The sequence below is a fragment of the Solanum stenotomum genome, chromosome 2, assembly GCF_019186545.1.
Source record: "Solanum stenotomum isolate F172 chromosome 2, ASM1918654v1, whole genome shotgun sequence".
Lineage (NCBI taxonomy): Eukaryota > Viridiplantae > Streptophyta > Magnoliopsida > Solanales > Solanaceae > Solanum > Solanum stenotomum.
The window spans coordinates 21,188,944-21,261,032 of NC_064283.1; the positions used below are offsets into that span (position 1 = coordinate 21,188,944).

Sequence of the window (72,089 nt, forward strand, 5' to 3'; positions counted from 1 at the left end):
CAACCCGACATTATATATGTAATTTTAAAATTTTATTTTATATATAAAAATATTTACTTTGATATAATTTTAAAATATTTCTTATACTATTTCATAGTTTTTATCTTTTACTATATTATTTCAAGTTTAAAACTTAGAATTCGGAATGTTCCAATAAAGATTATAGTTCATAGATATTGATAATTATAATAAAACTTAAATCAAAATAAAATTAATACTAATGCAAAAAAAAAAAAAATCAATTCAACACTAAGAATGAAAATAATATTGAATATTTGTTCTTTAGTTTTACATTGGTTTAGACAATTAAAATATATAATCTAATTTTAATTTTCCTTAAATATTTAGTAATGTAACTAATACTTATTAAACTTATTTAGCATGATTTAGTAAATTTTAAATTATGATCATTTTCATTATGACTTTGCAATATTTATTTTATATGATGATTTCATTATTATTTTTTATTGAATATTTTAGTGTCATCAGTACTCATTTCATATTTTGTGTTATTTTTTTAAAAAATACCTTAGATAATTTTATTTTGGTTGGACTAAAGAAATATTTGGAGCATAAGTTAATTATATGTTTGTATGCAAACTTTACCGAAAAAATACAAAAGTTTGAAAAAATCCGAGGTTTATTAGTTTGGTTTGATTTATAAATTTAAAATTCGACACAATGGTTTGGTTTGGTATTTGAAAAATTCGAACCAACCCGAAGTTGAAAAACCTGAAAAATCTGAATTTTATTAGTTTGGTTTGGTTACAAATTTAAAATTTTTACACAAATGGTTTGGTTTGATATTTGTAAAACCCGAACAACCCGGTCATGTACACCCCTAGTTGTGACCTCTTCGGGTTGCAACTTTTCCAAATAGTTGTAACCTTTCTTATAAGGCACAATAAACATTTGTTCACACTAACCTTTGTTGTCTATAAATAGAGGGATTTCCTCTCATTTAAGCACAACAAAAATTCTGAACCTCATCCTCCTCTTCTTCTTCTTCTCCTTCTCCTTCTCCTTCTCCTTCTCCTTCTCCTTTTCCTCCTCCTCCTCCTCCTCCTTCTCATTCTCATTCTCATTCTTCTTCTCCTTCTCCTTCTTCACAATTAAATATTTGTATATTTTACTCATGTTGAGTGACTTACTGACACTATTGCTTATGTTACAGATCCTGGTATGTACTTTTACAATCATTAATTTATAATTTATGCTTATGTTATTAAGGCTAAATGATATGATGTAATAATTTTCATTTTCCTTTACATTATTAATGTTTGTTACTACGTAATCTTGTATGTAAGATAATATAGTGTTTTAGTTTTAATTTCTGATAGGTTTTAAGTATTATTTTATAAATTCCGTGATATTAGGGTAATTTTACTAGTAATGATATAAATGTTTATCCTTATTTATTTATTTATTTATTTATCCTTTTGTCTCATTTTGAGAAAGAAAAATTCAATGTATCCACTTTTGATACCGTTTCATATTTTAAGTTGTCACTCCGTTGATGCTATGTTTCTGTATTCTAAGCTCATTTTTGAAAAAAAATTAACTTGGTAGGATTCAATACTTGATATGATCCCTTAATAATAAATAAAAATTAATATTGATTATTAATTGTAGCCTTCATTTTATTTTAATTAACTCTAAGAAGTAACTATCAAATTCTTTTCATTTTTCATCTTTCTTCTTTTCTCTGAACTTTGTCTTGCATGTAATTAACATATGATATAAGAATATACATATATTAATTTGTGTTTACAATTGTAGTATTTTAATGTACTAAATCTTATCATCTTTTATTTCATTTGGAGAAGAGATACTTTGCTGTTATATTTTAATTTGTTATTGGTATCCAAGAGTAGATTCCAACTATTTGAACTATTTTTGAAAATGAACGATATTCATGTAATTTAATTATAAAACCATTTTTAATACAATGATAATTTAAAACAATTTATGTCAATTTAGATGGGTACACGTGCAACGCACGTGTCCAGAAACTAGTATCACAATATGATTTTGATATATTTTTGAGAAAGAGTTTTCAAATATGAATTGAGTAAGAGTATAAGGGAACTATGTATTTCCAAGGGTATCAATTTTTATATTGGTAAATGAGAAACTTTGATATATAAATGAGTTATGAGTTCAAAGATATTTCAAGAGTTGTTACCTCTTTTAAGAGGATAGTTTGAGCAATTATCTCAAACCAGAGGAAGAGTATGTTTTTTTAAATATGAGCATGATTATATATTATTGGGAGTAGTATTGATCACCGATATGGGGATGAGTTTAGGCAACTCACATTTCTCATAAACCATGTATGCCAACATGGGTACATGATCATACTTTTTAGATAAATCCTAAGTGCCTTCGGGCAGAGCTTAGTGGAACCACTTAGTTAAGGTGTCCTATATCCCAGCAAGGTATAGGACAATTCTGGCAGCGTGAGTGAGACGTTGTATCATCACGTAGCTCATAGTGATGGTTGTCGGTTAGAGAATTTTCCAAATAGAGTTAAAAGTGTATTTTTATTATATCACTTAATATGTTGAGTTCAGAGATGAGTAGGTATTTTGTAAAGTTTTAATGATTTCACTTCTTTATTTCTTTACATTCAGTTGAGTATATATCTATATCTACTACAGTCCTTTCATTTAGTTATTTGTTATTCATTTATATTACATGCTCGTACATTCAATGTAATGATGTCATTCAACCTGCATCTTTAATGATGCAGATACAAGTTCTTAGGATCCTCAACAAGAGTCTGTTGAGATCATTTTGTCAGCTTTTGAGTAAGGCCTCCTTGCTTCCGGAGGACTCCAGTTTTTATGAGTTATTACTAGTAGTTCTATTGAGGAGTCATGGGTCTTGCCCCAACACTCATCCTTTTATACATTAGAGGCTTCATAGATAGACAATTTTGGAGAGTCTTTCAGTTTTCAAATGTTTTATACTCAGTATATTCAGAGAGTTTTGAGATTTATTACATTTTGATATAACATTTCTTTGAGTTTGATGCTTGTGTATGCATGAGTTAGTCTTCCGCTTGTAGTCAGCCAGTATGAGGGTTCGCTTGGGGGCCAACAATGGTTCTCAAGTGCCGGCCACGTCCAAGGTGTAGACTCGGGTCATGTCAAACCTTCATCATCAGATTTTCAACTACTGGATCCTCCAGAAAATCTTGACCTCCTTATTTATCTTTTCAAGGATACAAGGACTTGCAAATCCACTTATTCTATTTTTATTATTTCCTATGATCACTTATCCTTTACATCCATATTTTTTATTCCTTCCCTAGACTCAATCTGTGTACCCAAAGCAATGAATGAGGCTTAGAATCATCATGGATTATCTAATGCCTTGCTTGAGGAAATACAAGCCTTAGAAAAATCACATATGAGATTCAGTGGATTTTCCCACCGAAAAGAAATCAGTGGAATGTAAATGGGTATTCATAAATAAAGTTAATCCAGATAGTTCGGTGGCAAGACTTAAGGCCAGACTTGTGTCTAAAGGATATGCTCAGACTTATGGGGTGTATTATTCAGACACTTTTTCTTCGATTGCCAAACTTACTTCTGTCTGCTTGTTCATTTCTCTAGTTGCTTCCGAGAATCGGCCTTTACATCAGACTGAAATAAAAAATGTATTTCTTCATTGTGGTCTTCAAGAGAAAGTGTATATGGAGCAACCACCTGGTTTTGTTGCTTAGGGGGAGTATGGAAAAGTATGTCATTTGAAGAAGTCCTTTTATGGATAGAAACAAAGCCCCTGAGCTTGATTTGGAAAGTTCAGTGGTGTAGTTAAGGATTTTGGACTGAAAATGAGCAAATGTGATCACTCAGTCTTCTATCGGCAATTAGCAACTGAAACTATCTTCCTTGTTATATATCATCACTGGAAGTGATTATGTTGGGATCTCTTCCCTCAAATCTTTCATACACACTAGGTTTTATACAAAGGACTTGGGCCAGATGAAATACTTTTTGGGAATAGAAGTGAATAGAAACAAGAAGGAAATTTTTCTGCTTAAGAGAAAGAATATTCTTGACCTACTTGTAGACACTGGAAAGTTAGCAGCCATACCCTGCAGTACTCCAATGGTTCCTAACGTGCATTTTATGAAAGATGATGTCGATCCTTTTGATGATCCAGAGTTATATAGAATGTTAGTTGGAAAGTTAAACTACCTTATTGTCACACCCCGAGCCTACACCCTAGGCAGGACTGGTACTCAAAGACCATTGCTGGCCCTAAACGAACCCTTGGCCTGACTTACTTAACTTAGCGGAAGACAATATTCAAATCTATAATGATTAATGAACTTAACTGAACTGATTAATAAAATAACTGAGAATGTTTTAAAGATTAAACGTTCAACTTGGCCAAAAGTGGCAACCCAAGTCTTTAATATAATAATGATAATTCAAAGACTACTGAACTACTAACTATCTATGAAGCCTCTAAAACAAAGAGGGATGTTGGGACAGGACCCCCGATCATCCTAACATCTGAAAGACTAGAAAGCAAATAACAGAGTCCTCCAAAATGCAAGGAGGCTCACCAACAGACTCTGAATGCTCAAGTTGGATCAACGAGGCGCTGGATGTTGATTCTGGTTACCTGCATCTGCATCATAATAAGATGCAGGCCAACTGGCAACAGTACATTTAATGTACGAGTATGCGAGTTGGAATGCTAACAAACATAGGCTCGAAAGAGATTATGGAAGAAACACCTACCTAACTCTTCTCAACTCATGGATATATATATATATATAACTTATAAAACAACTGAAAACAATCTTAGTTCGTTAAAGATAAAGCAATAACAAACTTCACTTTACTCATTTAGAAAGTAATATAACTTCTGTGAGAGATTCTCTAACCGACAACCATCACTATGAGCCTAAGTGATGGTAGAACGTTTTACCTCACGTTGCCAAGGACCGTCCTATACCTTGCCATCGTCATAGAACCTGATCTACTAAGTGGATCCACTAGTTTGTGCTAAAAAGCACTAAAGAATCATCTAAAAAGTATGATCCTTTTTCTGCTCATGATGCATGGTTTATGGGGGCTTGAGTTAATATGAACTCGCGTCCCCATATCGGTGCTCAATACTACTCCCAAAATATACTTAGCTAATATGTTTTTAAAACAACTTCTTCTCTGGTTTGAGATAATTGCTCAAACTTAGCTTAAAAATCTCTCTTGGAATCAATGTTCCCTTTTGCTGTTCAAAACTCTTTTGAAAATCTCAGTTTCCTCTCATCTTAAATGTGAAAACATTTACTCTTGGAAATACTTAGTTCCCATATATCATTTTAAAGAAAATGAACTTTGCTCTTACTCTTTACTAAACTTCAAAACTTAAGTCTTAAAACAAAGTTAAAACGTTTGTTAAAGACTTTTGAAAACTTGAAATGAACTTCTCTTACTTGACTCTTGACTTCTCTTGACTTTGATCTTAACTGCTCTTGACTTGACTCTTAACTAATCCTTAAATTGAATTATGGATTCAAGGATTATGATTGGTGTTTGGAAAGATCTCATGTTGTTTAGGAATGATTTTCGATAGCTCAACATGAGTAAAGTTCACGAAATCACTGTCTTGGAACAAGTCTACGATGCGGAGATTTTGATAAATAAAAGGACGCGAAATTAAATTTGAGACAGAGGATTCCACGTCCTAACCGCGACGCGGAGCAACTTTTCACCTTGAAGGAACAGGTCCGCGACGAGGACCTGGAACCTGTTCCGTGTCCGACTTTTTCCTTCTTCGTTTTCCAGCCCCAATTCGCCTAAACTCGACTATTGTTCTCAAATTCATTTTAGATTCAGATACCCAGTATATGTACTCAAGAACCTAACTCAAAACAACTCCAAAACTCAACGTAAAGATCTCAGAAACTCCTCAATTCATCCTAATTCAAGAACGACATTCAAATCCAAGAATATCTATCAAGAACATCAACTTTCAAACTCTTTTAGGATGAATTTCACTGAAATAAACATGCTTGGCATGTGGGTGAACGAACCCAACGCTATGAAAGACTCACATACCTTGTAAGGTAAATTCCTTGGCGAATCCACAACCAAAATCGATCGTTCTTGGCGAATCTTGCTTTTCCTCTTCTCCTTTCTCTTGCGTTCTTTCTCCAAAAGCCCTAACTCTATTTCTCAAAAGTGTAAACTGAACTAAATCAGTTTTGACCCCAACTATTTTATTAAAAATGGATTTAATTAATTGGGTAAGGAAAATACCAAACTACCCTTCAAAAATCCGGATTGGGCATTTCCTTATTCAAACAGCCCAACTTCCAAAGGGCATAACTCACTCATACGAACTCGGAATCGCATAAACATAGCGGTATTGGAAAGATAATTCCAAGAGTTTTCCAACCATATCTGGAACTACACCTAACTCATCCTGAGATGGGAGTTATGGTCGTTTGAAGTTGACCAAAAACTCACTTTAAATTAAAATTTTCCAGATTTCCTTATACTTTCCAAAAATAACTATTACCAGATTTTAAACTTCTTTCTAGTTGCAAGATGTTACAATATCTCCCTCTTGGGAACATTCGTCCTCCAATGAGATTTACTCTTACTAAGCTAAGGGTGGTAACATCAAGTTCAAACATCCCAAAAGCAATTTCAAACAAAGAACATGCTCACTTATAATTTAGATAGTACTAAGAAGAAAATTAGTACCTTGGTCTGCATTTTCTCCGGTTTCAAAGAGAAGTGGATATATCTTCTTCATATCCTCTTCAGCTTCCCAAGTAGTTTCCTCAACAAATTGGTTCCTCCAAAGGACTTTGACTGACGCCACCTCTTTTGTTCTCAACTTGCGAACTTAGCGATCTAGAATCTAAACCGGAGTCTCCTCATAAGATAAGCTATCCTTGATCTCAATATTTTCAGTTGCTATGATCAGTGAAGGACCNAAGAAGAAAATTAGTACCTTGGTCTGCATTTTCTCCGATTTCAAAGAGAAGTGGATATATCTTCTTCATATCCTCTTCAGCTTCCCAAGTAGCTTCTTCAACAAATTGGTTCCTCCAAAGGACTTTGACTGACGCCACCTCTTTGGTTCTCAACTTGCGAACTTAGCGATCTAGAATCTAAACCGGAGTCTCCTCATTAGATAAGCTATCCTTGATCTCAATATTTTCAGTTGCTATGATCAGTGAAGGACCGCCCATGTACTTCTTGGCGAATCCGCAACCAAAATCGATCGTTCTTGGCGAATCTTGCTTTTCCGCTTCTCCTTTCTCTTGCGTTCTTTCTCCAAAAGCTCTAACTCTATTTCTCAAAAGTGTAAAATGAACTAACTCAGTTTGGACCCCAACTATTTTATTAAAAACGGATTTAATTAATTGGGTAAGGAAAAGACCAAACTACCCTTCAAAAATCCGGATTGGGCATTTCCTTATTCGAACAGCCCAACTTCCAAAGGGCATAACTCACTCATACGAACTCGGAATCGCGTAAACTTAGCGGAGTTGGTAAGATAATTCCAAGAGCTTTCCAACCATATCTGGAACTACACCTAAATTATTCTGAGCTAGGAGTTATGGTTGTTTGAAGTTGACCAAAAACTCACTTTTACTTACTTAAAATTTTCCAGATTTTAAACTTCCTTCTAGTTGTTTCCAGTTGCGAGATGTTACACTTAGTGTGACTCATCTTGATATTGCTTTTACAGTAAGTGTTTTCTGTCAGTTCAGGTATGCACCTACCATCAAACATTGGACAACTTTGGAACAAATTCTATGTTACTTGAAAGGAGCTCCTGAACTTGGCATATTATATATCAATCACAATCATACACATATTGAGTGTTTTGCATATGTCGATTGGGCAGGATACAAAATTGATAGAAGATCTACTAAAGGCTATTATGTCTTTTGTTGGACGGAACTTGGTATCATGGAAGGGTAAGAAGCAATGTGTTGTATCTAGATCTAGTGCAAAATATAAATACAGAGCTATGTCATAGTCTATGTGTGAAATTATGTGTATACATCATCTTTTAACTGAAATTGGGTTAAAACATCATATACCAACAAAATTCTGGTGTGATAATCAATGTGCTCTTCATATTGCTTCGAATCCGATGTATCATGAAAGAACTAAACATATTAATGTTGATTGTCATTTCATTCGTGAGAAGATTCAAGAAAGCCTCATTTCTACCGGCTATGTGAAGACAAGAGAGCAACTTGTTGATTTGTTCACAAAAGCATTGAATGAGACTCGAGTTGATCACCTTTGTAACAAGCTGGACATGACTAACATCTATGTTCCACCTTGAGGGGGGGTCTTACGTAATGTATGTAGACACATTTGGTTGTAGTGTATATAGCATAGCAAATATATAGGGATATGATAGAATATATTTGGGTCTTTTCTTATTTAGTTTCCTTTATTAAAGCTCAATGTATTTGTATATATTCATCTTACATAATGGAATAATACACAAGTTATTCTCCACACCCATTCTATTACAATATTATTACTCAAAAAATTAAAGTTCACGGAAAAAGGATTGATAAATAATTATTGACTTGATTGTTCCACCTAATAATTGAACAAACTTTGATATAGGCCTCCCTGTTCTCTCAAAGTATTTCAACATATATTTGAATGTGGTATATATTTATTTTTGTGAGTGTGTGTGAGATTATACAATTCTATCATCATATCTATATCTATATCTATACTACCTTAAAAGCATGAACTCCCAAATTTTAAATGTTAAATTACTATAATACCCCCAATTAAATGTACTCAATTTTATTTATTTATCCATTTAATTAATTATATTATATTAAGACTAGATACCTTTTGACCTTTTCACATTAAAGGGTTGTGACTTTTTCGAAAGGTTGTGACTTTTTGAGGGGTCGTGACATTTTCGATCAGTTCCGGCATTTTTGAAGGGTTGTGATTTTTTCAAATGGTTGTGTCTTTTCCAAAGGGTAGTGCCTTTTCCAATGAGTTATGTCTTTTTCAAAGGGTTGTGACTTTTTTGATGAGCATTGATTTTTTCGAAAGGTTGTGACTTTTCTGATAAGATACCTATTAATACTATTATTTCTTAGCTATAACTAGAGGGGTTTCCTCTCATTTTTAATTTACGATTTTTTAAGTTTTCTGCTCTTCTTCTTCTTCTTAAAAAATCTCAAATGTTATTTGCAACAGTTTATTAAGTTCAAAATTCAACGAAATTCGAGGTACCACATAATAAATAATTGGTGAATATATTGTAGAAAATTATTCATCAATTCACACTCATATTTTCCTCTTACGATTTTCATCACATACATACTTCATTATTGTTTGTATACTTATTGAACATTAATACCCTTTTAATTAACCTACATATTTTATTTAATTAAAAAAAAACTTCTTTACTATGAATAGTGACAACAAATTCAACCTTTATGTTTCTTCAGTCTTAAATCTCAACCATTCACTACTTATAAATTCTTTAGGATATCATTTCTGCAACAATTTGAGATCTTTTACAATTTTCATAAATGATTCAACTGCAATCCATTGATATGGTTCGCCGAAGTTCTTCGCATGGAAATTTAGGTATTATCTTTCCATTAAATAAGAAAAAAAAAAGAACAGAGAAATGTCCTAATAACTGTGAACTTTGTTTCACACAAAAAATTTCTATGCATAGTGAGTGAGAAGTTTCATTTCATTTTCTTGTTTTGTTTCTTCAATTAATTTCTTTTGTGTTATCATTCGAGAGATAATTTAATAATTAGTGTTCACATAAAGAGTGAACAGTGATAAATGAACACATTGAGGATTATATTTTCTAATAAAATTAATAGATCAAGTTGTGATACAGGTAACAATAATTAAAAAAAATAAAAAAAGGCACATGATCTTCTTTGTTTTTCCATTTTTTATTCTTTTACCCTCAAACAAAGGAGTTTCTTCCTATTTTTTAAAATAGTGGGCATGAATGTAGTTCATTGAATTATTTATTTTGATGTTAAGTCCACTATTTAAAAAATAGATTATCACCTTTACTTATAATATGATAATATAGCCATGATAATAAATATTTTTTTGATAGATATGTGAAGTAAAAGTGAACGGAGAAAGTAAAGTGTTGGTGGCAAGAGACTTCAATCAAATGGAACACTAGAGTGAATATAGCATGAACATATATTTTCGTCTTCCTTATTCATTGACTATGAATTGTGTTCCATATATTTTTTCTTTATGTATATTTATATTGAGTGTAAAAAATTTTAAGTATGAATTTCCTGTTATTTTGCATTCATTTTAATCTTAGAAAATGTTATGTCACAAGATACACTCCCTGCTAGCTTTATAAAATTAGATAAGAAAATAGTGATTGACCATAAAATGATCTTAAATCAAATTAAAGAAATTATATAAAATAATACTTTAAATTTTATTCATCTATTAGTTTTTTTTTATAGAAAAAGTTTAACGTTTTATATCACGATACAACTTCTATTATATACTAGATACTAGATACTTTCATTAGACAACAACTATATGATATGTATGCGGCAAAAAAAAAGGAGAAGACTAAAATTCCACAAAGATATGGTAGAAACATAAAGAAATGAAATATTTTACACCATAGGTGATGTTGTTCATATATTAACATTAAATTATGCTTTGAAATATATATATATATATATATATATATAACAAAGAATTGGTCAAGCTAAATATTTGACATACATTATAACAACATTTCACTGTAACAACCTAATTTTTTTTAGAACTCATTTTTTATATTAAACCTAAGCTATTTGCATTAGAAAAATGGACAAAGACCAAACCTGATAAGTTTTTGAATACTCAAAGGACTAAAATTGGTAAGTTTATAGTTAAGGGACTAAAACCGGTAAGTGTATAGTTAAGGGACCAAAGTTGATAAGTTTTTGAATAGTTAAAGGACTAAATCCGTTAAGTGTATAGTTAAGGGATCATTTTAGACCTACTCCTATAGTTAAGGGACTATTTATGTCATTTACTCTACATTATAACAACATTTCACTTTATAACAACCTAATTTTTTTAGAACTAATTTTGATATTATATATATATTTTTTATCTCTACAACGTTCTACTTATAACAATGTTGACATTCACTATAGAAGTACCTTTTCCGTAAAATTACCTCACTATGATAGCTTTACTCAAAAATTAATTGAGTAACAATATTTTCTAAAAAGTATATATTACATATACAGATAAAACATTTGAATATTTATGGTAATTGTTATTAAGGTCATGCACATATTAAATTTCAAGCATCAATATTTAAGATAAAAATTGTACTTAAATGGTGTCCATTATTTATGGTAATAACCTTAAAATAAAAGTCTATTCATGAAATTTTTTATTGATATTTATTTTCTATTTTGTTGGTAAAATTTGCTTACAAATTTGAGTGAAGTAAAAAATAATACTACTAGAGAATGCCACTTTCTCCCATATTTAAACTTTCAATATATTTTGAAATGTTTCAATGATATTTGGTTGTTTTAATCTCAAAAAATAATTAACTCTATGACAATCTGTATTAGGGCCTGTTTGGATTGACTCTTGGCTTATGACTTATAAGCCAAAAGCCATAAGTTTGGATTTCTAACTTATGACTTTTGACTTATTTTTGTTATTTTGGCTTTAAAATAAGTGCTTATAAGCACTTTTTAACTTTATCCAAACACTTAAAAACTGTTTAAAAACTATTTTGGCTTAAAAGCACCTAAAATAAGTCAATCCAAACGGGCACTTAATCATTTAAAATCACTTTTTGTATGTTCTTTCAATTATAATCATTTACTAAAAAACTTAATTTAGTAATATTAATTTCATTTTCATTTTACAATATCGTATACTATATGATATGACACACACGTGCAACACACGTACAATGAAACTAGTATTATTAAAAGTGGAAAGGTCCTAACCTCAAAGTTGGATTACCATTATACCCCTATACTATATTAATATATCTAATTAATTAAATTTTAATAATAATCTATGTATAAAGTTTAATGATAATCAATTAAAATGAAAAGTCACTATAGTTGGCCAAATGCCTGCATGTGCCCATCATTTAGTATACTCTATTAAGTTTTATGGATATTAATATATCCATTGCTTTGTAGATGCTTTCATCTTCCGACTAAAAATTAGCCGAAAAGTTATAACTTGGGTAATGAAGAGTTTTAACATATTGGTGACAGGGCCGTCTTAACCCTAGGCCACTAAAACCATTGTTTGGGGTTCCATATTTTTGTGGGGCTCCATTTTCTAAAAATAATTATTTATATATGTTATTTTTTTTAAAAAAAAACTATATGTACTATGAGTGCTATGATTTTTACTGAATAAAATTGCATATGACATGAATATAAATATGATTTCCGTAAGAAACAATTTGATGAAAATTGATAACAAAATTACAAAGTCCTTGAAGAATCTTTAGAGTTGATTACATTATATATGTAGAGTATATCAAACTATTTTTTCACTTTAAAATAGATTTGAACCAATTGGAGCATATAAAAGTATATATGATAAAAACAAATTTAGGGCCCCTCTTAAGTTTCGCTTTAGGCTGCCAATGTTGTTGAGTCAGCATGATTAGTGAAGGGTGACGAAGAGTCGTATAGTATGTTTAAGAGCCAGTTAATTCTATAAATGTATCTCAACTTTCTTTTACCCAAATTTTCAATGCTTTGGTTTCTTGTCAGCTTCAATATAATTCATATTCTTTAATTTCTTTCTGAATCCATTCAATTTCCCTTAAATTCTTATATAAAGTTTTAGATAAAATTCTCCAGTTTACTTAATTTTCTTTTTTCCTATTTAAGATCGATCATTACCAAAATTTGACATTTCTTCCGTTATAAAAGAGATATTTTGGTGATGTCTTTGGAAAGAGAAGTCGAGATGATGACTATATTAGTTTTCATTTCATCTCGCCTAATGTCTCTCATATTTATGCAAGTTTCTTGTATCTTTTCTCATTATCAATTATATTGTAATTTGGCTCTGAATCTCTCCTCCCCGTCACTTTCCAGACGTAGTTGATATAGATACTATAGCTGATTTTGGCGGATGAGGTGCCACATCCTCTGGATTATATACCATAAGTGATTCTAAAGAAGAGGAAGAATAATGAAGAATGGACAATTAGAAGGAAACTCCAGTTGGAATAGAAAGTCAAAAAGCTCAAATCTGTTGTGTTATCATTATAAGCAGTTTGGCAAGACAGAACACCTAGAATCACTACTACAAATCCTTGGTGATATTCCTTTTGCTCCACCCATTCATGTATCTCATAAGCTTAGTAATTGATTGATGTTTATTTATGCTTAGAAAACTATTGTAACTTGTAATTACATCTTTATTGATCTATTTTTATTTTGTCAGTAGATATGTAAATCAAAATGCAAATACCAAATTTTATCACTTGGTCATTTTTCGTTCATAATATATGTTGGTGTGTTTGCATAATATGCTATGATTTTAATACTTTTTATCTATCTCTGACAGTTTGCTAGAACAAAATTGTATTTGTGAATGTGAGTTATATGGTTTTCACGAGTTGTTTTCTCTATTTCTGTTTGTAAATTCTTATTAGCCACTCTTGATAAACATTTAATAATCGCTTGATTTTCATTCTTTATTCTTTTTCCATGAACGTATGGAAGAAAAATATTCTCTTCTTTTCCAGTTTTCATGTCTTGGCATTTTTCTTTTATACATTTGAGGATGTTATCATCAGATTGATGCTTCAATTTTTCCTTTATACATCTCTAAGCATTATTTTCTTTATTTTTTTCTCTATAATTTCGTGTAACTCATGGTACACATATTCTAACTTTATGTATTTCATTTTAAATTGAGTGTACCAATTAACATGTGATACACGTGCAGTGCACGTATCCAGAAACTAGTTTAAAAAAGGCATAATACATAAATTGGACCCTAAACTTGGCTTCGAATTTTAAGTATGACCTCTAACTTTCAAAGTGCACAAGTAGGCACTTCAACTATCTAATTCTTAAACAAAAAAACACGCGAATCCAACCTGGCATAACGCGTGATTGAGACGCAATTCAGGCGCGTCAGGGGTATTTTTCGAGGTCCACAATAGTAAAAAAAAAGCGGAAATGACAATTTTACCCTTAATGAATCCCTTTTAAATATATCTTTATTTTTTTCAAATCAAAATCCCATTTTTCTTCTTCTTCTTCCTAATTCTAGTACTCAAGCTTTTTTTTTGTGCACAATTTCTGGTCATTTTTTATGTAATGGCTTCTAATTTTTTTTTCATTGTGTAAAAAGAGCTATAATGAAGATTTCTTGGTCTGCAAATAATTCAGGTATAAAAAAAAGTGAATTTACATTCATGGTGACAGCTTCTCCAAAAATAAACTTTCAAAAAGTAAAAATTAACATAACCAGACTAAATTGAGGAAGAACAACACATAAACATCCAAAAGATAAGAACTTTGACCACAAATCTTCACAATTTTACTTTGATTTGCAAAGAAATTAGGGCTAAGGCTCCGCTGATGTTGAGTGAAAATCGAGCAAATTGGGAAAAGAAAATACGATCCTACCCTTTTGTATTTTAATTTCTTCTTTTTTTAAATTATAAAATACGTGTAATTTTTTAATTACGTGGCAGCCACTGAGTGGCTCAATAAGCCAAGTCGGAGCGTTTGTATATCACACAATTTGGGTGTTGGATTCGCTTGTTTTTTTGTTTAAGAATTGGATAGTTAAAGTGCCTACTTGTGCACTATGAAAGTTAGAGGTCATACTTAAAATTTGAAGCCAAGTTTAGGGTCCAATTAATGTATTATGCCTTTAAAGAAAGTAGGAACAAATATTTTTATTGAAAAAATGTTGTAAAACTAATTTCTTAGCACTTGAATAAGCAAATATTCAAATATTTCATGTCCTGCATGGATGTAAATTACTAGGAAAAATTACATAACCCAGTAATATCTATTAGTGAATTACTAAATATAGCTATAATTTAAACTAATTATCATTCCCCACTAATGCTTCATCCGGATGGCTACTAATAAGTGGGCCCCATGCACTTTATTTCTATAACCAAAGTTGTGTATTCTCTCTCCCACTGCACTTTATTTGTATAAATAACTAAAACTATCTATTCTCTCTACGAGAGTTTATTTCTTTTATTTTAGACATCTAATCAATCTCTGTCATCCCTCACACTTTCTGATTTTTCTCCTAATTTCACATAACGTTATCCATTTTTTAAATTTCACAGATTTCTTGTGTTCTTATATTACTATTTTATTGCTTGATCACCATTAGAATAAATCTATTGTCTACTTTTGAACTCGGGAGAGGAATAGAGGGATAAAATGTGGAATACAAGGAGCATGATCTTTTTAGAATTGATTTGTGTCTAGGATAGGGATATACTTAGGTGTTATGCTTGGTTACGAAACAACGTGATAGCTTTGATGCTCACCAGTTGATTCAATGTATTCCATTCAACGATGTAGTTAGACTGTCAACTATGGTAGGTGACTAGAGATCGAAATATCATAATCGTAATGTTAAGCTTGTAAATTAGTAGTTTGATAACCATATGAGATCCATGTGAAGCATGAATTCTTAGTTATATTACAGCCTTAGAATTGTCCTAAACTATTGTTAACATTCATCTTAAAGTTGAATCATTGTTAGTTAGTATACACCTTTCATTCTTGCATTCATAGTATTCTAATATTAAACAACTCTTGTGGCTCACTTGCATAAATAATTAAAATCAGTATAATTAGGTAAATAGTTAATCGACAAGTCATTTTGGTTCGATAATATGACTCTTTTAGAGCCACTATATTACTTGTACGACCACGTACACTTTCATGTACATTTGGGAGCAACAAGTTTTTAGCGCCGCTGCTGGGAACTTAGAAGTTAATTATTCTTCTAGGTTATACTTTTTCTTTTTATATACTTAAGTTTTTTTTATATTTATTTATTGTGTACAAATATTTTATTTTTTTCCTTTGAATATTTTGGTACTCTTATTGATATGGACAATTGAGATAAATGGTTGTTGGAAGATGGGTTTCCTTGTTACTATTGTGGAGGAGCCCACTTGGATATGGAGTGTCATACTATTCAAAAGAGAGGGTTGTGTTCACCTACCAAATCCTTTGATTGGATTAGATGTTGTATATGTGGTGGTCGAGATGGTCATTGGAATGGTTTTCTAAATCTTTTTCTCCTCCCCCGAAACTCTGTTATGATTCATAACCTAAATTTCTCTAGTCCACAAAAAAAATGATATTCCTCCCATAAGGACCAAGAAGTGACATCTATTACTTGGTTCCTTTATCTTTATATACCACCACCCCTTGAGTGCAACAGAAAAATTGATGCCAAGCTAGAGTGAAATTCATAAGTTCAAAGTGGAGAGAAATGGGTGATGACTTGAGTCGTACCGCAACGCTAAATCAGACGCTTATTGGGAGGCAAACCCAATTTGTAATGTAGATTTTTATTTTTAATTTTTGTGTCATTTTTTTGTTGTTTTTGTAAATTAGGGAAAGTCTGAGTACCCAAAATTTGAAGCAAAGCAACACATTTGAACTGAAGTGTGGGGTGCATACGACCTTTGATGAAAATTGAGAGAACATACTACTAGCTAGGCCTAGAGGCCTTAGGTAGTTTCTTATTTCACTCTTCGCTTATGTATTGAATTGTTGCACAGGGACAGTGCCACGTTTTAAGTGTGAGGTGTGAGAATGAATTCCTAGTTTTAATTATTTTGTAGAGTCTTTTTTTTAGGATGAGTTCCACAACTTTTGTTTTTGATTCTTTTTTCAAGGATAGTCCCTTTGAACCGGACATATTTTTTATATTTTTTTAGGAGAGTCGTAATAGTAGTGACTTGTCCCAATGATGGATGGATGATGAACATATTAAGGGAAAAATAATCGTTGGTTTGTAGGAGTGAAAATCCGACCATTGGAACCTTGAAGACCCGCTTGGAAGTTAGCTAGATGTCATGGGAAGTTCATGCTTGATCATGTAGATTAAAAAAGTAACTCTTGAGAAACACATAGGTTCTTTAATTGGACTCTAGAAAGAAAGAAATTGGGCTTAATTGTGTGAATTCACTCAATGTGTTGGTGTATGAGCATGCAATAATTATGTTTCTTTATGTGTATCATGGTGCCATGTGTGGTGAGTGTTTGATTGGTTTCTTGCATAGAATAGCATCTAGAACTTGCCCCGTGTGTATGTAAAAAATTGACTTGCATAAATTTGTTGAACATGATTTAGACATTTCCTTGTATGGCCCGTTCAATTCTAGTTTGTGCTTCCTTGACATTATCTCTGGTGAAGCCCATTGAGCCTTGTAACCTATTTCTTTGTTAGCCGCACTATGAACCTAATCCATTGTTTTGATAACCAATCTCAATTTGATCCTAATAAAGTTCCTTAATGCACTTGGTGGTGAAAAAAGGTTGAATAAAAAGAAGAGTGACTTAAAAGGGAGAAAATGAGTGTAGTGAAGGAGAGATTTGATGAAAAGAGCATAGGAATAAATTTGCAACGTGCTGCCTGCATTTGAAAAACAGGGGGAATGATATATTGAAACAAGTATAGTGATGTGCTAGCTAGTGGTTGATTACCTAAGGGCGGAAATTAACGGATGAAGAGGGAATTTCTATAGGTGTGAGCAAAGGAGAGAAAGTGAGGCTAAGAGAGGAAAAATGGTAAAGTGATGTGTTGCGAAACAAGTCCATTAGAGATGAAAGTATCTATATCAAAGCCGACATTACAACCAAAGAAAGTCTTGTTGATTCCATGAGTAGAATGCAATGTCAATGTCAATATATACTAAGGGCAAGCGTATGACATGTTGTGATATATGTTGAAACATCAGTTGCGAGAGTGAGTTCTTAATTCTTCAAAATTGTCCCAATAAAGTTGTATGATTGTGAAAATAAAAATGCAATGAAAGAAGGACTTTACCAATATAGTGAGGGCACTAATGACACATTCTTGGTTTTATTGTTGTTTTCTTTGTTCATGCATGATCACATTGGCCTGGTAAGTGTGCAAGTAGTCTGTTATTGAGGTTATGGTGTATCTTATAGAGGAAATTAGTGTTAAGCAAAGCCATGTGTTATTGCATGGGAGGAGAACTACGGAAACATGATTAAAGGAGTTTGGCTAATGCAATTGTGGGTGGACAAGTCCTTAGGTTCTAATGGTGAAGTTCTAGCATAAATGGGTAGGAAGTTATTCGAGGACGAATAAATGTTTGAAGTGTGGGGTGGTAATCTTGGGCATATTTATATGCTCATTTACTATATTTTGCTTGCATGCAACTTTAGTTTTAAAATCATTCTTTACTCTATTGGTTGTGTTTTGATGAGTATTGTGATAATTGTGCACTAAGACATGTGATTAGATATTGCAGGGAATTGATGCAAGAATCAAGTAAATAGAAACTGAAGCAAGGGAGGAAAGCTTGGAAACAAATTAGAGGAGTGCATGAAAGAAAATGATCAAGAGAAATCTAGGTTGTGGCACACTGGTGGTGCGTCGCTCCAGGCCTTAAACTACGGGTTCCAGGTCTGGCCCACTGGTGGCATGCCGTGCTAGGATCCAAACTGATGAAGTCTAGGTCTGGTTCTTGTTGGGAAAAGCAAGCACAAAGTAAATGTGCACGACAGGGCGATAGCGGAAAAAGCCCAAGTCAAAACTTTCCCTTCTATTTGAACCAAGAGAAGACAAAATAATGCAAGTACAAACTGTTTGGGCAGCAGACAAATCAATCAAGCAAGAAAAATAAATCAACACACGAGACGCCAAATTTAGTGTGGAAAACCTCTTCGGTGTGAAGAGTAAAAACCACAAGGCCAAAGCTCCACTATAATCAACAAGAGGTACAAAAGTGTTCTCCAAAATGGTCACCAACAAGGTGCCAAATAATGAGCAACAGAACTACAAGATAGCACCAAAAGCTAGAAAAATAAAAGAAGCTGAAATACCCAAACCCGCAGCTACTGTTCACAAGCTAAAATCTGAATCTATAGTACACCAAATCACCCTCTCTCAGTTCCTAATCAAAGATCAAGTTGAAAGGAACAAGTTGTCCAAAATTCAGCTCAACCGGATAAGAAACAAAGCGGGAATCGCAATTTGAAATTGGCTGCTAGGGCTTGTGCGAAAATTCGCACTCTCTCAGTTTTTCTCTCTATATGGCTGCTCTCCAACTCTTGTGATATTTTTCAAATATGACCTAAAAGAAAGTCTTAAATGTGCACCATAATATTGGGCTTATGGGTAAAAGTGGGCTAGTCAAATTTGGGCTAAATTTATCCACAAAGGAAAGGAAGGAAGATCCAAGACCTTGGACTTTTATTTATCCAGATAGGAAGGGAAAAAGGCCCAAAACCCAACAATTCTCCCCCTACTGACTATGTGGAGGAAACCGTCATCCCGGCGATCATGAAACATTCTTCAAACTTCCGTCTTGGAAAAGCTTTAGTCATCATGTAGGAACCATTATCATTGGTATGGATCTTTTCAAGTTCAAGCAACTTAGAATCCAACACATCTCGAATCCAATGATACCTCACATCAATGTGTTTAGACCGACCATGAAATGTAGAATTCTTGCCAAGATGAATAGCACTTTGACTGTCGCAATAAAGCACATACCTCTCTTGAGCACAATCAAGTTCCCTAACAAATCTCTTCATCCAGATCAATTCTTTGCAAGCTTCAACAACTGCAATAAGCTCAGCCTCTGCAGTAGATAAAGCAACACATTTTTGCAACCTAAATTGCCAATAGACACAGCTCCCCCTGCAAAAGTAAACAAGTAGCCTGAAGTAGACTTACGAGTATCAACATCACCGGCCATGTTTGAATCAGTATAACCACAAAGAATAACACAAACTCAGACTAGATGTGTCACAAATATATCTCATAATCCACTTTATAGCATTCCAATGCTCTCTTCCCGGATTAGAAAAAAAACGGCTAACAATACCAACAACATGAGCAATATCTGGTCTTGTACACACCATTGCATACATCAAACCACCAATAACTGAAGCATAAGGAAATTTCTTCATATCTTGATGCTCACCATCACTGGAAGGACAATGCTTAGTACTCAACTTGAAGTGCATAACTAAAGGTGTACTGACAACCTTAGCCTTGTCCTTGTTAAATCTACAAAGTACTTTCTGAATGTACTTCTCTTGTGACAACCATAATTTCTTGGCATCTCTATCACAGACAATCTGCATGCCAAGAATATGCCTTGCTGGTCTCAAGTCTTTCATAGCAAAAGACTTATTCAACTCTTGCTTTAACCTTTTAGTCCTGCAAACATTATGACCAACAACAAGCATGTCATCAACATAAAGAAAAACGATAATAAAGTCACCATCAGAGAATTTTTGCACAAAAACACAATGGTATGAAGAAGTCTTCTTGAAGCCCTGCTGACTCATAAAAGACCCAAACTTCCTGTACCATTGCCTGGGAGCTTGATTTAAATCATACAAGCTCTTCTTCAATTTGCAAACATAATTCTCTTTTCTCTTGATGTAACATCCGGCAATTTTGGAATAGCTATGAAGAAGCTTAGAATTGGAAATAGTTATTTTTGGAAAGAATTTAAAATCTGGAAATTTTAGTTAAGTATGGGAAAAAAAGTGAGTTTTGGGCCACCTTTTAGCAGTCATAACTCCTAGCTCAGGATGAGTTAGGTGTATTTCCAGTTATGTTTGGAAATATCATGGAGTGATCTTTCCAACGCCACCGAGTTTGCACGATTCCGAGTTCGTATGAGTGAGTTATGCCTTTGGAAGTTGGGCTGTTAGCAGGGCAGTTTAGTCCGAAATTTGTAAGGGTATTTTGGTCTTTTCCCTAACCAATTCTTTTGGTTATATTAGGGATTTATACTGATTTTTAGATCAGTATTTCCCCTTTTAAAAGAGTGAGAGTGAGGTTTTGTGAGTGAAGAGGAGAAGAAGAGGAGAAAGAGAAGAAGAAGAAACAAGAATTCGTCAAGATCGTCGTGGATTTCATCGGGGGTGATCCCTATTAAGGTATGTGAGTTCATAGTGTTGGGTTGGCTCTTTTCCCCACACGCCAAACTCGTTTAATTTCGAGAAAAGATTGATTATGTTTGTTGAAGTTGTTGGTTGTATTTGTTGGAGTTGTTGGTTGTGATTGTGTTGAAGTTCCTTGTTGTTTTGGGACATGTTTCCGGTTGTGTTTGTGAGTTGAAATCTATTGTACGTTGAGGGGTTTATGATTCTAAGTGTTTGGGGCTGGATCCATTGAATTTAAGGAGGTTTAGAGCTGGACAAAGGAGGAAGAAAAGTCGAGTTTTTGGGGAAAAGGGGCGGCGCGTCGCGCCTGCCAGCGCACCTCAAAAGGGACTCTGAAGTCCAGCCCTTGGGGCGGCGCGCCTAGCAGAGCGCTAGCTGCCCTTCTGAGCTCTCAGAGCGCCAAGGACGCCAACTTTTCCCATCCATTCCCCACTTTTTCATACATGTTCCTTGGTAATGTACCTATGTTTTATAGTTGTTTTCAACACTCTAAGGTACATCTAGACATTCCGAACTCATCCATAAACATGTGATCATATACCTTGAATCCATAATCCAATTCAAGGCGAGTTAGGATCAAAGTCAAGTGAAGTTAGAAGTCAAGTGAAGTTAGAGCCAAGCTTAGACGTGAAGAAGTAAGTCAAAGCAAGTCTTCAAAGTTTTCAAGAGTCTTCATTGAACGTTTTAACTTCATTTTAAGGCTCAAGTTTCAAGTTGAGTAAAGAGCATAGAGTTTCAAGTGGAGTAAAGAGCATAGAGTTTCAAGTTGAGTAAAAAGCATAGAGTTTCAAGTTAAGTAAAGAGTATAGAGTTTCAAGTTAAGCCAAGAGTAAGAGTCAAGTGCATTTCTCAAAAGTTATTAGGGAACTAAGTATTCCCAAAGAAGTTTATAAATGTTTTCACATTTAAGATGAGAAGAAACTGAGATTTTCAAAAGAGTTTTGAGCAGTTTGAGCACCATCTCTTTTTGAGAAAAGATGAGTTTTGCGAAAGAGTTTATAAAACATGATTAGTATGACAAATCGAGTATGTCATCAATGTTTAAACAGTATGGTCTCTAGATATACCATCAATGTTTAAGCAGTATGAATATCCCGAGTCATCAATGATCATATTAAAATATAGTTTTGAGATGTTCTTTTCAGAAAGAGTTTTCAAGAGCCTTTGGGCTAAGTTTTGAGTAATTATCTCAACTAAAGCAAGATGTGTTTAAAACACTAATGAGCTAAAGTATTTTTTTGGAAGTAGTCTTGAGTACCGAATTGGGGACACGAGTTCATATTAACTCAACTCTCCATAAGAACCATGTAGCCAAACATGGGATTTGACGGGTCATACTTTTTAGATGATCACGTAAAGTTAAGCTAGTGGATCCATTAAGTTAAAGCGTCCTATATGACAGCAAAGTATATGACAGTTCTGGCAGCGTGGACAAGACGCTGTATCACCACTTAGACATGTAGTGGTGGCTGTCGGTTAGAGAACTCCCACAGTAGAAATTGCATGGTTCCTTTAGGGGTTCTGCTTAGTATGGATGGGGGTATGGGACTTTATTCATGCATTGCACAAGTAGACTTTGAGAGGAAGAATGGTATTTTCATGATATTATAAATATGATTTTTTGACGTCATGTTTTAAATAGTTTTGCAAGTTTTATATATATTGCATGTGTCTCATTTCTTTATACTGAGTTCAGTTATTCATGAGTTGAACAGAGCCAAGGTAAGTTCTCGTTTGTATCCCTTTCAAGCTTAAGTTGTTGTTTAGCTGTCTAGCTCGCATACTCATACATTCCATGTACTGATGCTAGTTGGCCTGCATCTTATGATGATGCAAACGCAGGTACCCAGGATCAGCATCCAGCACGCCGTTGATCCAGTTGAGCACTCCAGAGCCAGGGGTGAGCCTCTTTGTATTTCAGAGGACTCGGTTATTTTGTTCTCTTAGTTTTGCTTTATTAGGATGTTGTGGGGTCTGTCCCAACATCCATCTCAGTGTTATAGAGGCTTCATAGATAGTCAGTCAGTTAGTTTTGAGTCTCTCATCTTTGTATATATGTAAATATTCTATTTTGAGACTCGAGTTACCTTTTTGGCCAGATTTTATCAGTTAAGTTGTCTTATGACCTTTCATTGCATGAAGTTATTCTGTTGAGTTAGGTTTCCGCTGAGTTAAGAAAGCCAGGCCAAGGGTTCGCTTGGGGGCCAACAATGGTCTTCGAGTGCCGGCCACGTCCAGGGTATAGGCTCGGGGAGTGACACTTGACTTCAAAGCCTTCCGGCTACTCCATATAAATTTCTTCATCCAAGTCACCATGGAGAAAAGCAGTTTTAACATCCATTTGTTCAACCTCCAAGTCCAGACTTGCAACGAAGCCTAGAACCACAAGGATGGATGACATTTTCACAACTGGAGAGAATATCTCATCAAAATCAATTCCCTTTTTCTGGTTAAAACTCGTTACAACTAATCTAGCCTTGTACCGTGGAATTGGGTTACCATCTTCATGTTTCACCCGAAAAACCCACCTGTTTTTCAAAGCTTTTCGATCTTTAGGTAACATAGCCAAATCAAAGGTATGATTATTATGTATAGACTTCATTTCATCCTCCAAGCATCAAACCACATTTTTTTCTTCACTTTCTATTGCCTCATCAATACTTTCTGGTTTTCCCCTGTCAGTCAAGAGTACATACTCATTGGGAGAATAACGAGATGAAGGTATTTTCTCTCAGTAAATCTTCTGAGAGAACTCTCGGGAGCATCAATAATAGTTGGTTGCTGACCAACCACATCGTCTTGCACTAGAGCATCAACGGCATACTGGTCATTCTGAGTATGATCACCATCTTCAATATCAACTTGATTTTCATCATCTTGAAGATTTTCACCCGGTGGAATAGTCAAAGGCACTAGATCAACATCAACTAGGTTGTCACTACTCTCAGAATCAACTTTGTCAAGATCTTCAATTGTTTGGTCTTCAAAGAACAGAACATCACGACTTCTAACAAGTTTCTTCTCAACTGGATCAAAGAAACGATAGCCGAATTCATCTTGTTCATAACCAACAAAGATACATTGCCTAGTTTTAATATCCAACTTTGACCTCTCATTCTTAAGAACATGCATAAAGGCTTTACACCCAAAAACTTTAAAATGATCATAAGAAACATTCTTTCTAGACCAAATTCTGTCAAGAACATCACCATTCAAAGCAACAGTAGGAGATAAATTGATAACATAGGCAGCAGTATTAAGTGCTTCTGCCCAAAAGAAATCTGGCAGCTTAGCATCTGAAAGCATACATCTAACCCTCTCAACAAGAGTTCTGTTCATCCTCTCCGCTAAACCATTTAGTTGAAGAGTCTTCAGAGGAGTTTTCTGATGCCGAATACCCTTCTCTCTGCAATATCTATTAAAAGGACCAATATACTCACTACCATTATCAGAACGGATGCATTTCAATTTCTTCCCTATCTGTCTCTCAACCAAGGCCTAAAAACTCTTGAACACATCAAGGACCTGATCCTTGGACTACAAGAGAATACCTAGAGTTTGCGCGAATGATCGTCAATAAAAGTCACAAAGTAAAGTGCACCACCATGAGACTTTACCTTAAAAGAACCACACAAATTAGAATCTACCAACTCCAGAAAATCAAGCTTTCTTGAAGGCGGATAACTCTGAAAGGAAACTCTTTTATGTTTACCAGCTAGGCAATGAACACACTTGTTCAACTTTTCTTGTTTCACTCCAGAAAGCAAATTCTTCTTAGCCAAATTTTCCATCCCCTTCTCGCTAATATGACTCAGTCTTCTATGACATAACAATGATGAAATATCATTCTCCACCACATTTACTTAGCCTCTGAGAATGGAGCCCTGAAAAAATGTACATGTTAGACAACTTGTCACCACGGGCTACCACCATCGAACCTCTTGTAAGCTTCCACTAACTAGCACCAAGGGTATTAACATAACCCTTATCATCAAGGTATCCAACAAAAATCAAATTCAAGCGAACATCTGGAGCATGCTTGACATTATTGAGAACTAGTTTGGAACAATTATTACTTTCCAAACAAACAGTCCCAATACCAAGAACTGCAACCTCATGATTATTGCTTATTTTCAACATCCCAAACTTACCTAGAGTATAAGAAGAAAATAATTCCTTCCTGGGTGAGACATGAGAAGTAGCACCAGAATCCACAAACTAGCTAGACTCATCGTAAATAAGATTGACGACATTATCATCACAAGAAACAACAAAGTCATCGTTAGCAACAACCGAAAAACGATTTTCATTACCGCCTTCTTTGTTTTGTTATTTCATATATCTCTTGTACTTGAAACAATATTTCTTGTGTAACACCCCGTATTCGAATCAGGCCAAAATTTCAGATATTGAGAAGTTGCAGGTGCAACTTACGGTCACCATCCACGGACCATAGGTCAGACCACGGCCCATGCTGGTGGTCCGTGATTCACCACTGCAACCCCTCCCCAAACCAGCTCAGAAAATTGACTAAGTCCCGACTCACGGACAGACCCACGGTCCGTAGATCAGACCACGGTCCGTGGATCGAGACTTCCCTTACCCAGCCTCTGACTCAAACTACGGTCGACCAGCATGGACCGTCATTCGATGCACTGTCCGTAGGTCTGACCGTAAGTGAGGGTCAGAAGTCAGTTAGATTAAAATTATGGTTGGGTCAACTTCAGATGGTCATAACTCTTAGCACAAAATGCATTATGTGTATCATGACCTATGGTTAGATAGATAATTGAATTATCTTTCCAACGCCACCAAGTTTGCTAAATTCTGACCTCCAAATAAAATGTTATGCTCGTTTTAGTGAAACCTTGTCGGGCAGACTCGACCTACGGATCCAATCTATGGACTGTCGATTGAATGACGGCCCGTCAGTCCAATTCGTCGATCACTCTGACAGCAGTTAAGTCAGGGGTCTTTTGATCTTTTCCTATTTCGTTTAACCCCTAAGATACATCGTTTAAACCCTAAATCATGAGGTTTTAGTCAGTTTAAGCCTAGAAACATAACTAGAACTTACCATAGTCAAAATTATTAATCAAAACTTAGAAAATTAGAATCAAGGTAGGAGAAAAAGGTCAAGTACCCTAGTTTAAGAATGCAACGAGGTTTCTTCAGTTCCAGCCCCGAAATCAAAAGATTTCTCTGTGGAATTCGTCACCAGGTATGTGGGATTTCACTAGTGGGTTCCTTTCACCCATTAGGTCCCTAGAATTCAGTCAGATTTTTGATTCCATGACTATGAACAGACCTAGGGTTTCTAGAATTTCAACAGATCATCATGAATTAGTTATTTAAATGTTCCAAATCAGATTATCATGTTATTGCTCAGTTTATTGCATGAATTTCAGAACCCTAGTTATGTATTTGTTTAGTTCTTGAATTACACATGCTAGGTGAGATATTTCAGTATTCAGTTATACATGCCTCAGTTTATGAATGCATCATTATCAGATTATTTGTTACATTCTCAGTTTGCATGTTCAGTTCGAGCTATCCAGTGTTTACAGAAATTCAGTTATAACCAGTTAACTACTTAATTCATTGGGAGTAGCATAATACCGAGTTGGACTAAGGTTCAACGTACCCATATAGTCCCAGAACTACGAGCCACGTAGGTGTAAGTCCCCTCTGTGGGCAACATCAGTTTAGTGATCACGCCAGCATGCCTCTATATCTCTGGCAGGGTATATTGGGTCCTCTCGATGGGGCGTATAGATCGGACTCCACATTTTGCTCATGTGGTTTTATGTCGGTTATTAATAGCTCCCACAGTTCAGTCAGACTCTATTGCATTGACCATATTTTAGTACAGTCAGTATTCAGTCTCAGCATGTTATAAATTTGGTCATTGCATCAGTTAGCTCATTATTCAGTATTTTCAGTATCTATATCATGTTCAGATTATTTCATTGCTTTATTGCTTTGTTCAGTTATATGTTATTTCAGCTTTACTCTATCCTGCATGCTCAGTACCTTTCAAGTACTGACACATACGTGCACCACATCTTCTCATGATGTAGGTTCAGGTTCTCAGCATCCAAATCACATTTAGATCGGTTCCCAATCTTCAGTTCAGCAGCATCGGTGGTGAGTCCTCATTCTTCGAGGACTAGTGACATGTTTATCTTTATCGCTTTTAGTCTTTAGTTTCAGTTTTGCTAGATCTAGTTGGGGCATGTCCCAACATTTTTAGTCAGTTTAGAGGCTAATTTCAGACATAATTAGATTCAGCTTAGTATTTTGAGTTTGATAATTCTTTTGTATTAAACTCTCAGATTTGATATATTCAGTTATAGTGTATGGGTATTCCTCATCTTTTCGGTTTATTTATGATTTAGCTTCCGTATCAGTTTATTATTTTTAGTATGCTCATGATCATGCCAGCAGGGTTAGCTTGGGATCACTTGTGGTCCTAGGTCCCGTGTCCGCGTCTCGGGGATAGCTCGGTGCGTGACAAACTTGGTATCAGAGCACTAGGTTTAAGTGTCCTAGGATGTCTGAAATGCAGCACTAGGTAGAGTCCTTTTCATGGGTGTGTAGTGCGCACCACATCTAATGAGAGGGAGGCTACAAAGTGTTTTGAGGAAAAATCTTCATTTTCGTGTTACTCTTATTTTGCGTATGGTATGATCTAATTCCATTCTGACTCGACGTTCTACGTTTTAGTGATCATGCCTCCTCGTAGAGCTTATGCCAGGAACGCAAATGCAACTCCTCCAGTTCCAGATCAAGAAGTGTCGAATGCTGAATTTAGGAATGTCATTCAGTTGTTGGCTCAGAGTGTCGCTAACCAGAACAATTAGCGGGTTCAAGCTCCTGTGAATGCAAATGGTGGATCAGCAGCTGCAAGGGTCCGTGACTTTGTTAGAATTAATCCAGAGTTCTTAGGATCGCAGACTGGTAAAGATCCCCAGAATTTCTTGGATGAGATCAAGAAGATCTTTGAGGTGATGCAGGTCACTGGGAATAATCGGGTTGAGCTAGCATCTTACTAACTTAAGGATGTAGCTCATAGCTGGTATACTCAGTGGAAGGAGAACAGTGGTACAAATGTCGCTCCTATTACTTGGGAATGTTTTAGCGAAACCTTTCTAGATAGGTTTTTCCCATAGAATTGAGAGAAGCAAGGGCCCAGGAATTTATGAACTTAAGGCAGGGTAACATGACTGTCCAAGAGTATGGGCTCAAGTTTAACCAACTCTCCAGGTATGCTCCTCACATGGTTGCTGATTCCAGGGCTCAAATGAATAAGTTTCCGTATGGAGTGTCAGACTTAGTGAAGACAGAGTGTAGAAATGCTATGTTATTAGGAGACATGAACATCTCTAGGCTCATGACTCATGCTCAACAGGTTGAGGATGATAACCTTAGGGAACAAGCTAAGGAGACTAAGAAAGCAAGAACAGGTAACTACGAGTATTCCCAACAGAAATCGGGTGGTGGAAATCGCTCGCAGTTTCAGCAGAAGTCTTCCACTCCAGCACCTTCATCAGCTAGTGTTCCATCCCCCAGGTTCTGTAATGATCAGAAAGGTAGGGCGTCAGGCTTTAAGTCTCAAGGAAGTGTTTTAGGCACAAAAACTTACCCAACTTTCCCGAAATGTAGTAAGAACCATCCGGGCGAGTGCCTTGCAGGTAAGGAAGAATGTTTTGGGTGTGGTCAGTCTGGTCATAGATTGAAGGATTGTCTTTCTAGATAGGGTGAAGGAGGGAATAATGGTAGAGCTCAGTCTACAACTTCAGCAGCACCAGCAGGTCGCCCGACTCAGCTAGGTAACTCATCTGGTATAGGTGGCAGACAATGCCAAAATAGGCTCTATGCTCTTCAGGCTCGTCAGGATCAGGAAGATTCTCCTGATGTAGTCACTGGTACGTTACGAGTATTTGATCTTGATGTTTATGCATTGTTAGATCCAGGGGCTACTTTGTCTTTTGTAACTCCTTACATAGCAGTCCAATTTAGTGTTAGCCCAGAAATTCTCTCAGAACCTTTCTCAATCTATACTCCAGTCGGTGTGTAACGACCCAGAAAATGATAGAGTGAAACTAGAGCCTCACATGTGAGTTTGGAGTCGAGAACTTAATGAAATGATTATATTTGAATTTGACCCAAAAAGTTCTTAAAAATGTGCTTCGGAAGTTACCGGAAACTTGTTTAGCTCTATATAAAAAGATCCGTTTCGTTTTTCGAAAATCCGACTTCATATTCTTGTTTAGGGGGTCAAATTGAGTGGGAAATGGGTCTAACCCAAATTTTAGAGCAACCGTATCAAAATCCGAAATTTCAAAGTGAAGCCTTTTTCGAGGGTCTACTTTGGAGGGTCATATCTCCTAGCACACAAATTATTTGGGTGGCCAATAATATATCCATGGAAAGCCCTTTGAGTTAGCTACCTAACGCACTTCGTTTCATCTCATTCGGAGTTCGGACGAAGAAGTTATGCCCATTTTCGTAAAATCTGTCCGGCAGAAAAAGGCAATTTCCAGTAGCTAATTTTACTGTTCACCCGCCCCATTTTTTTTCTAAGTGTTGGACGAATTTTTTTCCAAAGGGCATATATTATTTCCTAGATACCATTAATTCAATTCCCATCCCTAAAACATTTCCCTCTCTACAATCCTCCATTAAGAAGAAGAAGAACTTGGAGCTAGGGCTTGGATTCAAGGCTTTCTTCATCAATTTTCTTGGGGAATCATAGCAAAGGTATGGTGACCCTTGATCCTTGATTATCTTTCCTTCAAGGAGTCCATTAAAAAGGGTTTCAAAAGTCTTCAAAGAACAAAATTTCTATTTTCTATTCTAGGTATGGGTTCATGGGTAAAATGTTTTCAAAGTCATTATATTGGTGAATTGAAGTTGTATTTATGATTTTAAGATGATTTTATATGAAACTTCTTCAAGAACCCATGATTTCTCTCTATTCCTAGTTTATGCCTTTATGAAGTGGGTTGCTTGATAATGAATGTATATGAATCAAACTTGTTTAAATGTCTTTAGATTGTTGGAGTATGTCATTACCCATGCTTATTTTATGGTGTATTGTTGGTATATGGATGAATTGAGGATTGTGGCCTTATGGGCAAGTTATGGATGAATTCTCTTGTGGTAAGAAAAATGGTTGGGACTTGAGTGTTGTTGATTATGGCTTTGGAGGATGGTAAGTTAGCTTAATCTCATATTATGGATAAAAATTGTTCTTGCTTGGTTTGATCCACTTATGGTGGAGGTGTTTAATTATGAAATGTATTGTGACCATGGCCTTAAAGGCATAGTATGAGAAATTGGAGTGTTATCATGACATTATATGAATGAGAATTCAATGAAGATAATGTGATCATGTTATGAACGTAAAGGTGTTGCTATTGAAAGATTATTTCTCAATTTGACACTCATGAATGTTGATGATAGAATATGAAGGATTCTTCAATATAAAGTATACCTTGAATTGGTAGGGCTTATGCATCATTTTCTTGTATAAATGATTATATTGTTGATTGTTGAATCCTCGGATCGGTAGGCTAGTGGCACCCTTCCACACGAGCTTATAATGAACCTTGGAATCGGTAGGCCTATGGCACCTTTCCATGAAGGTTAATGATGAGACTTGAACCGGTAGGCCCATGGCACCCTTTCAAGAGGAGTTAATGAGCTTTCCTAAATGAACCTTGAAACGGTAGGCTTAAAGCACCCTTTCACGTGTTAATAAATGTAATTTGGAGTTGGTAGGCCAATGGCACCTCTCATATGTGATAATGTCAATGTAACGAACTATTCTATGGGAATGTTGGCTAAGCACCGAGTGGATTTGGTTAGATGGAAACTCCCCCAATAGTTAGGCATGAGTTTCAATGATCGTCTACCTTATCCCATAAACTATGTGCCCGCATAGGTAGCTAGTGGATCCATTAAGCTATATACCGGTCTTCCTTAGGCAAGTAGACCACCTCTTTACGGTGTGGGGACTTATGACACCGGATTCCATGACAAGCTCTCATGGTCTATGTCGGTTAAACGCTTACTTCCCATCATGCGAGATTTCATTATGGTTTCTTGATAGGTTCTACAAAGTGTAGGTAGTAGTATGGGATGCTACCTATACATTGCACGAGTAGGCTTGGAGAGGGTCATAGTGAGTTTCTCTAAATCCTAATGTATGTGATACAATTGTGGCCTAAATGAGGTTATTAAAGAATGTTGGCTCTCAAATGCTTAATATGAGATGCATGCTATACTTGGGTTATATTACGAGTTATTTTCCCTTGTCATGTCTTAATTAATGATATACCTCTTATGTATGAATATGGTGCAAAGGTGAAAGAAAGGAATGATAAGTTACCTTAAGTGACCTTAATGTGGTGCCTTAGTATGGATGGTGGTATGGGACGCCATCCATACATTGCACGAGGTATAGCATAAGGGTTTCTTGAGGTGAAGGTCCAAGGTAAAGGTTTTCATGTTGAAATTGTTTAAAGGTAATATTATGACTTACTTGATGTTTATGCTTGTATTGTATGTCTTTTATGCAACTATTCATGGTACTTCAAAAAGTGGCATAATGCATGGTTTCTAACCAAAATGTCCCTTTTAAAGCATGTTTTGCATGGTCATCATACTTAGTACATTTTGTGTACTAACCCATATTCTTCATATTTTTACTATAAGTGTAGGTTCCGGCAAGTGATCCCTCCTAGCTAGTTTGAAGTGTTGGATTGCTTTCCTCCAAGACTTGGTATGTCCTCATGGATTCGAGGATAAGACTTTTAAGTTCTTTTGTTCATGTAATAGACTTAATAGACTTCTTTTGATTGTAAAGGGCCGTGTCCCTACTTATGTTTTGTGACTGTGTCTAAGATGACCATGTGAGACTTAGACTTCCGCTGTGTGTTTTTAAAGTTGTTTTAATGAAGTTTAAATGTGTGGATGTAAATAAGTTTTTCTTTTATTCCGCACTAGTTTCATCATTAAATGCAATGAATGACTATGTGGCTCGTATAAGACCCCCTTCGGGGTCGAATACGCCATGTTACGACTAGGGGGTACTCTCGGGTCGTGACACGGTGACCCAATTATAGCTAGACGGGTATATAGAAATTGCCCTGTCACAGTCTCTCAGAAAGTCACCTCAGCAGATCTTGTAGAGTTAGAAATGGTAGACTTCGATGTCATTCTAGGCATGGATTGGTTACATTTCTGTTATGCTTCAGTCGATTGTAGAACTAGGATTGTTCGTTTTCAGTTTCCAAACGAATCAATCCTAGAATGGAAGGGTAGTAGCTTAGCGCCTATGGGTCGATTCATTTCTTACCTTAAGGTCAGAAAGATGATCTCTAAGGGTTATCTCTATCATCAAGTTCGGGTTAAGGATTTTTGCTCCGAAACCCCAACTCCTGAGTCAGTTCCAGTGGTTAATGAGTTTCCAGAAGTGTTTCGAGATGATCTTCCCGGAGTTCTTCCCGAAAGGGAAATCGACTTTGGAATTGATCTCCTTCAAGATACCCAGCCTATCTCTATTCCTCCTTATAGAATGGCTCCATCTGAGCTTAAGGAATTGAAAGAGCAGTTGAAAGACCTTTTAGATAAGGGCTTCATCAGACTTAGTATTTCGCCATAGAGTGCACCAGTGTTGTTCATAAAGAAGAAATGTGGTTCTCTCAGAATGTGCATTGACTATAGACAGTTGAACAAGGTCACAATCAAGAATAAGTATCCCATCCCCAGGATTGATGACTTGTTCGACCAACTTCAAGGTGCTAGTTATTTCTCAAAGATAGACCTCAGATCAGGTTATCATCAGCTTAAAGTCAGAGATAGTGACATTTCGAAGATAGCCTTCAGAACTCGGTATGGTCATTATGAATTTGTAGTCATGTCATTTGGACTAACCAATGCTCCTGCATCTTTCATGGATCTGATGAACAGAGTGTTCAAACAGTACTTGGACTTGTTCGTTATAGTCTTTATTGATGATATCCTCATTTACTCTAGGAATGAGGAAGAACATGCAAGTCATTTGAGAGTTGTTCTACAAACTCTAAAAGATCGCCAGTTATTTGCAAAATTTAACAAGTGCGAGTTTTGGTTACAATCAGTTGCCTTCCTTGGGCATATTGTGTCTAGTGAAAGAATTTGAGTAGATTCCCAAAAGATAGAAGCAGTGATACAATGGCCCAGACCTACCTCTGCTACAGATATCAGAAGTTTCTTAGGTCTAGCGGGCTATTACAGACGGTTCGTGGAAGGATTTTCATCCATAGCCTCTCCATTGACTAAGTTAACTCAGAAAAAGGTTAAGTTCCAATGGTCAAATGATTGTGAGAAAAGCTTTGCAGAACTGAAAACTAGGTTGACTACAACTCCTGTCTTGACTCTACTAGAGGGTTCAGATGGTTATGTGATCTATTGTGATGCATCCAGGGTCGGCCCTGGTTGTGAGTTGATGCAGCGAGGTAAGGTTATAACTTATGCTTCCGGACAACTTAAGGTACATGAGAAGAATTATCCAACTCATGACCTCGAGCTTGCAGCAGTGGTGTTTGCATTCAAGATTTGGAGACACTACTTGTATGGTGTTCATGTAGATGTGTTCGCAGACCATAAAAGCCTTCAGTATGTATTCACCCAGAAAGAGTTAAATCTTCACCGGAGAAGGTGGCTTGAGTTCCTCAAAGATTATGATATGAGTGTGCATTACCATCCGGGTAAGGCGAATGTACTAGCAGATGCTCTTAGCAGATTATCCATGGGTAGTGTAGCACATGTTGAGGAAGAAATGAGAGAGCTAGCAAAGGATGTTCACAAACTTGCTCGCCTAGGAGTTTGTCTTATGAGCATATCAGATGGTGGTGTAATGGTTCAGAATGAGGTAGAATCTTCTTTGGTAGTAGAGGTTAAGGAAAAACAAGATAGTGATCCAATCTTGCTTGAACTTAAGGGTGCAGTCCACAATCAGAGAGTGGAGGTTTTCTCCCAAGGGGGAGATGGTGTACTTCGCTATCAAGGTAGATTGTGTGTTCCTGATGTGGGTGAATTGAGACAACATATTCTCATAGAAGCCCACAATTCCAGATATTCTATTCATCCAGGCGCCACTAAGATGTACTGTGATCTGCGGGAAGTCTATTGGTGGAATGGTATGAAAAAAAATATAGCAGATTTTGTGGTTAAGTGCCCCAATTGCCATCAAGTCAAAGGTAGAACATCAGAAACCAGGAGGTATGACTCAAGAGATTGACATTCCTACTTGGAAGTGGGAAGTGATCAACATGGACTTCATCACAGGTTTACCTCGTACTCGCAGACAACATGACTCTATTTGGGTGATTGTTGATAGGGTTACTAAGTCTTCTCGCTTTTTGGCGGTCAAGACTACAGATTCAGCGGAGGATTACACCAAGCTTTACATTAATGAGATTGTGAGGTTGCATGGGGTTCCTTTGTCTATCTTCTCAGATAGAGGTCCTCAGTTTACCTCTCATTTCTGAAAGGCATTTCAGAAGGGTCTTGGTACTCAGGTTAACCTTAGCACAATATTTCATCCACAGACGGATGGTCATGCAGAGTGTACCATTCAGACCTTAGAGGACATATTGAGAGCTTGTGTGATCGACTTCAAGGGTAGTTGGGATGATCACCTTCCTCTGATTGAGTTCGCCTACAACAATAGTTACCATTCCAGCATTCAGATGGCCCCTTATGAGGCATTGTATGGGCGTAGATGTAGATCTCAACTTGGTTGGTTTGAAGTAGGTGAAGCAGCCTTGATAGGACCAAATTCAGTCCTTGATGCTATGGATAAAGTGCAACTCATTAGAGATAGACTTAAGACTGCTCAGAGTCGCCAGAAGTCTTATGCAGATGTTAGAAGAAGGGAACTAGAGTTCCAAGTTGATGATTGAGTTTTCCTAAAAGTGTCACCCATGAAGGGGGTGATGAGATTTGACAATAAAGGGAAGCTCAGTCCTAGATATGTAGGCCCTTACCGGATCTTGAAAAGGATTGGTAAAGTGGCTTATGAGTTAGAGTTGCCAGCAGACGTAGCAGTAGTACATCTAGTCTTTCACATTTCTCTTTCGAAGAAGTGTGTGGGTGATCCAACGTCCATAGTGTCATTAGAGAGTGTGGCCGTGAAAGATAGCCTTTCATATGAGGATGTACCAGTTGAGATTCTCGATCGTCAGGTTAGAAGGTTGAGAAACAAAGAAGTCGCTTCAGTCAAGGTTTTGTGGAGGAGTCAGTCCGTAGAGGGAGCTACTTGGGAAACAGAAGTAGCCATGAAGTCGAAGTATCCTCACCTCTTTCCTTTCGATTCCATTCCAGCTTGAGGTAATAGTTCCTCATTAGTTTTTCAGTCATTCATGCGAAAATTCAATCTTAGAATCATGTTCCTTCAGTTTATACTTGCATTTTCAGCGTATTTGCATGTTCTTGGGACTCAGTTCAGTTAAAAATTCAGTTCTCAGTGTAGTGGTAGGGATTGCAGCCCTCTCCCTCTATTTCAGCTAGTTTAGTCTTCATTCGAGGACGAATGGTCCCAAGGGGGAGATAATGTAACACTCCGTATTCGAATCAGGCCAAAATTTCAGATTTTGAGAAGTTGCAGGTGCAACTTACGGTCACCATCCACGGCCCGTAGGTCAGACCACAGCCCGTGCTGGTGGTCCGTGATTCACCACTGCAACCCCTCCCCAAAACATCTCAAAAAATTGGCTAAGTCCCGACTCACGGACAGACCCACGGTCCGTAGATCAGACCACAGCCCGTGGTCTGTGTCCGTGGATCGAGACTTCCTTTACCCAGCCTCTGACACAAACTATGGTCGACCAGCACGGACCGTCATTCGATGCACGGTCCGTATGTCTAACCGTAAGTGAGGGTCAGCAGTCAGTTAGACAAAAATTGTGGGTGGGTTAACTTCAGATGGTAATAACTCTTAGCACAAAATAAATTATGTGTTCGATAACCTATGGTTAGATAGATAATTGAATTATCTTTCCAACGCCACCAAGTTTACTAAATTCTGACCTCCGAGTAAAACATTATGCTTGTTTTAGTGAAGTCCTGTCGGGCAGACTCGACCTACGGATCCAATCTACGGACCGTCGATTGAATGATGGCCCGTCAGTCCAATCCGTCGATCACTCCGACATCAATTAAGTCAGGGGTCTTTTAGTCTTTTCCTATTTCGTTTAACCCCTAAGATACGTCGTTTAAACCCTAAATCATGAGGTTTTAGTCAGTTTAAGCCTAGAAACATAACTAGAACTTACCTTAGTCAAAATCATTAATCAAAGCTTAGAAAATTAGAATTAAGATAGGAGAAAAAGGTCAAGCACCCTAGTTCAAGAACGCAACGAGGTTTTTTCAGTTCCATCCCCGAAATCGAAAGATTTCTTCATGAAATTTGTCACCAGGTATGTGGGATTTCACTAGTGGGTTCCTTTCGCCCATTAGGTCTCTAGAATTCAGTGAGATTCTTGATTCCATGACTATGAACAGACCTAGGGTTTCTAGAATTTCAACAGATTATCATGAATTAGTTATTTAAATGTTCCAAATCAGATTATCATGTTATTGCTCAGTTTATTGCATGAATTTTAGAACCCTAGCTATGTATTTGTTTAGTTCTTGAATTACACATTCTAGGTGAGATATTTCAGTATTCATTTATACATACCTCAGTTTATGAATGCATCATTATCAGATTATTTGTTGCATTCTCAGTTTGCATGTTCAGTTCGAGCTATCCAGTATTTACAGAAATTCAGTTATAACCAGTTAACTACTTAATTCATTGGGAGTAGCATAATACTGAGTTGGACTAGGGTTCAGCGTACCCATATAGTCCCAGAACTATGAGCCACGTAGGTGTAAGTCCCCTCTGTGGGCAACATCAGTTTAGTGATCACGCCAGCATGCCTCTATACCTCTGGCAGGGTATATTGGGTCCTTTCGATGTGGCGTATACATTGGACTCCACATTTAGCTTATGTGGTTTTATGTCGGTTATTAGTAGCTCCCACAATTCAGTCAGACTATGTTGCATTGACCATATTTCAGTACAGTTAGTATTCAGTCTCAACATGTTATAAATTTGGTCATTGCATCAGTTAGCTCAGTATTCAGTATTTTCAGTAATATCATGTTCAGATTGTTTCATTGCTTTATTGCTTTGGTCAGTTATATGTTATTTCAGCTTTACTCTATCCTGCATGCTCAGTACCTTTCAAGTACTGACGCATAGGTGCACTACATCTTCTCGTGATGTAGGTTCAGGTTCTCAGCATCCAGATCACGTTTAGATCGGTTCCCGATCTTCAGTTCAGCAACATCAGTGGTGAGTCCTCATTCTTCGAGGACTAGTGACATGTTTATCTTTATCGCTTTTAGTCTTTAGTTTCAGTTTTGCTAGATCTAGTTGGGGCATGTCCCAATATTTCTAGTCAGTTTAGAGGCTTATTTCATACATAATTAGATTCAGCTTAGTATTTTGCGTTTGATATTTCTTTTTTATTAAACTCTCAGATTTGATATATTTAGTTATAATGTATGGGTGTTCCCCATCTTTTTAGTTTATTTATGATTTAGCTTCCGCATCAGTTTATTATCTTTAGAATGCTCATGATCATGCCAGCAAGGTTAGCTTGGGATCACTTGTGGTCCTAGGTCCCGTGTCCGCGCCTCGGGGGTAGCTCGGGGCGTGACATCTTGATATGCCCATTTTTGTGGTAATAGTCACATGTAACATTCTTGAATCTAGACTTTGACTTTTATCTACTTTTATCTTTGTCATTGTGACCTTTAAACTGGCTTCTCCCCTTATCTTCAGTAACTAAAACATCGGAGTGTGAAGTAGAAGACGATGAGCCTTGAGATCTTCTCATCTCTTCATTCAAGATAGCACTCTTAGCATATTCCATGGTCACAACACCATTGGGAGAAGAATTAGTCAAATAAACTCGAAGAGTCTCAAAAGAGTTTGGCAGAGTATTAAGAAGCCATAATCTTTGAATTTCTTCATCGAATTTTACACCCATTCCGGACAGCTGGTCAAGAAAACCCTAAAAAACATTAATATGGTCTGAAATATGAGTGCTCTCTTTATACCTGATGTTCATCAATTGTTTCAAAAGAACAATTTATTGTTGCCAGTCTTCGAAGCATATAGTGTCTCGAGCTTGTCCCATAAATCTCTAGCATGTGTCTCATCAACAATGTGATTTTTAACATTATCTTAAACCCATTATCTAATATAGCAAAAAACCTGTAAGTTCTCAAAGTCTCAATCCTCATCATTCATAGATTCAGGTTTATTAGAAGCAAACACAGGTAGATATATTTTCTTGACAAATAGAAAATTTTTCATCTTACCTTTCCAAGTATGATAATTATGCCATTCAAACAAACCATCGTGGTCATATTTGACTCCATCATTCAAATAGATAATCAACAACAACCAATACTCTGATACCACTTTGTTGGGAAAAGCAAACATAAAGTAAATGTGCACGACAGGGCGATAGCGGAAAAAACCCAAGTCAAAACTTTCCCTTCTATTTGAACCAAGAGAAGACAAAATAATGCAAGAAAAAAACTGTTTGGGAAGAAAACAAATCAACCAAGCAAGAAAAATAAATCAACACACGAGACACCCAATTTAACGTGGAAAACCTCTTCGGTGTGAAGAGTAAAAACCACAAGGCCAAAGCTCCAATATAATCAACAAGAGTTACAAAAGTGTTCTCCAAAATGGTCACCAACAAAGTGCCAAACAATGAGCAACACAACTACAAGATAGCACCAAAAGCTAAAGAAATAAAAGAAGCTAAAATACCCAAACCTGCAGCTACTGTTCACAAGCTAAAATCTAGAGCTACAAGACTCCAAATCACCCTCTGTCAGTTTCTAATAAAAGATAAAGTTGAAATGAACAAGCTGTCCAAAATTCAGCTCAATTGGATAGGAAACGATGCGGGAATTGCGATTTGAAATTGGCTGCTAGGGCTTGTGCGAAAATCTGCACTCTCTCACTCTCTCTCTATATGGTTACTCTCCAACTCTTGTGATATTTTTCAAATAAAACCTAAATGAAAGTTTTACATATGCACCATAATATTAGGCTTATGGGCAAAAGTGGGCTAGTCAAATTTGAGCTAAATTTATCCACAAAGAAAAGGAAGGAAGACCCAAGAGCTTGGACTTTTATTTATCCACATAGGAAGGGAAATAGGCCCAAAACCCAATAGTTCTATGGTGGCGCGCTGCCCCACGAAAGCCCTAACAAAAAATCCCCGCTTTTTAGATTCTGAATCCAAGAAGAAAAAAAGATTATTTTCCCTATGTATAAATAGAACATTGTGCCTCTTTTGGAGGGAACCATCATACTTTTCAAGTGCAAGATGCACGGAATAGAATTAACCATTAAGGTTCTTCTCTTCTTCTTTTCTTAGATAGTACTTTGCATGAAAATAATTATCTTTTGTGTTTTTTTATTAGCATTATTAGCTAAGAACCTTTGTTCTGGGGCTGCGACTATGGATGATTCTTTAACATTGATTTAATTGGATGAAGTTGGTAATCTCAAAAATTATGCTTATGTTCTGATATTACTATTTCAATGTTTGATTACCATTAGAATAAATCTATTGTCTACTTTTGAACTAGGGAGAGGAATAGAGGGATAGAACATTGAATACAAGGAGCATGATCTTTTCTTGAATATCACTTGAATTGATATGTGTCTAGGATAGGGATATATAGGTTCCATGCTTGGTTACGAAATAAGATGATAGCTTTAGTGCTCACTAGTTGATTCAATACATCCCCACTCAACGATGTTGTTAGACTGTCAACTGGGGTAGGTGATTAGAGGTCGGGATATCATGATCATAATATTAACTTTGTAAATCAATAGTTTGATAATTATCTGAAATCCATAAAAGACCTGTAAAGCATGAATTCTTGGTTATGCTGTAGCCTTGAAATTGTCCTAAACAATTGTTAACATTCATCTTGAAGTTGAATCATTGTTAGTTAGTATATTTCTTTCATTCTTGCATTCATAGTATTCAAATATTAATCAACTCTAGTGGCACACTTTCATAAATAATTAGAATTAATATAATTAGTCCGACTATGTTTTAGAGTCACTATATTACTTGCAGGACCACGTACGCTTGCGTGTGCATTTGGGAGTATATTTCTGAAACCCTGAACCCAATTAACTACTAGCCGATTTTAGAGTATATTTTCTTTAAATATACATATGACAGGCGGCTGAAACTTTTTGATTAAGTCCTCCAATTATAGCTCGAAATAAATTATACTAGCCTTATGGTTGATGTACTTGGTAAATATGCCATAGTATTGTTCTTTAACCCTTTGATCTATCTTTTACCCTAATCGTAACCGCTTGTTGAACAAAAAAACCCAACTCAACATTCTTTGGCTTTTCTCAAAAGCTCCATTTCTCAATAAAGCAACAAACGTTTTCTACTTTTGAGGAGAGTTAGCATTTATTACGTGCTTAGCCTTTTATTTTTCTTAAAATCCGGGTTCTCTTTTACTGCTTGTTTTGTATTCCAACCTTAAGCTATTTGTTATAAGTGTGATCACTTGATGTCTTCCTGATGTTGATCCAATGTTGTATATTGTTGTTCTTGTACATGGTTAATCTTTGAAAATCAGCAAACCACATTTCATTTTTCATGGGGGTTTGCATTTTATTAGTCCTTGGTTGGTAATTCTTGGAAAAATATCAATTCTTGGTAACTGAAAAGTATTGAGAGTTTTCTTAAATTAAGGTTTTAGAACATTTTTGTTTGTGTTTCATTTGGGGTTGTGGTTTGATGTTGTTTTATCATTGTTTATATGGTCATCGAGAGCTAATCTTTGCAAAAAGCTCTGCTTGTTGTCTAATATTCTTAGTTACAATCATTTCTGTTTGTTCGCCTGGGAAAATCCCTTTGCTTCTTACTCCTTGCTCTTTTATTTTTATTTTATCTTACGATGTTGTGAAGATCTATTGTGTTGAATGTGTAGTATGCAATTTAGATCTTCTTTTTATCTTTTTTCTTCCCTTTACATTTTCCCCTTATGCATTTATATTGTGATCCTTAATATCATGCATGTTTGGTATTCTTATTAATGTAGATGCATTTTTCAACTTCCTTTATACGTTTTGTGTTGTTCTTTGATGTTCGTGTAGATGCCAATTAATTACTAGCCTAATTTAGAACCTCTAACTATAACTCAGGATCATTTATACTAGTCTTTGGTCTGATGTATTTGGTAAATGTTGTCATAATATTTTTTTCATATTTCATCAATGAATTCTTTGTTCTTCTTGATGGTTATATGCACTTGAAGAACTTAAATCTTATGTGCTGATAAAGATTATGATTACACCTGATATAATATTGTTGCGTCTGGAATTGTAGTCCTTGAAAGTCTTTGTCTTTAGCTGTATACAATTGGATCTCTTTAGAAAGAATGTTATAAATTATGTTTATCTTAACTTAAATCTTCTTTGCATTATAGTAAATTGGGCTTCCCCTATCTTGTAGAAACCCCGAGAAGTGAAAAGAGAAGAAGTGCTTTAATGGCTGGTCACATATCTGATGAGGACTCTGAAAATATAACCCGAGAAGATCCTTCAATGCAAGGACTTAGGGGGAGTAGAAGTGTCGTTGAGAGTGGCCATCCTAGTATCAGAAATATAATGACTGGTAATCAAATTACAAAATCCAAACACCAACTTAGGTGAAGTTCAAAATAAAATTTCCAAGCACAGCAGTTGAGATTTAGCTTGCTAAGCCTTAATATAGGCTGTCTTTTGAAGTTGATGATAACTTACTGGTTCTTTGCCATGATAGTGGCATGAAAGGTTATTGGTTCAATTCTATGGTTATACAGGTATCACAAAAATATCTGAAAGTTTAATATGATGACATCTAGGACTGTGAAGGTCCTTAAAAACTCGAGGTACCTTAAAAACTATGACTATAACTTAAGTTTGTATACTATAACATATGATCTACTTGCATATATTAACTTGTCCATTCTACATTCACCATGTTTCTTCATCACCTTTGTTTGATTTATAGGAATGGATTCCTTCCTACTGAGTTGTAGGCTCTAATAAATTGGGAATGAGATGCACAAGACACATCATAGTTCGGACCCAGCCTCTGAAGGATTATTCTGACTATTCTGTAGAATAGGAGTTGTAGTTGATGCTTGGTGATCTGACTGGTGATGGGAAGGTGTTGTTGTTGGATTTGATGTTTGTGGAAGCGCTGATCTTCAGGTTTGCTTCTCTAGTAAGAAATAATAGTCCCAAAAAACTAAAAAACTAAAATAGAATAGAAAATATGAAATAAAAAGGGAATTCTTACTTATTAATTGATGCATTGCAACTTAAGGATAACTCAACAACCAATGGATGTAAAAGTAGTCTCTAATAGTTCCCATTCTACCTGAAATCATACGTCTAAGCTCGGTATTGTCATATATTGTATTTCCAACTCAACAATGGAAAAAAATTTAAATAGTAGGGCTAGCTTTTGGCTAGTTTATTGTCCGGAATATTTTGTGTTCGATGTTGGTTATGGCCTAATGCCTCAAGGTACTTTTTTTCTAATAGGGGAGAACATATTATTGGAGATTCAATGGAAGAATGTGAGGGCGTGAAAAGATTGGTGTAGATTAAAAATGGGTTGAAGTTAAGGCAAATAAAGACATAAAGTCATTCATAAGCTCGAGTTTAACTTATGTATTTATGTGCAATATCAAAGAATCGGGGAACTGCAAAAATCAAGTGATTCCCAATGTTGTGGAATTAATGAAACTAGGTACTCTTATAGTTGAACCTTTGACCTTGCTTAAGATATTAAAACCTAGTAAAATCAATGTTACAAGCTTGTGAGCTATCTGATTTTTGCAGTTCCCTCGTTCTTTCATACTGCACTTGGATACATAAGTTAAACTCAAGCTTACGAACGACTTTAGGTCTTTCTTTCCCTTAACTTCAAACTATATTTCATCTACCCAAACTCTTGAAGTCCTCATGTTCTTCCTTTGTATCTCCAATAATATATTCTCACCTATTATTGAGAGAGAAGAACACCTTGGGGCATTAGGGCCATGACCAACTTCTAACATTCAAAATTCTGGACCATAAATTAGGCAGAAGCTAGGCCTACTATTTAAAACTTTTTCCACTGTTGAGTTAGAAAGCCAATTTATGTCAATGTTGAGATTAGATATATAATTTCATGTAAGAATTTAAAATAATTAGAGACTCCAATTTTACATCCATTGGGTGTTGAGCTATTCTTAGGCAAAGTTTCTATGCATCAATCGATAAGCATGAATTCTCCTTTTATTCCTTGTTTTCTATTTCTGTTTTAACATTTTCGTTTTCTTGGGACTGTTATTTCATACCAAGGAAGTAAACTTGAAGATGACCGCTTCCATAGACATCAAATCCAACAACACCTTCCCATCACCCGTCAGACCACCAAGCATCCACTGCAGCACATACTTGAAATGAATAGTCAAAATAATCCTCCAGAAGTTGGGGCTGAACTGTGAGGTGTCAGGTGCATCTCATACCCTATCTATCAAAGCCTACTACTCTGTAGAAAGGAGTCCATTCCTATAAACTAAGCAAAGGTAATAAGGAAACAAGGTGAAGGGAGAGTGGTCAAGTCAATATATGCAAGTAGATCATAAGTTATAGTATATAAACTTAAGTTATAGTTGCAGTGGTTAAGGTACCTCGACCTTTCCAGGACCATCACAATCTTGGATGTCATCATATTGAACTTTCAAACGTTAATTTTGTGATACTTGTAAGACCTTACTCCTTAGCCAGAAACCTCTCATGCAACTATCATGGAAAAAATAAGCTTTAAGTTGTCACCAACTTAAAAAGATAGCTTATATTGAGGTTCAACAAGATGAATTCAAACCAGTCCTATGCTTGGAAATTTTATTTGTGACTTCGGGTAAGTTGGTGGTTTGTCTTTTGCTATCTGGTTACTAGGAATTGATTCTCCAATAACATATTTTCCACTCTCACCTACACTTCTAACAACGATAGACTAACATATCCCCCCTCGTCCAAAATTCCATCGAAAACAACTCTAAGAAATCGTTGTGTATCCAACGCAACAACTCCTTGAGCAGCATGAAGAGCAGTTGGAGATGTTCTGGACCTAGCAGTGGAAGGAAATGGAGAAAATTAATGATTTCAACAACCAACTACTTCCCCTTTCCCATATAAAAAAGATCAATAAAGTAGACAAGGATGCCCACATAATCTATCTGGTATGATCTTAATGTTTATGAGCACATAAGCTTTGCATTCTTCATCATATATTATTAAAAGTGGATTACTCTAGCTTTACAATAAATCAATATAATTAAATATTATTCATATCATAAATTGATCAATTTTACCTTCTCTTCTTTAGTTTGGAATGTATTTGTGCTTTAAGTTGTGAAAGACATAATGGAATAAATGGGGTGATTTGTGTTTTATGATTGTCATAGTGAGTAGCAAACTACAATTACGAATTTTGGGAGACTAAACAATAAACATAGAGTGCTAAAAAATGTTATGAAAAATGGTGAACTTAAACTGTTCGATAAATTGTCTGAATAATCTTGTTAAAGATTTTTGTCAAGTCTGAGTAGCAATCCTATATATAATGAAAATGTAAGTAGTCCCTTAAGTGTGGGGTCACTATTTGATAGTGTTTGAACTTAAATTGCATTCGTTTTTGACATGTGTATACTCACCCCTTCTTGCTTACAATAGATATAGGCAATTTTTTTTTTTAGATAATACGAAAAGTTTCATGAAATCGCATGAATTAAGGTTGAGAATAAGAAGGAAATGAAATATAAGTAATATTAAATAAATATAAAATATTTTTAGAAAACATTAGAATAGTAAAAATAAAAAAGAATTTAAAATAATAAAGAAAAATACATTAAAATGAAAAGAATAAAAATTGAAATAAAAGGAAGAAATTAAAAAGTAATCAACTTGTAATTACACCATGTAAGTACCAGCAATTCACAGCCCCCCTACCCCCCAAGTGAATTGGAGAGTGTAATTACCCCTGCCAATTACAATTAATTACCTCTTGACCGGGTAATTACATGGTCAACCAAACATGACATATAACGTAATTATACTCAATTACTCCAAATTCAATTACTAAGGTGTCCTTCCAAATAGGCCTTCAGTTTTCATCAAATTTTTTTGCAACAATTGACGTGTGTGATGTGATTGAAATGCTCACAAGAAATTATTCTTGGGAACTCTTCTGAGTTCACATTGTGACTTACCATAAAGATATGTTCTCCTTCAAATGCAATATAAATAGCCACATCACGGACCACATCATGCGTTTTGACATAATTTTTGTCCGAACCTTGAGATAACAAGAAACAACCTTTCAGTGTTTCTAATAGAAGACACACACTATTTCTTGCATGCTCTAAATTTTTTATTTCCGAAAAGATGCCAAGCCTCATTACATATCTAAGTAATTCTTCGGTCCAAATATCACTATCTTCCTCGAACAAAGAACAAAGCAAAAAGAGGTACCCGGTGTAACATCTCACTAATTGAAAGAACTAGAAAGAGCTAGAATTAGAAAGAGTGATTTTTGAAAATAATAAAAATCTGGAAATTTGACAAGAGTTAAGTTAAGAATGAGTTTTGGATCAACTTCAAATGGCCATAACTCCTGGCTCAAGATGAGTTAGATGTGTTTGCAGATACCGTAGGAAATATCTTTGAATTATGTTTCCAACGCCGCCGAGTTTGCGCGATTCTGAGTTCGTATGAGTGAGATATTCCCATTTGAAGTTGGGTTGTCGGGATAAGGAAAGTCTAAACCGGATTTTAGAAGGGCATTATGTTCTTTTCCATACCCTATTATTATAATTTCTTTTTTGGTAATTAAGATGGGGTCTAAAATGATGGAATTCAGTTTATGCTTTATCAAAAAGGATTAGGGTTTTGAGAGAAGAGAAAAGAAGAGGAGAAAAGAGGAGAAGGAGCAAGAATCGTCAAGATCTTCAAGAATCACTTGTGGATTTCGTCAAGGGGTGATCCCTACGAGTTATGTGATATCACATAGCATTGGGTTAGTTCACGCACACGCCAATCATGATTTATTTCAGCGTATTGTCGTTCTTTAGATTAGAGAAATTGAGTTCTTGATGATTTTTGTTGAAAGTTTCGTTTGTATCTTGATTGATGAGTTATTGATGAGTTATTGAGAAGTTCTTGAGTTTGAGTCATGATTTTAGGTGTGTTTTTGAGTAGAATCTTACACATATTGATGATTTAGTTTATTCTAAGTGTTTGGGGAAAGAACCAAGTGAAATTAGAGGGTTTAGAGTTGAAAACGAAGAAGAAAAATCGGGGATTTCTAGGTAGGGGCCTGGGGCACCCCGCCAACCAACGCGCCCTAGAAGTAGTTCTAAAATTTGGGGATCGGGGAGCCGCGGCAGCCAGCGCACTCCAGAAGTTGTTTTGAAGTTTTGCTCCTCGCGCCCCACATTGCTCAGAGCGCTAGGGACGCCAAATTTTCCACCCTTTCCTACTTCTTTCCGTACTAGTTCCTTAACAACGTACCTATGTTATCTAGCCGATTTCTATACTCTAAGGTACATCTAAAAATCATAAAATAATCCATAAACATGAGATCATGAACCTTGAATCTATAATTCAATTCAAGGAAATTTAAGAGTCAAGTCAATAGGTTAAGAGTTAAGTCAAATGTGTTCAAAAGTTTTCCAAAAGTCTTTCACAAATGTTTTAATTTTGTTTTAAGACTTGAGTTTTGAGTTGATCAAAGAGTAAGAGTTAAATTCTTTTTTTCAAATGATTATTCGGGATCTAAGTATTTACAAGATTTAAAAATGTTTTCACATTTGAGCAAGAAAGGAAACACCGATTTCCAAGAGAGCATTTGGGCTAGTTTTTGAGTAATTATCTCAAACTAAAGAAAGAGTTTTGTTTTTAAAACATATGAGCTGAGTATATTTTGGGAGTAGTATTGAGCACCGATATGTGGACGCAAGTTCATAATAACTCAAGTCTCCATAAACCATGTAGTCATCATGGGTAGAAAGATTCATACTTTTTAGATGATTCCTTAGTGATTTTTAGCATAGACTAGTGGATCCACTTAGTTAAGGCATTCTATATGAAGGCAAAGTATAGGACAATTATGGCAGCGTGGGCAAGACGTTGTATCATCACGTAGGCTCATAGTGGTGGTTGTTGGTTAGAGAAACTCCCACAATATTATATAACTTTTATGTAATTGAGTTGTTTTTGTATTTTTCAATACATTGAGTTGTTGTTTATTGTTTTAAATGTTTTGTATAAACTGCACATTTATTATTGTTCTACTTTGCATTTGAGTTTAGTTATTCAACAGTTGAGTAAAGCCAAGGTAGGTGTTCCTTTCAGATTCCTTTCAAGCTTATGTTATGTTTAGTTTTCCCCTCGCATACTCGTACATTCAATGTACTGATGTCATTTGGCCTGCATCATTTTATGATGCAGTTACAGGTAACTAGGATCAGCATCCAGCGCCTCATTGATCCAATTGAGCACTCAGAGTCAGTTGGTGAGCCTCATTGTTTTTTGGAGGATTCCTTTTACATTGCTTTATCATTTCAGTTGTTAGGATGATCGGGGATCTTGTCTCGACATTCCTTTTTGTTTTAGAGGCTTCATAGACGAGTACTCCGAGTTCTTTTATCTTGTATTTCAGATGTTTTGCTATAAAACTTGAGTTGCCATTTTGGCTAAGTTGAATGCTTTATCTTTAAATGTTTTAAGTTATCTCTTAATCAGTTGAGTAAAGTTGCATGGAGTCTTTGTATTTTTATGCTTTGAGTCTTCTGTTGAGTAGTTAGCCAGACCAAGGGTTCGCTTGGGGCCAACAATAGTTCTCGAGTGCTAGCCACGTTCGGGGTGTAGCTCGGGGGGTGACAAACTTGGTATTAGAGCACAGAGTTCAAGAGTCCCAGGGAGTCTATGAAGCCGTGTCTATAGAGTCCTAGTTATCGGTGTGAAGTGCACCACATCTATAATTATGAGGCTGCAACACTTAGGAAATTACCTCACTTTTTTCACACTGATTTCGTGCATTAGAGTTTGATCTCTAAATATTTCCTCTAATTTATGCTTGTGTGTGTGTCTCAGTTAATTAGGCCCCCACGAAGAGCTGTCAGAGGTCGTCCTGCTAGGCGTAACATTGAGGAGCAAGGGGTACCTAATGCACCTGATGTACAACCTCAAGGAGAAGTCACGAATGCTGAGTTCAGGGAAGTGATTGAAATGTTGAGCCAAGCTGTGACTACCCAGGTTGGGTAACAGAGAGGAGCTCGACAGGAAAAGGCTGATACTTTGAGGATCCGTGAGTTCTTGAGGATGAATCCTCCAAGGTTCACTGGTTAAAGCACTATTGAGGATCCAACGAGTTTTGTTGAGGAACTGAAAAAAGTATTTGAGGTTATGCACGTTACCGATGCTGAGCGAGTAGAACTAGTTGCATATCAACTGAAGAATGTTGCTAGGACTTGGTTTGACCAGTGGAAGAAGAGTAGGGTCGAGGATTCCCTAGTTATGAGTTGGGCTTGTTTTGAGAAGGCCATATTTGTCACGTACCGAGCTACCCCCGAGACGCGGACACGAGACCTAGGATTACAAGTGACCCCAAGCTAACCCTGCTGGCATGACATCAGCACTAAGAATAATAATAACTGATGCGGAAGCTAATCATAAAGTAAATCTGAAATGATGGGGAATACCCATATACTAAAACTTAATATATGAAATCTGAGAGTTTAATACAAAAGAAATATTAAACTCGAAATACTAAGCTGAATCTAACTATGTTTGAAAATAGCCTCTAACTGACTAGAAGTGTTGTGACATGCCCCAGCTAAGTCTAGCAAAACTGAAACTAAAAGACTGAAAACTGAAAGATAACATGACTATTGTCCTCGAGGAATGATGACTCACCACTAATGCTGCTGAACTGGAGATCGAGAACCAATCTAAGCGTGATTTGGATGCTGAGAACCTGGCCCTACATCACGAGAAGATGTAGCGCAGAGTATGCGTCAGTACTTGAAATGTACTGAGCATGTAGGATAGAGTAAAGCTGAAATAAACATATAACTAAATAGGCAATAAAGCGACAGTATAATTTGAACATGATATAGATACTAAATACTGAGCTAATGGAATGAAATGACCAAATTTATAACATGCTGAGATTGAATACTGACCGTACTGAAATGTGGTCAATGCAATGGAGTCTGACTAAACTGTGGGAGCTACTAATAATCGACAATAAAACCACATGAGCTAAATGTGGAGTCTGATGTAGACGCCCCATCGAGAGGACCCAATATACCCTGCCAGAGGTATAAAGACATGACTCGCGTGATCACTAAATGATGCCTACATAGGGGACTTACAACCTACGTAGCTCATAGTTCTGGGACAATATGGGTGACTGACCCTAGTCCAACTCGGTATTATGCTACTCCCAATAGATTAAATGATTTAGACATTATGACTGAATTTCTGTAATATACTAGATAGCTCAAAACTAACATTCAACTAGGAATGCACGTTAATATACTGATAATGACACATTCAAGACTGAGGCATGTATATCTGAAGTACTAAAATATATGACCTAACAAGTGTAATTCAAGAACTAAAGAACTACATAGCTAGGGTTCTGAAATTCATGCAAGAAACCAAGTAATAACATGATAATCTGATTTGGAATATTTAAATAACTAATTCATGAAAATCTGCTGAAGTTCTAGAAATCCTAGGTCTAGTTAATAATAGGGAATCAAGAATCTGACTGAATACTAGGGACCTAATGGGCAAAAGGAACCCACTAGTGAAATCCAACATACCTAGTGACGAATTCCACGGAGAAATCTTTTGATTTTGGAGATGGAACTGATGGGATCCTGCTGTATTCTTAAACTAGGGTTCTTGACTTCTTTCTCCTCTTACGTTCTAATTTTTCTATGTTATGAAGAATGATTTGACTTAGGTAAGTTCTAGTTATGTTTCTAGGCTAAAACCAACCAAAACCACGTAGTTTAGGGTTAAAATGATGTAATTTAGGGGTTTAATGAAATAGGAAAAGATCAAAAGAACCCTGACTTAAACTGCAGGCGCGGTTGACCACGACCACTTTCATGGACTGTGAAAGGGACCACGGACCGTGGGACTAGTTGTGGTCCTTGGCCAGTGACTACTAGTCTGGAGGTCTGTCTCACGAGCCTTACCACAGCCCGTGTGAGGGACCACAGACCGTGAAGGTCCTCACTTGGGCTGAGGTTTGGTGGCTCAGGATTAGGGGTCCACTTGCTAGGCTTCTACAGATCCTCCCACGAACCGTGTGGAGGACCACAGACCGTGAAGGTCCTCGTGGTCTTCACTTAGGCGTGGTGGTTAAGGGACTGGCTAGGAGGGCTACTGCCTCGACTCTACGGATGCCACCATTGCCTGTGAAGGATCCCATGGTCTGATGTCTGGTCCTAGTGGGATCCAACTCCCCACCACGGGCAGGTCAGCAAATCGTGGATCCTAGCACGGTCCGTGAACCCTGGAGTGGTTCAGTGCTTCAGGTAACTTTTCTGCATTTTTTCCTAGGTCTGGTTTTTGAGGTATTACAATCTTGGGGTATTTCTTTCCCCGAGAACTGAGAGAGGCCAAGGTACCTAAGTGTTCATGAGTACAGCTTGAAGTTCACTCAACTTTCCCGATATGCCCTAGAGATGGTTGCGGATATGAGAAGCAGGATGAGTTTATTTGTTGCTGGATTGTCTCTTCTGTGGAGTAAGGAAGGCAAGGCTGCGATGCTAATAGGTGACATGGGTATAGCAAGGTTGATGGTTTATGTGCAGTAGGATGAGGAAGAAATTCTAAGGGATAGGAAGGAGTTTAGAACAAGAAAGCGAAGACAGTGAATGAGTCTGGGAAGCAAAGAAATAATGTGAGCCGGTATTCTTTTCAGCAAAAGCAAAAGGGACCTACTCCATCATCTGGTAGTGCAACTGCACCTAGAAACAAAGGTGAGTACAATAGTCAAAATTCCCAGCATTTCAGAGCTAGACCTGCATAATCTCAGGGTAGTGTGGCACAAGGAGGTAACTGGCTTCTGTATGTGCTAAATGTGGTAGGACCCACCCAGGTAAATGTCGTGATGGCTGAACAGGTTGTTTCAAGTGTGGACAAGAGTGTCACTTCATGAAGGAGTGCCCTAAGAATCGGCAAGGTAATGGAAATCAGGGCAATAGAGCCCAATATTTCATGAGTTGCTCCACTAGACAGGGCTGCACCTAGAAGAGCTACTTTCGGTACTGGCAGAGGGGCAAACCGCCTTTATGCGATCACTAGTCGTCAAAAGCAAGAGAATTTTCCAGATGTTGTCACTAGTATGATCAAAGTCTTTACTCTTAATGTTTATGCTTTGCTAGACCCAAGAGCGAGTTTATCTTTTGTGACTCCTTATGTTGCAATGAAATTTGATGTTCTTCCTAAGAAACTTTGTGACCCTTTTTGTGTTTCTATACTTGTTGGGGAGTCAATTCTAGCAGAGCGAGTATATCGTGATTGTGTCATTTTCATCAATCAGAAGAACACCATGGCTGATTTAGTTGAGTTAGACATGGTAGATTTCGATGTCATTCTAGGTATAGACTGGTTTCATGCCTATTATACCTCCATTGATTGTAGAACTCAAGTCGTTAGGTTCCAAATTCCTAATGAACCAGTTATAGAGTGGAAGAGTAGTTCAGTAGTGCCTAAGGGTCATTTTATTTCGTACCTTAAGGCAAGAAAGTGTCCGGGTTAACAACTTTAGTGTTGAGATACCTCATATTGAGTCAGTTCCAGTTGTGAGTGAGTTTCCAAAAGTCATTCCTCATGATCTACCCGGAGTCCCTCCTGAGAGAGAAATAGACTTCGGCATAGACATTCTTCCAGATACTCGTCCTATCTCTATTCCGCCATATAGAATGGCACCAGCAGAGTTGAAAGAGTTAAAAGAACAGTTGAAAGATCTCCTTGATAAGGGTTTTATTTGACCAAGTGTCTAAGCTTGGGGCACTCCGATCTTATTTGTGAGGAAGAAGGATGGTTCCCTTAGGATGTGTATAGATAACCGTCAGTTGAACAAGGTTACCATCAAGAATAAGTACCCTCTTCCAAGAATTGATGATCTTTTCAATCAGCTTCACGGTGCTTCTTGTTTTTCTAAGATAGACCTCAGATCAGGCTACCATCAGCTGAAAGTAAGGGAATGTGATATTCCAAAGACAACATTCAGGACCCGTTATGGTCATTATGAGTTTCTGGTCATGTCATTCGATTTAACCAATGCACCTGCAGAGTTCATGGACCTTATGAATAGAGTATTCAAGCCTTATTTAGATATTTTTGTTATCGTGTTTATTGATGACATTGTAATCTCTTTGAGGAATGAGAAAGATCATGATAGTTGTTTCAGAATAGTTCTCTAAACTCTAAAAAATAAGGAGTTGTATGCTAAATTCTCTAAATGTTAGTTTTGTCTTGAGTCCGTGGCATTCTTGGGCCACATAGTTTCTGGTGATGGAATTAGAGTTGACACTCAAAAGATAGAGGCAGTGCAAAATTGGCCTAGACCCACGTCTCCAACTGATATTAGAAGTTTCTTGGAGTTGGCTGATGAGTTCATGATTTAGACTCATTTAGGGCTTTATTTGGATAGATTTTGTGTCCTCAAATGCTTATTTCGTGCTAACAAGTGATGTAAAACCATTGATTTTCAGACACATGGATTGAGGAACAAAGCAGGGACATAAATGGGAAATAGAGACACCACGAGCAAGAAAGAGAAGGGAAGGACAAGCCTGATGATCGTCTATGTCACTCGGTGATTCGCCAAGTTGCCACCCTACTGCCTAAATTTACAGAACTCTGAGGCTGAATTAGGGGTAACTTCAGCTAGCATCAGTTCCACTCTGCGTTTCACCGATCGCCTCGGCGAAGGATGACCAGGTCGCCAAAGGCACTAATGAAGATCTAGATAAGTGCCGATGGACGAGTGGAAAGGAAAAAGGGCACATCGCGAAATCACTCGGTGATCCCAATCTGGCTCACCTAAAATTATAGTAGCAGGACTAAGAAGAGGTGAAAAATGAAGGCGAGATGAAGGGAAATCGATGAGTTGCAGAACAGTCGGCAAAGCACGACTTACCTTACCGATTGGTCCCAAACAGCTTCGCATAAGACTTGCATAAATTGATTTTTAGAGGAGAGAGAAGGAATTTTGAAATGTGAGGAACATCAGAGTGAGAGTGAAAACACTACTATTGTGGACTTCAAGTGATTTTAACAAGGTTTTTGATTGAAATTTTGTATTAGAGAAGATTGTATTGGATTTTAACTTTCAATTTTCATTTTTACCTAGCTTTGAAAACATGGAAGATGTTGATTTTCCTCTTTTTGCTATGATTGGCTAAAACCCTCTCCTTGGGGTTTTGACTATGTGACCAATTGTTGAGTTTTACTAAGTGGGTGTCATCGATTTGTGAATAATGGTGTTAATTTGAAGTGGGTCTGAATTGCTGCTACGTTTTGAGGTCATCTTGCATGATTAGTGTAACTAAGGGTTGGGCATCTTCCGTCTAGTGTTGAAGGTCGAGAGAATTCGGCAAAGATAAGGTAATTGTTCGAGAGAAAATTGTTTTACATATAGTCCGACCTACCCACGACAATTTATCCCATTGTGAGCATCGATGTTCATCCACTAAGTTGAATTCAATAATTGGTTGGTCAATTCCCCAAGTGTTACCTCATTATTTGATCAATTTGTGTTAAGTGTTGAATTGGATTGAGAATTGCAACTTGAAATTTGAAGCTTAAACCAAAAAGGTGCAGTAAGTGTTTATTTGAAGAGATTGTTGTCATATTTCTATAATTAAATTTGAAGGAAAAGCTAATCTCTGTGGGATCAACCCCAACTCATTTAGTTGGGTTATATACTGACTAGCAAATGTTGACACTTAGAACAAGATGAAGTGTCTTTGAAACGTTAATCAAAATGGCGCCATTGCCGGGGAGTAGTGTTACTTAGAATTCTTTGATTGAAGATTTGATTTGAGAATTGTTTGACTGTAGTTGAATTGGGTTAGGCTGTATTGTGTAGTGTTGGTTGGACTACATAGAAGTAAAAATGAGTGAGGAAGAGGTGAACGGTAGTCAAGCAGGTCATCGGGACGGTATCAATGATATTAACAGTGTTTACAACCTATCTCATGCAAGGAAAATGGGTGCAATTTGCATACCACAAGCTGATTGGAATGCAATATTTAAGGTTACTGGCACGACTCTTCATCTCTTCAAAATGAGAGGACTCTATGGAGGGCTAGAGCACGAAGACCCGCATGAGCATGTAAGAAGTTTTACAGAGGTGTGCAGTCTGTTGTCATTCAAGAATGTGTCACAAGAGTCAATCCGGCTTCAATTATTTCCACTATCTTTGACGGGGGAAGCTAGCAAGTGGTTGACCGAGTTACCGAACAACTCTATCACATCATGGTAGGAGTTAATTATAGCATTTAATACAAGATTCTTTCCCCTCATCAAAGATGATGAAGCTCAGAGACGACATTCAAGGTTTTAAGCGACGGGAGGGTGAACCCATCCATGAAACGTGGATGNTGCAACTTGAAATTTGAAGCTTAAACCAAAAAGGTGCAGTAAATGTTTATTTGAAGAGATTGTTGTCATATTTCTATAATTAAATTTGAAGGAAAAGCTACTCTCTGTGGGATCGACCCCAACTCATTCAGTTGGGTTATATACTGACTAGCAAATGTTGACACTTAGAACCAGATGAAGTGTCTTTGAAACGTTAATCAAAATGGCGCCATTGTCGTGGAGTAGTGTTACTTAGAATTCTTTGATTGAAGATTTGATTTGAGAATTGTTTGACTGTAGTTGAATTGGGTTAGGCTGTATTGTGTAGTGTTGGTTGGACTATATAGAAGTAAAAATGAGTGAGGAATAGGTGAACGATAGTCAAGCAGGTCATCACGCGGTATCATGATATCAATAGTGTTTACAACCCATCTCATGCAAAGAAAATGGGTGCAATTTGCATACCACAAGCTGATTGGAATGCAATATTTGAGGTTATTGGCACGACTCTTCATCTCTTCAAAATGAGAGGACTTTATGGAGAGCTAGAGCACGAAGACCCGCATGAGCATGTAAGAAGTTTTACAGAGGTGTGCAGTCTGTTATCATTCAAGAATGTGTCACAAGAGTCAATCCGGCTTCAATTATTTCCACTATCTTTGACGGGGGAAGCTAGCAAGTGGTTGACCGAGTTACCGAACAACTCCATCACATCATGGTAGGAGTTAATTATAACATTTAATACAAGATTCTTTCCCCTTATCAAAGATGATGAAGCTCAGAGATGACATTCAAGGTTTTAAGCGACGGGAGGGTGAACCCATCCATGAAACGTGGATGATATTTAAGAAACTCTTACTTAAATGCTCAACTCACGGGTTACCAAACGATTAACTACTCAAATATTTTTACCGGAGTATTGATTCAGTTAATAAAGGGGTGGATGATCAATGGTACGAGGGGGAATAATGTTGCAATCATTTGAGGTGGCTTCATTTCTTCTTGATGACATGACTAAAATAAATCAAGTGTGGTACACCCAAGAGGATCAAGTCTCTTTGTTTTGTCTTAGATTGACACAAGAACAACTTGATAAAGAGAGAGAGGGGGATGAAAACATCAAGAAGATGTTGACCAAATGAAGTTACTACAAGAACATATGATGGAGAATGTGGAAACGCCAAAGGGGACATGTAGAGTGTTTAGACTTGAGGAGAGTTCTTCCTCCGGTTACTCAAGGCCGGGGGAGAATTAAGGTTGGAACTCCAAGATATACGAGGAGGGTTTCCACCCACGCTATGTACATCGGGGTGGGAATCAAGGTTGGAACTATCACAAGGAGGAAGAGCAAAGAAAACACTATCAAGATTGGGGCGAGTAAAGTGACTATTGGAGAAGGGAGGAAGACCATGAAGAGGACCACACTCACTCAAGTGAGAGCCCAAAATCGAAAGAAAGTGCAAGTAGTTCCCAAGTTAATGATTTTCTATCACGCATCCTTGATAAAGTTGAAGGTTCGGATGACTTGTTAAAAGGGATAAAAGCTAACTTTTCATCATTGAACAATAAAGTGAACTCTCATGCAGATGCAATCAAGATACTTGAAGGTCAGTTGAGTTTACTTTCTGCATAATTGAAACCAAATATGACAATGGAAGATTATGATAGAGGGTTGGCTGTGGTTACTCGTAGTGGAAAGATAGCAATAGGTAATGAAGAAGCTCAAATGAATGAAGAAGACAAAGGTATAGAGGAAGAAGAGACACAAAAAGATGGGAAAAACACAATCCCACCCCAAAAGTTATGCAACCTTTACCCAAAATATCACCTCCCTTTCCCCAACGTCTCAAGAAGAAGAATGAGAATGAGAAGTTCAAGAAGTTTTTATCGGTGTTCTCAAGACTCTATCAATTAATCTCCCTCTCGTTCAAGCATTGTTGGAAATGCTGGGTTATGCCAAGTTTATGAAGGAGTTAGTCACAAAGAAAAGGAGCTTGGATTTTGAGACGATTGAAGTTTCCCATAGTTGTAGTGCAATTATGACTAAGGAGCTGATAAAAAGAGAGATGATCTAGGAGCATTCACCATCTCTTGCACCATTGGCATGCTCCAATTTTCTAAAGCCCTATGCGATTTGGGAGCAAGCATAAACTTGATACCATATGCGATCTATAAACAACTTGGGTTGGGAAACCAAAAGCCACAATAATGAGACTCTTGATGGCGGACCTATCAATTAAACATCATGTGGGGATACTAAATGACATATTGGTAAAGGTTGACTGATTTATTTTCCCAGCTGATTTTGTCATTCTAGATTGTGAAATAGATGTTGAAATTCCCATCATTTTGGGAAGACCATTCTTGGAAATCGGAAGAGCGTTGGTGGATGTTTAGAGCGAACAATTGAAATTTCGAGTGAATGAAGATGAAGTAACCTTTAATGTGTGTGAGTCAATGAAACACCCAAGTGATATTCACGTGGTCTCCATTATTGATGTTATTGATAAGGCGGTGGCTAGTGTGAGCCATTTGCCACTTGAAGTCGTGCTTGCTAACTATGATGAGGTCAAAATTCAAGGTTACGAAGAGGTAGTACAGGCTCTATCAGGTTTGGGGGGTATTCAAAGACTCTGTTGAAGTTGGACATTGATTTAAAAAATCGAGAAAGTCCTCCTGCAAAAGCCATCAATAGAAGAACCACCAAATCTAGAGTTGAAAGTACTTACCTCCCATCTCCAATATGCTTTCTTAGGGGTAAATAACACTTTACCGGTGATCATTGCAGCTGATTTTCTTGATTAGTAGATAAAATTACGCCTTGAGATGTTGAGAAGGCATATTAAAGCTATAAGGTGGACTATCGCTGACAAAGTGGGCATTCCTCCTGGTATTTGCACTCACAAAATTTAGCTTGATAGTGATTGTAAGCCAAGTGTTTAACATCAACAGAGATTGAACCCACCGATGCAAGAGGTGGTGAAAAGGAGATAATAAAGTGGTTGGATGAAGGTGTAATCTACCCTAATACAAATAATTAAATGGGTAAGTCTCGTACAATGTGTACCAAAAAAGGGAGGCATCACGGTAGTCCCAAATGAAAAAGGGGAGCTGGTATCTATGAGACCGATGACCGGGTAGAGAGTATGCATGGATTACCTGAAGCTAAATTCGTGGACTAAAAAAGTTCAGTTTCCCATGCCCTTTATGGATCAAATGCTTGATCGACTCTCTGAGAGAGGTTGGTATTGCTTTTTGGATAGGTATTTCGGCTATAACCAAATCTCCATTGCTCCGGAGGACCACGAGAAAACAACATTTACATGCCCATATGGTACTTTTGCCTTCAAACGGATGCCATTTGGACTATGTAATGCTCCGGCTACATTTCAACGTTGCATGTTATCTATATTTGCTGACATGGTGGAGTATTCAATGGAAGTATTTATGGATGACTTCTCAGTTGTGGGTGACACTTTTGAAGCATGTTTAGAGTACTTAGGACAAGTCCTCCAAAGATTTATGGAGACAAATTTAGTCCTGTATTGGGAAAAATGTCATTTCATGGTTAAGAAAGGTATAGTGCTTTGTCACAAAGTGTCGCAAAAGGGGTAGGAGGTTGACAAAGCAAAGATTGAAGTGATTAAGAAGTTACCACCACCAATTTCGATGAAGGGTGTTCAGAGTTTTTTGGGACATGCTGGCTTTTACTGGAGGTTCATCAAAGACGTCTCAAATATTGCACATCCTCTACGCAAACTCTTGGAGAAAGAGGTGAAATTCCACTTTGATGATGCTTGCATGGTAGCTTTCAAGTGCTTGAAAGAAAAAATGGTTTCCACCCCGATCATCATTAGTCCTAATTGGTTAGAATCTTTCGAAGTAATGTATGATGTAAGTGGCACGACATTAGGTATGGTATTGGGGCAAAAACGCTACAAACTTTTTCACCCCATTTACTACGTAAGCAAAACTCTAAACAGTGTTCAACGTAACTATACAGTTACTGAACAAGAGTTACATGCGGTAGTTTATGAGTTTGAGAAGTTCCAGACATACTTGTTATGTACTAAACTGATTATTCACACTTATCATGATGCACTGCATTACCTAATGGCAAAGAAAGATGCCAACACAAGATTGATAAGGTGGGTGCTTTTATTGCAAGAATTCGACTTTGGGGTCAAAGATACAAGAGGTTGTGAAAATCAGGTGGTAGACCACTTATCAAGATTAGAAGGAAAGGAGAATGACGAGCTAGAGATCGACATAAATGATGTTTTTCCCGATGAGCAGGTATTAACTGTAACTCTCAAACAACCTTCTTGGTATGCTGATTTTGCCAATTATGTAGTGTGTGGATTAATGCCGGACCAAATGAACTTCTACCAATAAAAGAGGTTCTTGTTCGATGTTAAGAAGTACTTTTGGAATGAACCATATTTATTTAGAGAGTGTGCCCATATCATTAGAAGATGTGTTCTGGAAGAAGAAGCCATTGAAATTTTCCATGCTTGCCATGCTTCACTAATTAGAGGTCATCATGGTGGTGTACATACAACTGCTAAAGTTCTACAAAGCGGGTAATACTGGTTGTCTCTCTACAAAGATGCTTATGAATTTGTTAAGAAGTGCACTTAATGTCAAAAACAAGGTGGAGTGTCCAAAAGACAGGAGTTGCCTCTTACGCCATTTTAGAAGTTGAGCTATTTGATGTTTGGGGAATAGATTTTATGGACCCATTTATGAGTTCATTTGGTAATAAGTATATCTTGGAGGCAGTAGTTTATGTTTCCAAATGGGTGGAGGCTGTTGCACTTCCAAACAATGAGGGAAAAGATGTTGTTCAATTCCTGAAACGCTATATCTTTGCGAGATTTGGTACACCTTGGGCTATTATTAGTGATGGGAGATCCCACTTTTCCAACAAGTGGTTCTTAGCTACATTGAGCAAGTATGGAGTGAAACACAAAGTTGGAACTCCGTACCATCCCCTAACGAGTGGCAAGGTCGAAGTGTCAAACAGGGAGATCAAAAACATCTTGGCCAAGACAGTGAATGCTAATAAAACTCATTGGTCTTGAAAGCTTGATGATGCACTATGGGCGTATCGTACCGCATACAAAACACCAATCGGTATGTCTCCGTATCAGTTATTTGGCAAATCTTGCCATCTACCAGTTGAATTAGAATAAAAAGCATTGTGGGCATTGAAAGCTTTAAATTTGGACTGGACAAAGACCTAAAAAAAAGAGTAGACTAGTTAAATGAGTTGGACGAATTCAGATTCAAAGCCTATCAAGGTTCAGCCCTTTACAAGGAAAAGATGAAGAAATGGCATGATGCTAATATCCTTAAGAGGGAGTTCAGAGTGAGAGACTGGGTGTTACTATATAACTCTTGACTAAGACTCTTTCCAAGAAAGCTCAAGTCCAAATGGTCAGGACCGTTTAGAGTGACACGAGTGTACACCAATGGTGCCATCGAAGTTGAAGGTCAAGAAGGACATGCATTTAAGGTGAATGGGCAACGCTTGAAGTTATACTTTGGTGAGTGACAAGAGATTTCTCTAAATTAGGTGGTGTACCTAGAAGATGCTTGAAAGCATTTCCACATCGTGCCACGACGTTAAATAAGGCGCTTCTTGAGAGGCAACCCAATTTTTAGTTTTTTAAAATAATGTGTGTTGATTGTGTAAGTGTAGGATCTTTTGCGAGAGGAAAATGCTATTGGCGAATATCCAAACCTGTTCGGCGAGCACGACATAATCCGCCCTATGGACTTCAAAGATGGAGCTGAGATTCTGGAACATTCGTCGGGAGGCCTTCATCACTTGGAGAATCGCCAATGTGCTTAGGCGACCCAATTTTTCTCGCCCTTTTACTTCACCGCTGACAGCGTAACTCAATGATCAATCAGCGAGTTTCAAAGTCCATTATGCGAGTTGCCGACCTGTTCGGCAAACTCCTACATTCTCACCGAATTGCACCTTTCTGCGAGTGTCACCCACTGAAGCAAAAGGCGATATTCTTTCTCATTGGGTGCACAGCTGAAGCATTCAGCGACTGTTTTATTTTCTCACTGACTTAGCGCTTAGTGAAGATTCCTCATCACCTAGCTCTGCATGTTTACATACTAGAATTTTATCTTTATCTACTAGTTCTTATTTTTATTCTTATTTTATTAGCGGGACTGTCCGTTCTCTACTCACACTGGCGATAATGCTGAATGCTTTTGGTGGGGGTTATGTACTTGGTTAGTGAATTCCGCGGTGTTCTTGGACCCCTTTTGACCCCCATTTTTGCCTCCTCTAGTGTAATTAATTGTGGTTGTTCTTGTGCAAATTTGAGTATCGGTCTTGTTCAATACTAATGACTTGAATAGTGCTCTCAATCAAACAAACATGAATGTGCGGCTACGGTGAGGCCAAATGAAGTTGCATAGACAATATGTGAACTTTTTGTATCTCGTTGTGACTAGCTTGTTATCGAATGAGTCTCTTGTGATGATCACTGCACACTAGCAAAAGTGTGGAGTCTTATTTGATCTTTGGTGTCAATGCCTTGTGTGATGAGCTTACTGTGAACCATGTGTGATGACACCTAGAATTTTCCCCGTTGGTCCAGTTGACCAAGTGATGTGAGCTCTTGAAATGATCTTAGGCAACAAATTTTAAAGAGTGAAACAATCAGACATTATACCTCTTTTGTGGCCTACCTTGTAAGTGTGTGATCTTTGTTTGAGCACCCTTTGATCCCTACCCTTTTATTGGAAGAAACTTGATGAAATTGTGACCTTTCGTTATCCCCTCAAACTTAATCCTCATGTGATGTGGTTGGTTTGGATATCCAACTTAGGCCAAAAGTCTAAGTTGGGGGTATGGTAAAAACAGAAGGTAAATCAAGAAATGCAAAGAAGTCCCCCTTGATCCATGGTTATGAAAAAGATGGAACCCCTCCATAAAAAAAAGTGAAAAAGAAAGATGAATGAAAATGAAAAAGAAAGAAAAAGTTTTGAAATAAAGTTGCAAAAAGAAATGGGGTATCCAAAGTTTTATTGAAAATGAATAACGGGGTGAATTTTGAGCATGAATTGGAAAATGATGAAGAAAAGTGAAGGAAGTGTTGTCCACACCACATTTCATGAGGATAATAACCACTGAGCCTAAATAACCATACTTTACACTCAGCCCCGTTACAAGCCTTGAAAAGACATTTTTGATCTTGAGTGAGCTGAAACAAGTGTTGATTGGAAAATAAGGGCAATCCTATGGGTGGAGTCATGCATGTGTTTATCTTTGTGAGGGTGAGAGTTGTTTTGGATTCCGGAGCTATAAGTTGTTGAACTGTTGTGTGTGAATATGTAATCATTCCTTGTGTGAGGGAATTTGAGTACCTTTGTTGAGCTAGAACTTGCATTTGAAGCAAGTATTGTGAACTTGAGAATCGTTAATAATGGTGAGTCACAACTTGAATCTTTGAGTGCACAATTGATCTTTGCATTAGTAAGTTGAGTCTTGTTGTGTGCATTCATGATTGAGTCTTATGTAGCACCGTTTTAGACATCCTTTTTGAACTGTTGATCTTGAGTTTTACTTGAGGATAAGCAAAAGTTTAAGTTGGGATGTTGATGAGTCCATGATTTGGACTCATATAGGGCTTTATTTGGATAGATTTTGTGTCCTCAAATGCTTATTTTGTGCTAACAACTGATGTAAAACCATTGATTTTCAGACACATGGATTGAGGAACAAAGCTAGGACAGAAATGGAAATAGAGACACCACGAGCAAAAAAGAGAAGGAAAGGACAAACCTAATCATCGCCAATGTCACTCGGCGATTTGCCAAGTTGCCACCCTACAGCCTAAAGTTACAAAATGCTCCGGCTAAATTAGGGGTAACTTCGGCAAGCAGCAGTTCCACTCGGCGTTTTTCCGATCGCCTCGGTGAAGGATGACCAGGTAGTTAAAAACACTAAAGAAGATCCAGATAAGTGCCGATGGACGAGTGGAAAGGAGAAAGGGCGCATTGCGGAATCGCTCGGCAATCCCAATCTAGCTCGCCTAAAATTACAGTGGTAGGACTAAGAAGAGGTGAAAGATGAAGGCGAGATGAAGGGAAATCGGTAAGTCACCGAATGATCGGTGGAGCCCAACTTACCTCACCGATTGGTCCCAAACAGCTTCGCATCAGACCTGTATAAATTGATTTTTTGAGGAGAGAGAAGGCATTTAGAAATGTGAGGAACATCAGAGTGAGAGTGAAAACACTACTATTGTGGACTTCAAGTGATTTTAGCAAGGTTTTTGATTGAAATTTTGTATTAGAGAAGATTGTATTAGATTTTAACCTTCAATTTCCATTTTTACCTAGCTATGAAAAACATGACAGATGTTGATTTTCGTTTTTTTGCTATGATTGGCTAAAACCCTCTCCTTGGGGTTTTGACTACGTGACCAATTGTTGAGTTTTACTAAGTAGGTGTCATTGATTTGTGAATAATGGTGTTAATTTGAAGTGGGGATGAATCGTTGCTTCTTTTTGTGGTAATCTTGCATGATTAGTGTAACTAGTTCAGTGTTTTGTGCTTGCTTGAGAGAGAAGTGCAGAGCCAAAGTAGCAAATTTAGCATCTTTAGTGGTGGGTCACCATGATTTCAGCTTGAGAAAGTCAAACATGGACTCTATCCTTTTTTATCTAGCTCGAGTGAGTAGATTTGATGAGGACAAAGGCTGGGCATCTTCCGTCTAGTGTTGGAGTTCAAGAGAATTCGGCAAAGATAAGGTAATTGTTTGAGAGAAAACTGCTTTACATATAGTTCGACCTACCTACGACAATTTATCCCACTGTGAGCATCAATGTTCATCCACTAAGTTGAATTCAATAATTGGTTGGTCAATTCCCCAAGTGTTACCTCATTATTTGATCATTTCGTGTTAAGTGTTGAATTGGATTGATAATTGCAACTTGAAATTTGAAGCTTAAACCAAAAAGGTGCATTAAGTGTTCAGTTGAAGAGATTGTTGTCATACTTCTATAATTGAATTTGAAGGAAAAGCTACTCTCTGTGGGATCGACCCCAACTCATTTAGTTGGGTTATGTGTTGACTAGTGATCGTTGACACTTAGAATCGGATGAAGTGTATTTGAAACGTTAATCATTGGCTGGGTATTATAGAAGGTTCGTAGAGGGGTTCTCATCTACTTCATCCCCTTTGGCTAAGTTAACTCAGAAAATAGTGAAGTTTCAATGGTCTGAAGCTTGTGAGAAAAGCTTTCAGGAATTGAAAAAGAGGTTGACTATTGTCGCAGTATTGACCTTACTAGAAGGTACGCAAGGCTTTGTTGTATATTGTGATGCGTCCTGAGTTGGTTTGGGTTGTGTGTTAATGCAGAATGGCGATGTTATAGTTTATGCCTCCAGACAGTTGAAAGTTCATGAGAAGATTTATCAAACCCATGATCTAAAGTTGGTTCTCGTAGTATTTGCTTTGAAAATATGGCATCATTATTTATATGGTGTTCATGTTGATGTATTCACTGATCACAAGGGTCTTCAGTATGTGTCTAGTCATAAAGAGCTTAATCTCAGATAGAGGATGTGGGTAGAGTTACTCAAGGATTATGACATGAGTGTTCTATATCACCCAGGTAAGGCTAATGTTGTTGCTGATGCCTCGAGCAGGTTATCTATGGGTAGTACCGCCTATTTTGAGGAAGATAAGAAAGAGCTAGCAAGAGATGTGCATAGGCTTGCACGATTTGGAGTTCTACTAATGGATTCCACAGAAGGAGGAGTAGTGGTAATAAATGAGGCTGAATCATCATTAGTGTCAGAAGTAAAAGAGAAGCAAGACAAAGATCCTATTTTGCTTGAATTGGAGGCAAATGTTCATAAGCAAAAAGTAATGACTTTTGAACAAGGAGGAGATGGTGTGTTGAGGTATCAACGCAGATTGTGTGTACCAAGGGTGGATGAACTCCAAGAGAGGATCATGGATAAAGCTCATAGCTCCAGATATTCCATTCATTCAGGTTCCAGAAAGATGTATCGTGACTTGAGAGAAGAATATTGGTGGAATAGTATGAAGAAGGGCATTGCAAAATTTGTTACTAAGTGCTTGAATTGCCAACAAGTTAAAGTAGAGCATCAAAGGCCTGGTGGTATGGCTTAGAATATAGAACTTCCGGTATGGAAGTGGGAGATGATCAATATGGATTTCATCACAGGTTTACCAAGGTCTCGCAGGTAGCATGATTCTATTTGGGTGATTATTGATAGAATGACAAAATCAGCCCACTTTTTGCCGGTAAAGACTACCCATTCAGTAAAAGATTATGCTAAGTTGTATATTCAATAGATAGTTAGACTCCATGGAGTGCCAATTTTGATTATTTCAGACAGAGGTGCGCAATTTACTGCACAGTTCTGGAAATCTTTTCAGAAAGGCTTGAGATTCAAAGGTGAACTTAAGTACTACCTTCCATACTCAGACAGATGGTCAAGGAGAGCACACTATTCAGACTTTAGAAGATATGTTGAGAGCCTGTGTGATTGACTTCAAGGGTATATAGGATGATCACCTGCCTCTCATTGAGTTTGCTAACAACAATATTTACCACTCTAGCATCCAGATGGCTCCTTATGAAGCTCTTTATTGGAGAAGATGCAGATCTTCTATTGGATGGTTTGAAGTTGGTGAAGCTGGGTTGATAAGACCACTTAATTTATCAAGCCATGGATAAAGTGAAAGTCATTCAAGAGAGGTTGAAAATAGCGCAGAGTCGTCAGAAATCCTACATTGATGTTAGGAGAAGGGAGTTAGAGTTTGAAGAAGATGATTGGGTATATTTGAAAGTTTCACCCATGAAGGGTGTTATGACTTTTGGTAATAAGGGGAAGCTTAGTCCCCAGTATATTGGCCCCTACAAAATATCCAAAAGTGTTGGTAAGGTAACTTATGAGTTAGAGCTACCCCAAGAGTTAGCAGCAGTCCATCTGGTGTTTCATATTTCCATGTTGAAAAAGTGCATGGGAGACCCTTCACTTATAATACCAACTGAAGATATTGGTATCAAGGATAGCTTGTCTTATAAGGAGATTCTGGTTAAGATTCTAGATCGCCAAGTTTGCAAGTTGATGACCAAGGAAGTAGCATCAGTCAAAGTTCTTTAGAGAAATCAATTTATTGAGGAAGCTACTTGGGAAGTTGGGGAGGATATAAAGAAGAGACATTAATATCTCTTTGAGCCCGGAGAAATTCCAGACCAAGGTACTAATTCTCTTCTTAGTACTCTTTAATTTATATACTAGATGTGTTAGATTTGCTTGTTGGGTGTTTGACCTTAATGTTAGATATTACACCCTTAGCTTACTAAGAGTAATCTCATTCGAGGATGAATGTTCCCAAGGGGGAGATATTGTAACATCTCGCTAATTGAAAGAACTAGAAAGAGCTAGAATTAGAAAGAGTGATTTTTGGAAATAATAAAAATCTGGAAATTTGACAAGAGTTAAGTTAAGAATGAGTTTTGGGTCAACATCAAATGACTATAACTCCTGGCTCAGGATGATTTAGGTGTGTTTCAAGATATCTTAGGAAAGATATTTCAATTATCTTTCAAACGCCGCCAAGTTTGTGCGATTCCAAGTTTGTATGAGTGATATATGCCCATTTGAAGTTGGGTTGTTTGAATAAAGAAAGTCTAAACCGGATTTTAGAAGGGCATTATGGTCTTTTCCATACCCTATTATTTTAATTACATTTTTGGTAATTAAGATGGGGTCTAAACTGATTGAATTCAGTTTACCCTTCATCAAAAAGGATTAGGGTTTTGATAGAAGAGAAAAAAAGAGGAGAAAAGAGGAGAAGGAGCAAGAATTGTCAAGATCTCCAAGAATCGCTTGTGGATTTCATCAAGGGGTGATCCCTACGAGGTATGTGAGATCACATAGCATTTGGTTAGTTCACCCACGCACCAATCATGATTTATTTCAGCGTATTTTCGTTCTTGATGAATATTGTTGAAAGTTTCATTTGAATCTTGATTGATGAGTTGTTGAGAAGTTCTTGTGTTTGAGTAATAATTTTAGGTGTGTTTTCGAGTAGAGTCTTACACATATTGATAATTTAGTCGATTCTAAGTATTTGGGGAAAGAACCAAGTGAAATTAGAGGGTTTAGAGTTGAAAAACGAACAAGAAAAATTGGAGATTTCTGGGCAGGGGCCTGGGGCGCCGCGCCAGCCAATGCGCTCCAGAAGTGGTTCTGAAGTTTTGCTCCTGGTGCCCCACGTCGCTCAGAGTGCCAGGGACACCAATTTTTCCACCCTTTCCCACTTTTTTCTGTACTAGTTCCTTAACAACGTAACTATGTTTTCTAGTTGATTTCTATACTCTATGGTACGTCTAAACATCATGAAATCATCCATAAACATGAGATCATGAACCTTGAATCCATAATTCAATTCAAGGAAAGTTAAGATTCAAGTCAAGAGGTTAAGAGTTAAATCAAGATGAGTTTAAAAGTTTTCCAAAAGTCTTTCACAAACGTTTTAACTTTGTTTTAAGACTTGAGTTTTGAGTTGAGAAAAGAGTAAAGAGTTAAGTTTATTTCTTCAGATGATTATACGAGAACTAAGTATTCCCAAGAGTTAAAAATGCTTTCACATTTGAGAAAGAAAGGTAACACCAATTTCCAAGAGAGCCTTTGGGCTAGTTTTTGAGTAATTATCTCAAACGAAAGAAAGAGTTTCATTTTTAAAACATATTAGCTGAGTATATTTTGGGAGTAGTATTGAGCATCAATATGGGGACGCAAGTTCATAATAAATCAAGTCTCTATAAACCATGTAGTCATCATCGGTAGAAAAGATCATACTTTTTAGATGATTCCTTCGTACTTTTTAGCATAGACTAGTGGATCTACTTAGTTAAAGCGTTCTATGTGAAGACAAAGTATAGGACAGTTCTGGCAGCGTGGGTACGACGTTGTATCATCACTTAGGCTCATATTGGTTGTTGTCGGTTAGAGAAACTCCCACAATATTATATTACTTTTACGTAATTGAGTTGTTATTGTATTTTTCAATACATTGAGTTGCTGTTTACTATTATAAATGCTTTGTATAAACTGCACATTTATTATTGTTTTACTTTGCATTTGAGTTTAGTTATTCAGGAGTTGAGTAAAGCCAAGGTAAGTGTTCCTTTCAGATTCCTTTCAAGCTTATTTTATGTTTAGTTTTCCCCTCGCATACTCGTACATTCAATGTACTGATGTCATTTAGCCTACATAGTTTTANTATATTTTGGGAGTAGTATTGAGCATCAATATAGGGACGCGAGTTCATAATAACTCAAGTCTCTATAAACCATGTAGTCATCATCGGTAGAAAAGATCATACTTTTTAAATGATTCCTTCGTGCTTTTTAGCATAGACTAGTGGATCTACTTAGTTAAAGCGTTCTATATGAAGACAAAGTATAGGACAGTTTTGGCAGCGTGGGCACGACGTTGTATCATCACTTAGGCTCATATTGGTTGTTGTCGGTTAGAGAAACTCCCACAATATTATATTACTTTTATGTAATTGAGTTGTTATTGTATTTTTCAATACATTGAGTTGTTGTTTACTATTATAAATGCTTTGTATAAACTGCACATTTATTATTGTTTTACTTTGCATTTGAGTTTAGTTATTCAGGAGTTGAGTAAAGCCAAGGTAAGTGTTCCTTTCAGATTCCTTTCAAGCTTATTTTATGTTTAGTTTTCCCCTCGCATACTCGTACATTCAATGTACTGATGTCATTTAGCCTGCATAGTTTTATGATGCAGACACAGGTAACCAGGATCAGCATCAAGCGCCTCGTTGATCTAGTTGAGCACTCATAATCAGTTGGTGAGCCTCATTGGTTTCCAGAGGACTCATTTTTCATTGCTTTAGTATTTCAGTTGTTAGGATGATCGGGGATCTTGTCCCTACATCCCTCTTTGTTTTACAGGCTTCATACACGAGTAGTCAGAGTTCTCTAGTCTTGTATTTTAGATGTTTTTCTATAAGACTTGAGTTTCCATTTTGGCTAAGTTGAATGTTTTATTTTAAAACATTCTAAGTAATCTCTTAATCAGTTGAGTAAAGTTGCATGGAATCTTTGTATTTTTGTGCTTTGAGTCTTCCGCTGAGTAGTTAGCCAGGCCAAGGGTTCGCTTGGGAACAACAATGGTTCTCGATTGCCAGCCACATCCGGGGTGTAGGCTCGCGGTGTTACACCTGGCTTCATCACTTTCCAAGTGATCATAGCTTAGCCTCAGAATTTATACACCTTTGTGTGCACTCCAGGGATATTTCTTGTTTTTGCATCACATAATTGTTTAAGGGCATCCTCCCATGAAGGCTTGGTTTTTTGTTTTAGTTCTCCTGCAACTGTAATAATTGCAAGTGACAATCCCTTGCATTCTTTGGCAACATCTTTTGCTATGTTAAAGAGAGACGGATTATCAACTAAATTACCGGCTTTCTACCTAAAAAGAATCCGTGCTTCCTTTTCAGGTAAGGTTCCAACTTCCATGATCTTCTGAGCTTCCATATTTTCGTAAACATCTCTCAGCCACGTCATCAATGTCACTTTGCACCGATGGTTGTGGTTGCTACCCCTAGGAATTCCAAGTTTCTCTAGATCGTGAAGAGCTTCCCAAACATCATCCAAGATTATAAGAAAATGATTGTTCTGATCCTTTAACCTTGAACACAACTGATCTTCACGATTCCATAAATTATCCCCTTTTAATGTCATCCTGACTTCTTTTTCAATCTCACCCTGAATTTTTTTGAAGTTTGGTTGTTGACTAACAGTTACCATGACAACATCATCGAACCACCTTTCTTGTTTCTCCCTTGCTCTTATTTTCTTATCTAGTGTTGTCTTACCAACACCACCTATACCACATATCCCAATCATATTGACCCCATCATCTCTCAAAGTTGCCATGACCTCTTCCTCTTGCAATTTTTTGGAGTCATGTACTGTCACTAGATACAACTTCAATTTCTACGACAGGATAGGAAAAAACAAAATGCTTGTTACTTTCATTTTAAAGTTCAATCACCTCTAGGGTAATTTTCTTGGCTCTCTTGCTCAGTGAGTAACGTTATTTCGAGTTTGAACACCAACCATATCTTTCAACCTCAATTCTACCTCGTCGCATCACAGTTGCCACATCTGCAGTAGTGATATCAACACTAGTTAACCAAGCCTCAACATTGGGTGAAATGACTTGTAAGTTTCTCTGGGTAAACTCTGCTCTTTCTTCCACGCCGTTCATCTTCTGAGATCCTTCATCCAGAGATGTGATGGTGCTCTTGTAGTAATAGAAATACCCAATCCCTCGCGCAACTTACTGGATCAAGCAATCTGTGATCATTTTCACAAAAATAAATAAGAATTCCATATCTGATTAATTAATTCTTCACTGGCTAGTGTAATAAAGAAAAGCAACCAAAGTTTTTTTTTTCTTCTTTGCTTCAATCCTAAGAAAAAGGCTAATAATTCCATGGTTCTTACTCTTGGGCCCAATCAAGACTTTTCTTCCCTTTTCTTTTAGTAGTTGGTAAATTGGCCAATAATTCAGCAAGTATATCAATAGTAGCTTGGCTCTATTTATTATCAATAAAATATGTTTCTATGCTTTCAAATTCACTTATTTTTTAAAAATATATCTATACAAGTCACAAACTTGCAATTCAATTCAACAAATGGAAGCCACCAACATTAATGTGCTTACCTCCATTTTCTCCCTTCTCTTTTAGCAGAGATAAATATTTCCTTTGTTTTAGTATGTTTGTCCTGGTTTGACTTGGCATAAAGTAAAAATTACTTTTGAATTTTATGATATTAAAATTAAAGAATATGCAGATCTTGTGGCCATAAGCATATAATGTTAAAATTAGAATTAAAAAGTTATCAAAAAGTGTTGGGATATATATTATTAATCATATATGTAACACCCCGTTGTAACACCCCGTATCCAAAAATAGAGATTTCAGATTTCTGGTGTTACAGGTGGCACTCACGGACACCATCCACGGACCATAGATGGACTCACGGTCCGTCCTGCAGGTCCGTGGTTCGTGACAGAAAACTTTCCTAGAACTCAGTCAGAAAATTTGGCTAAGTGTTGACCCACGGCCGGACTTACGGTTCGTAGGTCAGGTCACAGACCGTAGTTCGTGTCCATGGATTAATGCCCCAAAAGCCAAGCTTCAGTTCCGATTGACGGTTGACCAGCACGGACCGTCAATCGATCCATGGTCCGTAGGTCTGACCGTAGGTGAGGGTAGCAGTCAGTTAGCTGAAAATTGTTGATGGATCAACTTCAGATGGTCATAACTTTTAGCACAAAAAGAATTGTCTGTCCAAAAACCTATTATATGATAGATAATTGAATTATCTTTCCAACGCCAGCGAGTTTGCTAAATTCCAACCTCCGAGTAAAAAGTTATGCTAGTTTTAGTGAAGCCCTATCGGACAGACTCGACCTACGGATCCAATCGACGGACCGTCGATTAAATGACGGCCTGTCAGTCCCGTCCGTCAGTCACTCCGACAACAGCTAAGTCAGGGGTCTTTTAGTCTTTTCCTATTTCGTTTAACCCCTAAGGTACATCGTTTAGACCCTAAATCATGATGTTTTAGTTAGTTTAAGCCTACAAACATAACTAAAATTTACCTTAGTCAAAATCATTAATCAAAACTTAGAAAAATTGGAAGCAAGAGAGGAGAAAGAGGTCAAGAACCCTAGTTCAAGAACGCAGCAAGTTTTCTTCAGTTCCAGCCCCGAAATCGAAAGATTTCTCCGTGGAATTCGTCACCAAGTATGTGGGATTTCACTAGTGGGTTCCTTTCGCCCATTAGGTCCCTAGAATTCAGTCAGATTCTTGATTCCATTATTATGAACAGACCTAGGGTTTCTAGAATTTGAATAGATCATAATGAATTAGTTATTTAAATGTTCCAAATCAGATTATCATGTTATTGCTCAGTTTATCGCATGAATTTCAGAATCCTAGCTAT

General features: G+C 36.8%; 2 pseudogenes; one reads left to right on the plus strand and one right to left on the minus strand.

The window, feature by feature from the left end:
- Positions 1–38,998: 38,998 nt before the first annotated feature.
- Positions 38,999–43,061, plus strand: LOC125855795 (uncharacterized; annotated as a pseudogene).
- Positions 43,062–43,063: 2 nt separating this feature from the next.
- LOC125855796 (uncharacterized) lies at positions 43,064–45,442 on the minus strand (annotated as a pseudogene).
- Positions 45,443–72,089: the final 26,647 nt, after the last annotated feature.